The 72089-nt window shown below is 31.4% G+C and overlaps 3 protein-coding genes across 3 annotated transcripts; all 3 read right to left on the bottom strand.

Moving 5' to 3' along the window:
- Positions 1–11688: 11688 nt before the first annotated feature.
- Positions 11689–19158, bottom strand: LOC113850427 (putative SOS response-associated peptidase YoqW). Its single transcript, XM_027480974.1, has 8 exons — positions 18876–19158; positions 17996–18152; positions 16519–16604; positions 15644–15756; positions 15473–15538; positions 12674–12780; positions 12440–12505; positions 11689–12292 (listed from the first exon to the last, which is right to left on the bottom strand). The coding sequence occupies exons 1-8, from the start codon at positions 18968–18970 to the stop codon at positions 11918–11920; spliced, it is 1065 nt and encodes a 354-aa protein (XP_027336775.1). The 5' UTR covers positions 18971–19158; the 3' UTR covers positions 11689–11917.
- Positions 19159–42891: 23733 nt separating this feature from the next.
- LOC113849455 lies at positions 42892–60104 on the bottom strand. The gene is made up of 4 exons (XM_027479373.1): positions 59898–60104; positions 43854–44066; positions 43106–43276; positions 42892–42945 (listed from the first exon to the last, which is right to left on the bottom strand). Exons 1-4 carry the CDS (start codon positions 60102–60104, stop codon positions 42892–42894), a joined length of 645 nt encoding a protein of 214 aa, XP_027335174.1.
- Positions 60105–64540: 4436 nt separating this feature from the next.
- Positions 64541–66666, bottom strand: LOC113851629. The gene has a single exon (XM_027482171.1). It carries the CDS (start codon positions 65954–65956, stop codon positions 65147–65149), a length of 810 nt encoding a protein of 269 aa, XP_027337972.1. The 5' UTR covers positions 65957–66666; the 3' UTR covers positions 64541–65146.
- Between the last annotated feature and the right edge of the window lie 5423 nt (positions 66667–72089).

Here is a 72089-nt window from a genome sequence, read left to right on the forward strand (position 1 = left end):
TAACGACAAATGAGTTAGCTTTTGACACGCTAACATGTTGGCTTTATATATATATATAAAAAACTCATTAGTAATTAGGCAAATATAAGCTTTGATATAAATGTATTTTGTGGTAAATTAGATACCAGTGAGTGTGAAAAAGAAGCTGTTAGGCTGGTAAGCTCTTATTATCTCTTATTTCGTATTGCTGGGACACTCTGCACTTACTTAAGTTACTTTCATCCAAAAGAAAAACAAAAATAAATTATTATATTACTTAAATAACAGTTACATTGCTTTGCTAGCATAAGCACTGGTTGAAGTATTGTTCTTAGATTAAGTACGAATTCCATTTAAAAAATTTAGACATTCTCTATTCAAACTGTGATTTGAGAATAATGTATTTTAGGTGTGAAGACCAATTTCTTCCTCCCAGGGAATTGCATTCAAATATAAAAAAATTAGAATAAAATAATAAAATTATTTTACAAAAGAATAGTGTTAGAAAAGAAATTTAGAAAGTTATGAACTTGAAAGTGGAAACTCACACTTTTATTCATACTAACAATTTTTAAATACAAGAAAACCATAACTTAAAGTTGATTTTAATTCTACTCATAAATCTGAAAATAAATCACAAATAAAGCTATTCATAAATATGTTACAACCTATTTACTCTCATAATTACTATAATTAAAACTCATAAAGTAGGAATAAACACTAATAATAGCTATTGATTCAGATTCTCAACAAATGAAAAACTTTGAAAAAAGATTGGTTCTTGGAAATGAAAGTCTTGTAGGCTTACACCTTATTTCAAAACAGACTTTATACACGAAAAGAGGAAAAAGCTTAGACATTTGGTATTTTATGAAACCTAAAATGTGAGATTGAAAACCAGTATAAAAACTTAAGTGAGAGATCCAAAAGGCGGGAATATTTTTGGAGAGGAGGCAGCAACCGATTTTAGAAAGGAGCAAATTTTTTCAAAAGAAAAAAAATAGTTTTAAGGAAGAAAATTATAAGAGATTTATGTATAACTTACGCTATCTAAAATTCTCTTTCAAAATTAATTATAATTTAAATATAAATTCAAATATTTTATTTACAAATAAAACTATGTTTAACTATTTGTAATATTGTTGCATGACCTTCCTTCACCTTCCATATTGTTTCTCGTATGATACATGTATAACTGCGTTACCTTGTATTCTAAATATTATAATCCTATAAAAATAATTTTAATCTTAAAATAAATTTTTTTACTAAATTTAATTTTAATAAACCAACTTCAAAATTTTTATGATAGAACTACATAACTTTGAGTTCTTCATTGCATCTAGAGATACGTAGAAGCAAGAATTAGACCCTTCAAGTCAAAATAATTTTCAAAATAATTTTTCTCTTTTAAGATACTAATTAACATTTCAATAAATAATTTATCTTCTTTAAAAAATAAAAATAAAAATAATAACACTTTTGTTTAAGGGTTAAATGAATATTTTTCAAAATTAAAATAAATTTGCCATCATTTTTTTTAGGGATGTTGTAGAGTGCTAATATCTTCCCTACACATAAATGACTTTCAAACTCATTTTTAGTTTCAAAGATCATATTATTTTAAAAAAATTCAAGATTTTTTTAAAATAAACTTTGGTAGCTGTCACAAAATTAGAGAGAATACTAACTAGCAAGTGCACTAGGTAGTTGTAGTAAGTAACAAAATTTAGAAATTAATGAGTCCCAAGTATCATTCTCAGGTATTAGTTCTATCAATTATCACTTCACAAATCAATAACTAGTTGAGCCAAACAAATTTAGAGTGTTTTGAATCATTTAACAAACAAAAGTAATAAAGTGTAGAAATAAAAAAATACAAGAAAACAAAGCTACGAATTTAGAAACGAAATGATATATAAATGAAGTTATGATTGATTTGACCTCTTTATCAATTGCAAAATTGAATGAAATTTGAACTCTAAGTTCCTTAATTGATTGATGATTAATTTCAATAGATTAATCAAAGGACAATTTCTTGCCTTATTGATCCTAATATCTAACTAAACTACCCTAATTTCTTAGGTATAATTCAATCAAACATTGCATTAAGCATTAGAAATTAAGAGATCACAAGATCACAAATTCTTATCCCTAAGATATCCATAACCTTGACATTCAATTCAGATTTGAGAAATTAACTCAATTTCCATTTATGAAGATTCCTCTAAGTTCAATTGAATGAATGATTAGTTCACAATTGCATTAAGGAAAGAATTAAACGTTCAATACAAGTAAGGTCTTAAAATCCAGATCCACAATCAATTTATAATATCAAAATCGGATCCATCAATCCTTAACAAAAAGAAATCAGAACATATTCTTAAAAGAAAAAGAAAGAAAGAGTAGAAGAAGAGAAGTTGTAAAGTTTCTTCATAAATCTAATCCCCAGCCTGATTCCTCAAGGTCTAGAGCTTGAAAGTCACCCCCAATCTCCCTCTCTAACTCTCCTAAGGTGTGGAAATGAAAAAAATGAGAAAAGCTTAGAAAAGATTCCAAATCTGAACTTCCAACCGCTTTTTATAATTTTTCCCGCCTTCTTCCATGTTGACACTTTAATCACTGAGAGTAATAACGTGAAAAACCTTCCAGAAGCTTCTAAGGCTGAAGTAGGAACTCCAAATGTCCAAAGTTGACACTTAAAAAGTGATTTTCAAAATTTTGTTATTTTGGGTGAACACTTTCAACGCCCAGAGTGTCCACGCGCATGTGTTCTATGCAAATAAGCCTTGTGCATGGCTACTTTAAGTAACCAAAGTGAACACTCGAATCTGCGTGTGGGCTACTCTCAGTAGTTAGAGTGTACACTCAAATCTGTGCATGGGCTCTTCATGATTTTTGTTACTGAAGTGTTTACGTTAAGTACTTAGAGTTGCTACGCACTTGATCTTTATAAATTTTCTTCTTCAAAGTGTTAACTCTATGTACCCAAAGTTGTTATGCCCAGCACATATCACTTTATTCTTGATCTTTTAAGCTCAAATCTTCCACTTTCTTCAATTGAATCTTCTTCAATTCTTATCCTCGAGAGTCTTAGCTTAGAATCTCATGCAAAACTGACAAAATTATATCAGAATTCTATTAAATTCACACAATTTAAATTATTAAAGACAAACATTGACTTTATTGAATATTTTTATATTTTATATAGTTTTCACCTTTCAAATTACATTTTTTTTAGTCAAAAACAACGTAAAAAAGTACTTAAAAACATAGTAAAATATGCATTTATTAGTAGTGACTCCTCTAGTTTTTTAGAAAAAAAAAATTATTCCTAAAAAATATTTTTCTTAATATGTTTTCGCCGTTACAATCGTTGGTTTGCGACACTAGGCATATTCGTTGATTATAAATTGCTACTCTCTTACTCATAATATGGTCAAAGTTTAGCCTTACATGATGTTTCACTTGAATTTCTGTTGGTAACTAGCGTGTTAAGGAACAAGCTAACGTTGAGTGTGGTGACTCGCTTTTTGCAGAAATTTATCTCCGCAATTGTTATATTAGTTCTCTGTGCCATTCATTTAAATATTGGACAAAGCATCATGAGTGGATTTAAGAAGAGGGGTAGGGGAAGGAATTTGAAGAATCTGGGTGGTTTGATCATTTTATGCGCACATGTGGTTGTGGTTTGACAAAACTTTTAGAACCAAAAACAAATAATAGTAAGCATAAGTAAGGAATAGCATTGCACTATTTGCTCTAAGCAACAACTCTAAAAATATTGACCGATAATCAGTCACTACTGTAGAATATATATATATATATATATATATATATATATATATATATATATATATATATATAGTAAAGTAACCCAGAATTGTAGTGTTTTAGGTCTAGTAAAGCATTATCAAATCCATGGCATAGGTACTTCAATAAAATGCACTCGAACAAAAACTAAAACTAAGATTTCATATAGTACTTTGATATGTAGCGTGAATGTATTTGTTGGGTTTGTCATTGGTTTTTCAAATGAGTCATTTTAATGCATGCATTATTGTATTGTTTTAGGTGCAGTAAGTTTTGCATAGCTGGCTTCACTGAAATGCACCAGAACAAAAACCAATGTTTCCTACAGTACCTTGATATGTATCGTGAATATTTTTGGGTTTGGCATTGGTGTTTTGATTTGAGTTTTTTTATTTTTAATGCATGCATTTGTTGTCGTTGGCTTTGTGGCATGCGAGGTTGTTGGTCAACGCATGCATTCTTTTCTCGCAACTAATGTGTGATTTGGCAGCTCTACGATGTTATCTTTTGTTTTTTATTGACATATTTTAATCGATGTTTTTCTTTATTTAATACATTGATCTTGCAAAAAATACACTCGTTCATTAAAGAATATTTAAGATTTCTCTTGTCCATAATGGGAAGGGTACCTATAATAGTATTTCGACGATCAAGTAAGTACTTGATATAGAACAATAAATGCTATTAAATATTCTGAAGTCAACTATTTATTTGTCTTTTTTACTTTCCTTTTATAGGTATAATTTTGGGTTAATAGGTTTGATGAGTTAGCCCTTAATTAACTTTTTCTTTATTGGTTATTTACCTTAATTAACTCGTTAATTTATTTTAAGACAACCGAGGGGGTGCTGATACCTCTCATCCTATTATGGAGCCAAAGATATGTTAGTACCTCTTGTTCCATTGTGGGGCCGAAGAGATGTTTGTTTCCTGATTAATTTAAGGATGATTGAATAGTACTTTATCTAGTACATTTGCACCCCAAGCTCGAGGAAGCATGACATAAGGGCTTGAATTAGGATTTCTTTTAAAACGAGTAGGTACCAAGGTGATGTTGCCTCGCAATTTGTGCTATGAAACGAAAGGTCAATCTTTGATGATCGTTGATGCGAATATATCTGACGACTGGGAACAGCGGCGACATTTCATCTACTCGAGACCTCATTGATTATAAAAGAAGAGGTGGGATAAGGCACCATATCTACTTTTGCTTTGTACCGAAGGGTATATTCTGTTGAAGCTTAAGTATTTGGCGATTTGAAATTTGTGGTACGTTTTGTTTAGTTGTTATTGTCGTCCTTTTAATTTTTCCTTTTGGGTATGGAGAATTCAATTGAGTGGGAGGATTCTTTATCTTTGTCCGACAACTTGAGATCGAATAACGAGTCGGTTGATGAAGTGAAAGAGGTTTTCAGAGGGGGTTCTTACTGGGGTAAGGACCGAGGGGGTTGATGGTGATCTAATGAGGTTCATTAACGAGGTGACAGCTGGGCCGAGTAGTATGGTGAAGGAATCGGGAGAGCAGACTCAACCACCGTACACTGAAGGGATCGAATCTGAGTTGGTCGAGTCGTTGCCCAACGCGAGCCCTGTTACCGAAAGACCAAAGTTTCCACCGTGCACTATCCCTGGATATGAATGGGTGGATGGAGAGGTGGCCGCTTACTATTCACGCTTTAAGCAAAGGGGTTGGTTACCAAATTTTGTGGATTTATACAAGATTGTGCTATGGGACGACTTGGACCCTTACCCAATAGCGGTTAAGGTTTGCCGAGGGGATGAGTCAGCTAACCTGGAACTAGTATTTTTTGGTGAGGATGCAGGGATGGAGGGTTCCTTCTTCATATACAAATGCCTATTCCAAGAGTTAGGTATAATACTTCCATTCGACGAATTCTAGATGGGAGTATTACAGGTTTTGAATGTTGCACCAACTCAACTACATCAGAACGGGTGGGCGGCGATGCAGACATTTCGAGTGCTATGTAAATTCTATTTTATTGAACAAGTGTTGGTTTGTTTCTTCATTTCTTCTGTACCCATCCTTCCGACAAACAAGGTGAGTTTCGTTAATAAGGCAAGTCAAGCTACCATTGTTCAAACCATACACCTCTTCCTTCAAGGGTTTCAAGACCAGATATTTTAAGGTAACTATTGATCCCCTGGTCAACAAGAAATTCTTTTATGATAATGATGGTAAATCCCTCTTTCCTCTCTATTGGACAAGGGTACCCTGAAAAAATGATGACCCCCAAAAAAGTATCAGCTTTGGAATATTTGAAGTCCTTACCTGAGAATTTCCTGCCCAAGCCCTCATTTTCCTTGCCGAAATCTCCTAAACCTCACATGGGTTTAGATGATATACTTTTTCCAATCATTTTAGTTTTACAACATAGTTATATTGATTTGACTATGTTCTTTTGCTTTAGGTATAATGGCACAAAAGGGAGTTCGGCAGATGAACACAGGCACCCTCAACTTGACCGATTACCTAATATAGCTGAGGTGCGATCTCGCCCAATGGATCTACCCCTTCCTAAAAGCCATCCAAAGAAGAGAAAGAACAAAGGAAAGGGGAAAGAGTCGGAAAGGATGAGGAAGCATGCTCATGTTGAAGCCTCCCATCACGCGTTTTCGGGGCCGAGCAACTCCTCCGAAGTATCCGTCATACTCCCGATGGTAATGACGGATGAATTTTTTGCCAATGGTGTGCGTACCACAAGGTTGGTATCCCTTGACTTGGTGTCTGAAGCTGGAAGGACCCTGTTGGACGAACAAGATAAGAGGTCCAAATGGGATTGATATTGCGAGCTTCAGACCCGCGCCATGGTGATGGCTAGAGCTGGAAAATGTGCAAAGCCAACTTAGCACGACCCAAGCAGCCTTGACGGAAAGTGAACAGGCTCGAGTAGCTCTGGCCGAGTCTAATCATGGCTTGGAAGCTGAGGTTGCTCGGCTGAAAGACAATCTCCAAATGATGGAGGCTCAGGCTCGGGCCACCGAAGACTGGGTTTTGGCTCTTGAGCATGCTGAAAGGGTGAAGGGTTTGGAGCTGACCGAGGCCTTGACGAGGGAGCGACGTAACAAAGAGAAGGATGAGGCTAAAATGAAGTCGTTCGTGGCTGAGGGTGAAAGCAAAATCATTGCTAAGCACGAGGCAGGTTTCAACATGCAGTTAGGCAGGCGGTGAAATTTGGTCAAGTTACTTCAATCTTCCACTTCGATTGAGGCCGAGGCCCATACTCCTTGTCAAGGTCTCCCTGTGGCTACCGAGGAGGCCACAACCCAGTACGATGAAGATGATGATCGAGTCGAAGATGCTGCGGTGAATCAGGACCGGAAAGGTTATTAGTTAAAAAATGATTTATGCCGAGGGGGGTTTACACAATTTTTATTTTATTTTTTTTGTATTCTCCTACCATTAGTGCTCGTTTTTGTAATTCTTCGGCGATTTTAGTGCCTCTTAATGAAATAGAAAACTTTTATTTATTTTCATTTTAACTGGTGTATCATTCGGTTAAGTAATGTAATAATTGGTGTTCTCACATTTACTTTCAGACTCCAAATAGAAAACGGTAGGGCTCGATTTGATCACACTGACTCAAGTCATTGACTTCACGTTAGCTGTACATAATAGTTCAATTACTTGTATGTCGTTGTCTTGGTTTTAATCTACGGTATAAATAAACATTTTTTTTACAGTTTAGAATCGAGGTGTACGAGTTTTTATATGTGAAAAAATCGTATTCTATATATAATATAAAACCGTCGGAAAATTTATTTGGGCTGTTTTACCCCGCAAGACCTCGTATTTTTAACCACCAAAATTTACAATTTTTTTTTGTCGTGCGATTTGACATTGTGGATTGTAGGGAAGAAGGAGTCAATAACTTGAGAGAACGAAAGTAAATAAATTAATAAAGATAGTAAGGTAAAAGAAAATGAAGAAAAAAAAAAAAAGGGTCACCAAAATTAAACTAATAGAAAATTTGAAATTAATGGGTCAGGTAGGCAAGAAAGAAACAGAGTCACTTTATTAGCATTATTGCTCATCCATGAGAAGAAATATTTTACTTCCGTGTATATAAGTAAATATTAAATCTTTAATAACTAGCCAATTTTGTATTATTCTTTACAACAGTTAATTAACTTGCGGTCCCACTGACTAGTTCTCTCATGATTACTAAGATGTATTGTGATACAGAAATTATTTAACGATGAAATAAGGGTTGGGAGCTGAAGGGGAAGATAATCTAGCCTACATATGCAACAGTACTAATAAAATTTAAAGAGGAAAAATATTATTAGACATCCTTTTGGGTGTAAATGTCCCATTAAAAACAGTTATTTTAATTAATATATCTCATAAACATTTGCATATAATATATTTTTATTAAAAATTGTAATATCTGTAACATTAAAAATTAAATTTTACTAAATATTTAATATTTATTAAAAAAAAAAGATATATATAATATGATAGATAACGTAATCATAAAAAAGAGAGATAAAAAGTGCAATAAAATATGAAAGACAATATCAAGTTTGATTTAAAATAGCTCATTTTACCCCGATGACAAATTTGAATGGTTATCCGGCAAACTAAACAACCTTTGCACTCGCACAGTTAACGTAAATTTACATCATTTTGTATGATTAGATTAAATCCTCTTCTAGATCATCTAAGACATTAATTGTCTTTTTTCTTTCTTAAAACTATAAATATGTCATTTTTTTAGTCCTAGTCCCACCATAATACATGATTGAGCCGGCAATGTATGAATCAAACAGTTTATACAGAATCTGAGCAAATTTTAAGTTTTCCTTTTCTTTTGGTCAAGAAATTTAACTTTATTTCAAACCTATATACTCCACGTACCAATTTGATATGTTCTAATTGAATGGAATGTAAGAAGGGACAACCGGGCTGAGAAAAGAAAGATAAAGTGATCAAATCCTTCTTTGTAAGATTTGAGAATGAGAAGAGATACGGGGAAGGAAGAATCTGTGACACCATTTAGTAAACATTTTGAATTTGAAAAAAAATGAAGATAACTTAAGTGCATGGGTTTGGATTTGTTGAGAGATTATACCAGTGGTAGGTTGAAGAGTTTGACGTAGAGAGCTTTACAATAAGTAGAACATCATGCAACCTCAAAATCTTAAGGCAATGGATATTTAAATCTATCTCCTTATAGATTTCTAACTTGTTCATATCTCATTTTATGTGAAATTAATTTACACTTGATTTCAACAGGATTAACATTTAGATTATAATAACTTTTTAAATTGAGATAAATATTTGATTCTTAACTTATAAAATACAATAAAAGAACATTTATAAGGTTATAAGTATCTGTTTACAAATTAGAAAAAAGATCTTCCAAAAGAATTGAGATTTATAGATTAGTTTTAATGTGTGCAAAATGTTTATTTTATTCTATTTTTTTGATAAATATTTGTCAAAAAATTTATCAAACTATCTTTGACTCATTGTTTTTTTTTTATGTAATCTCAAAGTTATAAAATAACTGTGAGTGGGTATAATATGCGATAAAAATTTTTTAAAATAAGCAATAAATATTACTTGTTAAAAGATAAGTACAATTTACTTAATTATTACTAAAAACGATTATCTCTCTTGTGATCTAATTAAAGTGCTCTTATGGCCATCATGGAGCGTCATTATTTAAAAATGAATTAGAGAAACAATGATGTGATAAATTTTCTCGGGCGAATGGTCCATTCACTGAATTTTTTTAAGTGTAGAATCCCAGAGCTTTGTTTCTTTCTCTAAGTTTCTAAAGAAATCTCATAGCTCTACCTCTAAGTTCATTTCATCGGATCTTAACTTGTAAGCCTACTCCTCTTAATGATGACAACCACAACCCTAAACTAATAAAGAAGAATAAAGGAATTTCAGCCAAGCATTATTTTATTTGCACACTAGAATTATTCCTAAAGCTTTAGGATTGTTATAATTGCTGCCATTATGACCATTATGATGATGATGAATGACGTACCTTTTGCACGTTATATAAGAGTTTAGTATCATGTCATGTTACACAAAACAGTTTAGAAAACTACAGTCATTGCTTGATAACATGTTCAAGAGAGGTGCTGTCACCATTTCAATGTTCTCAAATTCTACATTGTTGGTTGGGTTGTGCCGTCCAAGGAGGCGGCTCCGGCGCCGGAGAGGTAGCAGCATTCGGCTAGGGAACAAGCGACGTGGGTTCTGCCTTGGATCACGTCCAATGGTACAATGGGGTGTCATGGCTCCTCTTAGGATGCTAAAGAAGATCATCATGGAAATTACACCAAAGGGGCATTGGATAGAGGCTTATTGTTGGTCTCTACCACTTCTACGCCCCCAACTATTTCCCCTTTGTTGATTATAAATATAAATATTCTCCTTCATAATGTGAAGCCACAAAATAAACCCATAAGAATCACTTCATATTAAGTCTTGATAAGGAAAGGAGAAATCTTGTCATCAGAACTGCCCCCAAAAGTGCTGATCTTGGAGAAAGAATCCTATATACATTTTCTTTTGTAAACCTTCATGTAAAATGTCAAAAAGACTAAATCACTCGTTTACTATAGTGTAATTAACTTTTTTTAGTTTTGTTTTAACTACTTGCATGTTGATTGTTGACAAAGCACTTAAAATTCTTTGTACTAAAGTCCTCGGCTTAAATGTTGGGTCGATGCACGTTTAGATTGTCTTTATCAACAATAAAGTAATTTCAAGACAGCGACTGTTAAGGTTCAAAACTTAAACATCGAAAGTAAAATAGTTTTCCTAAATACACGAGGGTTATGCCCTTGAGACCATTAGTTTTCCGAATGATCCATAAATAACTTTTTCGTACCCCAAAAAGAAAATAAAAAAATAATTATTTTAACATGTATAAATTAAACAAAGTAAAAAAAGACGTCAAATACAAAGTTGTCTTTAGTCATGAATAATTGTAAAATTTGATTAATGACTTATTGAATTAAATGTCATGTCATTTGGCAAGGAAACCCTAGCAAAAACAAAGCTCAAGAAACCTTAGCAGAGCAATTGTAGTCATCAACCATACGTGGAGGTCTTTTTTATCTGCTTTGATTTGTAATGTTATACTATGTAGCATTGCCTAAGTATGGTTTGAGTATATATAAGTAGGATCAGGATCCCCTCATTTTTTGACAAGAACATAACTTTCATACATTTGTATTTTACATTTTTACTCAAGTAAAAAATTATTCACTTAAATGAAAATACAAAAATACAGAACATGATAGTCATGTAACATAGGAGATCTTCATCCCTGTAAGTGCCACTAGCTTGTGGTTATTTCTAAAACCATGATCATTGGAAAAGAACAAAAACTATCATGTCAGTTGCGATAGTTTTCAGTACAAAATTTTGAGTTTCCAACATTATTGGCAGGGTCCGCGCTCTCTCACCGGGGAAAGTGTCAAGAGGAGATTTTGGATCTTCTCCGGTGGTTACGATACATCAATAACATAATTGATAATAAAAAATCAAAATGAGCAAACTAGTATGTTGTTAGTCCATTCATTATAAAAATCAATGGCCAAGATTTTATTTGAGAGACTATAAGAAAATTCTGCCGAAATGATCCAAATTCGATGGAGTAGGCAAGCCTGAATACCTCTAACTAAAATCCAAAAAAATATAAAGAATTAAATAGAAAATAAATACCAAAAACATTATTGGATTAATTATCAAATCTACAGTTAATAATTAATACAATTTAAACCAATCCAGAACTTTGCAACTTTAGAAAAAAAAATATTTTTACTAAAATCTTAGGGTAAAAAATTTAATTTGAATAATTGAAAAACTAGAAAACATTGTAACAGGCAAAAGCTGAGACCACATTTTGTAATCAGCATCACCATTAAAATAAAAATATAAAAGCATTACTGTATAAAGCTCCTATTGAACATGAGCCATATGCCACATATACCTTCCTACAAGGCTAGAGGCTGCAAGTGTACAACTAAAACTTGACTTATATGGAAATTCAAAAGCTAAAATAAAATGCCTCTGTAATTTACAATACAAAAAAACATGCCAACCTTCATGTTCATGCAAACTAAAACTGATTAGTGGTTACCTTTTTCCAAAGTAGGAAAACAAGGTTGGCTGTTTATCATCGGCAGTCTTCACTTTTTCTTTCTTCTTTGCAGGGTTTGCACTCATCTGATCATTATTTGCCACAAGCGGCTTTGAATCAGATGAAAAAGCCTCGTACTCACGCTTGATTGGGAACTTAATAGCATTTTGAGAGTAGGAAGAACCACCACTGGATTTTAGGTCATTGTCTCCCTCTTCAAGTTTAGCACCTTCACTCTCGTCTTTTGCATGCTCGGTCTTGACAAATTCTTGAAATGATGTTTTCTTCTCTGGCTTTGTGTCTTCACTTTCAGCTCCCTTTCTCGAAAAAAACAGAGAGATTGAAGTGTTCCCTTCTGACTTTACTTGAATCTGCCAAACATGGGATGATGCTAACTAATGGTTTTCAATAAAGGGACAAAGTCAACTTTGTTTTAAAATCATGTAGATGTAAACACGTAGATAAATAGGCAAGAATATGACAACACTTATATCTGCCAAAGTGTCATACGGTCATACCTCCTTTATGCACTCAGGTCCATCAAATGAGGGCTTGCCCATAGCAGGTGTCACTGGGTACCACACCTGGAAATTAAAAAAAAAAAAAAAAAAAGGAAAAACCAACAATTCTTAATGAAACGATGTTAAGCCTTCACATCTTTAACTTCAGAACATGTAATAAAACATTAAGTTCCACACCAATGAACAAAACAGAAATTATAGCCTGCCCTCAATTTTCTGTAAAGCTCATACCAAATCAGATTCTTCATATGGCTTCAGCACACTCTTAAAACTGGAATCAGAACTGCTTAGCCAGGTATCAATTGAATCCTTGTCACCCAAAATAACAGGCATCCTGTCTAAAGGGATATATTCAAAGTACAGTCATAAGTTTTTTACAGATATAATATATGGGCATTTAAATGTGATGAACATTTCGGCAGGTATCCTCAAATATAATACATGGCTATTTAAAAAGACGAACACTTGGGCAGTCATCCTCAACTGGTAAAAGGCAAAAAGGGGAAGGCATAAATCAAACAGTTCCTGAGAATCTTGTGCATCTGCACCCCAAACTCATCAAAACTAAATAGTTTAGTACCATTTATTTTTTTGCACTTTCCATATGGTATGACACTTCGATAGGACACTTAGGCTCTACGTAGATTTTTTTCATTGACAAAAGCAAAGGGGCGTACCTAGTAAGGAATTCTAGTAGGACAAGAATTGCAAAAATTTACTAAGGAATGGGATAAGGAAGAGATACGCATATTTCATAACTCAGCTATATCGCAGTCAATGATCCTTGAAGATAAATGTTTCAAGTTAAACTGTCTATTGGGGTATTCATTTCATAGTCCATACTTCCAGATTTCCTAACCTCAATCTCCCCTATTTCATGTTAGTATTTTGATAAAGAAATACAGCTGTTTATCTTCTTTCTCTTGTATGTCTTAATAAATTTCTCTTTTTCTGCATTCATGAGACCAGCTCTCATGACTTCATAACGGTTTCCACTTCCCCTATTGAAGTAAACCAGGCTGGGCAGAGACTTAGAGCAGGAATTTAATACCCTGATGTTCAGTTCCCTTTCTCTTAGAATGGCCACAATTTCATTACAAGAACATTTTTTGGCTTCTTAAAATGGTTAGCTTTGGTTGTCAAGGTTGTCTGATGTATTCATTTGCAATAGTTGAGAAACTATATGCTGAATAAAAGTGAAAATTTCTTTGGATCCAAACAAAATGATATAATGAGCAAAACCAAGAACCAAAGGGGACAATACCACTAAGGACAATGAATCTGAAAGGCCCTCAGTAACACAAGAATATAAAAGAAGTTGAGTACTATAGCAGCAGTAAGAGAATGGTGAGGTTGCATGCCAAGGATCATTTGTTAGAAGGGAGGGATGCATAACCAACTGAACAAGTGGTAGCCCAGCTTTGGAGGGGATTATGAATTCAAGCAGGAGGCAAGAAGTGTGTAATAGGACCCAAAGGAAAGTAACTAGAACTGCTACAGAATTTGTTAGAGTTTAGTAAAGAGTGGTCAGTACAGAATTGGATTATGTGTGGATTATGCTCACTGAATCAATGAGAAGAATCGGATATTAGAGAATTGGAATCTTGGATAATTGCAAATCTAAATCTCTCCCAAGATTAATTCTATGAGATGGACTCCCACTATTGGAACCAGCTCAAAGCCTTTCCCTTCATAGCATCACTACCGATATTTTTCCTCTTTGATTACTACTTCATTTTATTATATGCTGTAGGATATGTTCCACTAGTCAAACCCCTCTTGTAGATTGTAAGGTTCTCCAAGAGGTCTTTGATATTCTTGAGTAGCACTACCTGCAACTGCATTCAAGATTCTTGAGTCTCCCTCTCTGCCTCTAATTCTCTTTTCCAACACTCAACCCTTTTTCCAAAGACTCCATTCAAATCTCCATTCTTCATCAAATCATGAACAGCTCCTATGGTCTGGGGAGCTCTAATGGCAGTTAATTTAATTGGACCAGAATTTATGTAAAGAATATATTCTTTATTAATAAAACAAATGAACTTCAGATCTGTATCAGGATGATACAGGGCAAGATTGAGAAGCAATAAAGAACACGATGAGACAGACTCCTATGCTAAGTATTTGAGCTCTGAAGGACAGGTATTTCATTCAGTAAGCCACATACATATCAGTTTAGTACCCAGTATGAGTATGAATTGGATACACTAGGGTACAAACCTAATATGTGCGAAATGATTCAAAAAACAAATGTGTACAAAGTGTGTTCAGGCACACCTAGGGGTAACAATGAGTTGGGAGAGCAACCCAACAAGTGATGGCAATGCATAATTTGAAAGATTAAGCACGCAAGTTTACGTTTGGTTGATTCGAGTTTGTAATTTCTTTGTCGACAGATGTTTACATAACATTCTGCATATGTTATTCCATTTTAGTTACTTCTAAAATTTATATTTTCTCATTTTCTATATAATTTTTTTCATGACTTATATTCTAATTTCTTATGCACACACATATACATATATATGATTTTATATTAACATACTCATACCTTAGATTTATTAAAATTGCCATATCTCATACCCATATCAATATGCAACATGGTATTTGAAAAACCTGGACTTTACCTCCCAATTTCCACTTCAAAAACAAAGACAGACAGATCCCTCACTACTACTTCCTTTATATTACTTATACTGCAAGTCTTCTCTCCTTCTCTGACCAGCTAAATATTTTATTTAACTTAATATAATGTAACTCATTGTTGATACTCTAATTGTAACTAACTGTAGTGTTGATGACTAGATGCAGAGCGGTCTCTAATAGCATACAAAGAGTAACATATATTTTAAGTTTCTGCCACCATGTCATTGCTATGCAAGTCTCATTCCATGTTTCAAATAGCAACTTGTTATATTCAAGACAGTTTCTAGTAGAACTACACAAACAAGTAAGCAATGAGATTTTTTTCATAATACTGTCAATCTGAATCTTTGTGGGCGTGCCAACATTTAAAAGTGCATGACTCACCATGAAGCCACCGAAGGGCTGAGGATGAAGAGGTTGTAACAATAGTGAATGTGTACAGTGTTTCACCTGCAGTTATGAATATACCATCAAGATTACAAGCATAAATAGAAAAATAACATGATCTCCCTATTGAATAGTAAATTCCCTATATCTTTCTACAGAAATTGTTACCTTCAGAATTTTGCCACGAGTCATAAAGAGCAGCAAAGACAAGTGATCGTCCATCTTTTAAGTGAATATAGTAAGGCTGTTTCCTAGAACCATCTTTTCTCCACTCATAAAAACTTCAAACATATATTTAAAAAAAATCAATTAAAGAACTGAACTTAAATTCATGAATAAGCAAAGAAGGGATGTAATCAACAAAAATGTGGAAAACATAGATAAACTATAAAAGGAACAAATCTCTTGTTGAAAGTAATATGTTAAAGCAAAATTTTGAAAATACGAATTATGACAGCAATATCAAAGAGCTTTTTTTTCTTTTTTTTATGAGTAGTGGTGTCACATCATCCATGTAGTCAACCTCACTTAAAAGGATAAGACTTTTGTTGTTAATGTGACAAAAATATGCCATCAAAATACATGAGAAAGAGGGTTGAAGATATAACAGGAAGAGGGATATATACTCAGAAAAATGGTTGTCAGGATGGGATTTTCCTCATCCTCGATGAGGAATCCATACTAACTCCCAAATATTATTATGATTTATGAGAGCATAATAGCAAGATAAACACACACTGGAAATACATTGTTGAGTGGACCCAACAAGCAGAACCAATTTAGATTCAGTTCATTTGAAGCAAATATGACAAAACATCTCTCAAATAGACTCCGGCAAATCTTCAACAGTACATGCAGGCACTTTTACAATTATAAATACAGTATAAAACATCCATGGAATGTAATTCGTAAAGAAGATATGGTTAAACAGAAAGATATTAGTAAAAAGCTACAGCAACAGAAAGCATATCTAAGCCATGATAAAACAAAAAGCTAAGAAGAGATGATTGGAAATATGATTAAACAAGTAATGCAATACATACCCTTCTACTGCTACAAGGCACCTGCTTTTAGGAAGCAGACGACGAAATGAAGCCCTCTCTTCTATAGATTCAGATCGAGCATTAAACTGCAGTACACAGCACACTCCACATCAGACTGCGTGGACCAACTCCAATGAAGATTGTGAAACAGTTAACACTTAGTAATTTTGTCACCAGTGTTAGCAAACTATAAGGAGATTTCTAGCTTCAAAGTGAAAAAAACATTAGTCAAAATTGCCAGATTCAAATACCAAGAATTATTATGATGATATATAACAAAAGTTCAAAAATAAATGGCCTATAATTTAAGGAAAGAAAACTTTTAAGGGGAAAAACTGATTCAAAAATTGGACAAGGAACCTACCTTTATTTAAATAACATGATTAATGACAATGTAAGCAATTTTAATTGTGTCATCGTTCACAATAAGAACAGAACAAATTCATAAATTCCCATCAATCATTCTTCATTGGATGGTACAAAGAAACAGTTTAGAACCATACTGCCCATAAAAGTAACAAGGATTAAGATGCACCATGAAAAAAGTCAAAAGGAACTCCCAGATGCCCTTATTGACCAGCAGACTCAAAACACTGGGATATTATAAAGCTGAATATACAATAACTAGAAAACTAACAGGCACACAGACACACCCATGATGATTCTAGCATATTTTGAACATAAGTTCTCTAGAATATAAGCAAAGAGGACAAATTAAAACCTCCAATAAGCACCCATGGAACATTTTAATTCAAATTAAGACTTAAGTTGCTAATAATTAATCAAAATGGTTCACATCATTCATCTGAAGTTACAATTAATATAACAATTAACAAGGACAGAAGGACTAGAATCAAGATATCTAAATATTACAGGAAGAATCTGTCATCAACAGAGGCAGATCTTAAGAGCGGTAGAGGAAGGTAGCATCTCTCTCCCAATTACCTTAATTTGTGTCAAAATTTCTCTATAGAAAAGACTATATTTAAATTTTAATTGTCTTACGCATCTTTTTATGGAATCAAGTCAGCCAATATATACCACAAAAGAAACATAATATAATTACTTGATCTAAATTAAATTACTTCATTCAAAGGAATTGACAAGAGAAGAAATAGTACTTAAAAATATATATAGGTAATATTGTTATGTTTACTCTTGCTATGCTAATAACCCCTTATAATTTATAAATCAAATGAAACCAAATTTAGAATTGAATATGAGCTCCTCTAACTATTGAACCTTAGTTAGTTGATTAATGAAAGAAGCTAACTAGTTAACCTCTTATGAATATATTTATTTTTACTTTACATATAGTACCATTGATTACTTATTCAATTCAAATAATATTGAACTTACTCTAATGGTTCAACCACTCAAAATTTTAGTCAAGTTCTGCCACTGGTCGTCAAGCTCCCCACCCCTACCCAATGAAGAAGGAGAAAAAGAAAAGAAACTTGGAATCAGTAAACTATACCATCTTGTAGTGATCAGGTTTCTCTGTTTTCTTTGTAAAACTGGGGATCAAACCCCATTTCATGCAATGAAGAACATAGCCTTCACTGTCAGATGCATCTTCTCTACGAATTACTGGCAAGTTGGATCCCGGCGACACATTATACGATGGATTATACCTAAGCACACAATCAAATTGGATTATGAAACAAAAATTTCCTACTAAACAATTTCTTTACAAAATTGAAGAGTATATACTCATACTCGCCCCTGATAAATTTAACGCAAGACACATTAGTACCAAATATAAAATGGTCATATTAATTCCTAAGAATCACAAATACAAATCATATTAGTCCTTTTCAGTGGACCACATTAATCCCTGAAAAGGACCAACAAGACGTGATTTTTAGTGACTAACATTGAATTTTTAGGAACTGATGTGTCCACCTGTAAATTTTTCAAAGTTCAAATTGGGTCTATACTCAAAAACAAAACAAAAAATAGTTCCATTAGAACTGACAAGCTGAAAGAAAATAAAGCAATTTCTTGTTGCATTAATTCAATGCGCATCATCTTTTCTTGCAGGGCAACAACATCCATTTTAGACCAGCTAGAAGAAGCCCCAACAATACCACTTAAAAAATAAATAAACATAAAATGCTCCATTTTTTCTTCCATATTGCCATTCGTTCCTGGAACAACCATTTCAGAATCCCCAAATAACAAAATGAAGTAACTAACAAAAGAAAGAAAGAAAAACACGTTCCATTTTTCTTGCACATTGTCAACAGTTCCTAAAACAGCCACGCCATTTTCAACAAATAAATAAATAAAAAAGTTTGACCAACATTAAATAGATATTGTAGGAAAATGGAAAAGGAAAGATGTTTTAGTTTTACCGGTCCATATGAAGAGTGCGCGTTGGGGCAACACTGCGATGACAAGCCCTTGAGACATCATCAGCTCTCAGAGTACAACGTGCTCTTCCACACATCTCTCTCTCTCTCTCTCTCACTGGTTCGGTTTCCCTTATTCAAAGGCGGGAATGGAAAAGCTTCTCATGACAACTGCAAGAGGGAAGAGTGGTTTTGTAGAATATAGATTCGGTGCTGTCCACTTTGGTGCAGTCTCCGTGCAGTTAGGAAAATCTACACCGTCCAGTCCATCCAACCTGGGGTTTGCAACCACAACGTGGCTCAACTTCAAATTTATACACACTGCTAGAAAATTTTTACTCACACAACACAAGCAAGAAGAAATCCTATTACGCACCCTTTTTTAATATATATATATATATATATATAAAAGTAAAATTGATTAAAAACTATAATAAATATAAATTTTATCTTTAATTTAACAAGTTTTACTTATATTATATAATTTTAATAAAAAAAATTAAAGAAATTACTAAAACTCTCAGCATGCATACCATAGAGACGCTTTTACCAAGTTGGAAAACAATTAAATTAAATTACCCGCCCCAAAAGCTAAATATTTAAATAATTAAATTAATATTTTAATTTTAAAATGTTTAAAGTAGGGAAGACAATAGGTGGGTACTATAATATCCATCATCTTCATACTCGCATTTTAAAAAAATACTCATATTCACCTCTATATTCATGTGGGTATGAACATTAATCTCTGTATCCGTACCTTTTGGGTGTATACCCATCTTGTATCCATTACCTGCGCTTATTTAAAAAAAATATTTATAAAGAAAAATATGTTTATATAACTTCACATAAATAGTATAATAAACAAAAATTTAATAAATATAATTGTAGAACAAAGTTCAAGAATATATATATATATATATATATGGTATGGGGCGGAATGGGTACTTAGATACTCATACCTGCACCTATCCCTATTAAAATTTGTGGATGTTTACTCATACTCATACATGTACCTATGTAGTGGGTAATACTCTATCTATTATAAATAAATTTTATGAGTACTTATCGAGTACTTTACGCATTGTCATAGTTTAAAGTTTAAATTAGATTTTTTCTATATATTATTCTTTTTTATAGTATGATAATCATAAAATAATGATGAAATTTATTAATATTTAAATTAAAACATGAATTAATGACTTATTTTAATAATATTTTTTACTTTAAATTAATTTACTAAATTATTTTTTATTTTAAATAAGTATCATTTTTTGGTAATATTTATTTATAAATATTTTTATTTTTAATTATTTAACTATTATTATGAAATATTTTATTTGATTATGAATGTAGACGGAGAATGAAACTAGCAGAATTGTGTGCATAATTACATACCCTGAAATACACCATAAATTAAAAAAAATGTAATAATATTTTCTTATAGATAAAAAAATAATATTTTAATATATTGTTTCATATTTTTATCAAAAAGAATTTTATCATTGTTTTATGTAAATAGTAATAGTCATTGAAAATAATAATATTTTTTTTAGTATATATAAATATTTTATTAATAATTTGAATTTTATTCAACTATTTTATTATAATATTTTACAATTACTTAACTTAATTTTATAACTTCATAATATGTTCTAATCCCAATTCTTGTAATTTTATAACATTATCTTTGCTTGAATTTAAAATATTTTTTAATTATTATTTACAATTTGTATAACATTATTTTAATAATAAAAATTGTTTGTACATTTATATCTATTTATCTACTTAACTATCTATCTATAATATAAATTTGTATTATAAGTTTTAGATAAAAACTTTAATTATTATTACAATAATAAATCAAAAATTATTTTCATATTTTCTAGTAAATCATTATATAGCACGTACAAAGGAAAAGAAATTATCAAAAAGTAAATATAAGATAAGGCTGAAAATATTATTTTGTACTATTAAAAAATACTTTTACATATCCCTTCATCATGATCAATAGACCCTATAAAAATAAATCAAATGCATAAAGAAAGAAAGCTAAAGAGGAAGAGATTAACTCAATATTGTTTTTAAAACTAAAATTAGACACACTAGAGAAACTTGTCTTTTATAGGTAAATATTTACATATAACAATAAAATATAAGAATTTAATTATGAAGTATTCTTATTCAATTATAGTTTATTTTCCTCTCCTAGTAGCACAACTCATTTTCCATTTTATTATTTTGGTAAAACTTAGTAGTGCAATATACTTATTTAATTACTTTTGATATTGTCTCTCTTAAATCAAGTGTATAATTTCATCATTATGAGCATTTTCTTTAGTTTATAAAATAACTTAACTTTTAATGACTTAGTAAAAATATCTGTAACTTTTTCTTCCAAAGGGTAGTATTTGATCTTTACTTCAACCAATTATTAAATCTTGTGAAATTAAATATCAATATGCTTGGATCATCCATAAAAAAATTAAATTTTTGTAAAGTGCAATTGAAAACTTGTGGAAATATCTTGTTTCTTATGCATCACTTCAAATATTCTTTTCATCTATGGTGCTTGTGTAACACTTCAAATTCCCACCCTTATGCTTAGAAAAGTTTAGATTTTAATTTTTTGATTTGCCTTACTCTTTTCTTTTTTGTGTTTGTAGTTGATTTTGTTCATTGATTTAAATTAATACTTTGTGAAGGTAAAAAACTTCTCAAACTCATTTTTAACATGACATTCTTTTTTTCAAATTATATGTCCAAAAACTAACAAAGGATTATTAAGAATAAAAACTTTGTCCACATGGTAGACCTTATATTTTCCTCTCTAAAACACTTAAAAGTCCTCTTTTATCCTAAAACCACCTTATATCATTTTTTTTTTTGTTTCTTTTTCCTATATCTTTTTTGTTCTAATTCTTAATATTACCTAAAGTATAATAAATAGCATGACTAAATTTTGCTCAAAAGGAGCTACACATGATTTTTGTCATGTCTCATTTACGGCACAACATGACCAATTATTTACAAGGCCAAGTACACTAAGGGCAAAACCAAATTTACTCACTCCACATTATTCCAGTTTTGTAAATGAAAGTTTAGACTAATCATTTAGCAAAAAGAACATTTCCTTCCTTTTATTCTATGTACCACACGGTTGGCTTCAAAGTGGCTTGGGAAGGAGGGTACACCAGAATTTGGCCTTAGAGGAAGGGAGAGCTTGCAGGTCTCGTCACTTCCCTTCTCCTTCACTCACATTTCATGCATTCAGCTTCCCAAAACCACTCCATTTCCAAGTCATTTGGTCACTTTCACGTCAACTAGAAAATAAAAAAGAGAGTTCTATCAAAAAGTACTTCTCGATTCCCTCTCATCTAGCACCTAAACCACATTCCAATCTCTCATTTCTCTCTTCTCTAACTATGTCACTACCTCTCTTTACCTCCATCACAGATTATAGCCCTTTGTCTGTTGGAAGAAGTTTGGATAATACTCCTAAGGTGACCTTTCTCACCTTCTGCAACAAGAGCAAATACCTTAAAATAATCAATGTATGGCTTCTACTTATACCTTTTTGTCACCAACCTTGCTTCAAAATGATCAATCTCAACATTGTGTTTGTACTTTGTTTTGTACACCTACATCCTTCCAATTAGCTTCTAATCTAGCAGTAAATTTGTTAGCTCATATATTTCATTCTTCTTAATTGTATAAATCTCAACATCTATGTCTTTTCTCCAATTTTGATCATTTGTTGCTTCTTTAAAAATCATTGGCTCACAATTGGTTGGTTGGTAGTCTTTGTTGCCTATGTGATCTACTAGATGTTTTTGGCTCATGAGGAGCTAGATTTATTTGTCCATTCTTCTTTATATAGTTGTCAAGAATCACCATCAATTGGTTTTAGGCTTTTAAAGATCAATCCCATATTCTTTCCTCATCAAATGTTACGTTACAACTAATAATCATCTTCTTTGCCTCCAGATTGTAGAGTTTGTGTGCCTTTGAGTTTGTACATTAGCCAATAAATACACATTTCTCTCATTTATCATCAAGTTTCTTCCTTAGTTAGTTTGATACATCGGCATAAGTTATACACTCAAAAACTTTGAGATGTTGAATTGATGGTCTCCTTCCACTCCAAGTTTCTTCAAACCATCATATCACGAACACTTTTAGTTGGACACCTATGCAAGATATACATAACATTAGCAATAGCTTCTGCCCAAAATTCTTTTGGAATCTGCTTAGCTATCAATATGCATTTCACCATATCCATGATTTTCATATTCTTCCTTTCAACAATTTCATTCTATTGGAGAGTATATCTAGTTGTCAGTTGATAATGGATTCCATGTTGCTCAAAGAAATATGGACAACTAAGATACTCTTAATCTTTGTCTATTTTCAAAGCTTTAATTTGACAAGCACTTTATTTATTCACAATTGCCTTAAATGACTTAAAGACATCACAAACTTTTGATTTTCACTTCAAGAAATACACTCATGTTTTTCTACTAAAATCATTAATAAAAGTAATAAAGTACCTACTATCACTATATGTTGAAATCTCAACTATACACAAATCGAAGTGTATCTATTATCATTAACATTTTAACTTCTTACTATGTTTGCTTGTTAATTAAATCTACAATTTACAACTTTGTGCACAAACTTTCACAATAAAATCAACTAAAATATGTGAGACCTTGATAATTGTTATCTCAACCTCTTTCTCAAGTTGGCGAATCAAATTTTCCTCCCCTTCTTCTTTAGTTGAATATTCTGAAATTATTATTAAATTTTCCATATATTCCTTCTCTAAAATTACCTCTAACTCTACCTCCATAATTTCCTCTTCCTTTGATATTTGAATTATCGTGACTTTTATTTTTTGCACTTTAATTGGTTCAGTTACATTGTTGATTCACTTCACTGTTTAAGGCTTCTTCACTTACTAAACTGCGCTTGTCCCTTCCGATCAGCGTGCAATATCTCTCCTTGAAACCAAAAATCCAACTACACGCTGCTTTATGGTAACAATTTTCTTTCCTTCTATTGATATTGGAACCCAAAACCCAATTATACAAATGTTTTGCTCCAATTTTCTTTTCTTCCATTGATGTTGTTATATAATCTCATTGTGTTTTTAAATTTCATCCTTATCAATTGGCCATTTCGACTTCATGCATGCTGAATTTTGCATTTTCACGAAGTATCAAATAAAACTTTGCTCAACCTTCCATATTTCATTTAAAAAATAAAAAACACAAGTTGATTTATTTTGAATAGCTTACACTTCCATGTCCTGGATCTGGTGCTGGCAATGGTAGTACTTTCACACAAAAGCCCAACAAAAACATCAACACATGTTTTGCATGTTCATCATTGTTCAAATAAAAGAATCGATATCCAAGATGTGAATATCTATATTTCCATCATATATAAATTATTAAATTTATTTATTGATAAAGTAAACTACAAAGAGCATTATTTTTTATATTTTTAATAAAAAATAATTAATTATTTTTATATCATTAAGAAAGAGTAATACAATTCAATTATTGCATGATTGATATAAAAATATTTTTTTTTTAAATATATTAAAATTTTGATATTTAAATTTAAACTCTAAGATTAAATATTTATATTATATTAATAAAAATTGAACAATAATAAATATTGACATTTAAGTTACATGAATAAATATTTATATCATAATGACAATATTTTAATATCTGGATTACACAATTAAATATTTAATTTATACAAATAAATAATTTTTCAAAATTTATGTAAATATTTAAATTATTAGATGATTAATTAAATCATATATATGCCTGAGTTTTATTGAATATGTTTTTCTTTGTAATTAATCTTTATAATATATTTTCTCTGTCGTGTACCAGTCATAAACATTAAGTATTAATTTCAAGAAAATACTAAATAATTCAATTTTTTTTGTTATATCTTCAGCTTCATATTTTCAACGAATGATTTTATTTTTTTGAAAAAAATATATTTATTATAATTAACAATTTATTTAATAAAAAGCTTAATTATATACTATGTTTTGATGAAAAACTTTTTTTGACACATTTCTTTCACTTGTTATTTACAGTAATATTTTTATCTATATTTTTATTTTTTTAGAAAATAATATAATAATATTTAAATTTAATGATTTTATTATTATAGTTGAGGTTTCAAAACTGCGGCTTGCTTTCACCTTTTCCAAATCATTATAATGTATTTTGAAAGTGTCTTGCTATATTTAAACATTATTTTATAATTATATTTATTGGTGGAGTACCTATTGCAACTCCCACTATATATTCTGATTAAAACAATTTCACATAGAACGAGAGGTCGTTTACTACTATTAATACGACAAGAGGTTCCAAAGTCATAATTTGGATTGAATCAATTCTCAAGGCATCCCATTAAAAAAAAGAAGCATGGGTCATTTACTCTTTTATTTCATGCTATCAAATAAACATTTTTCTCCTTTATTGGATTAGAAACTTCATTTTTTTTATTCGAATAGATATTTTTTAGTAAGATTTGTTAAATACAATTATTAATTGAAATAAACATTAAATATTAAGATAATGCTTAATGTTTATATAAAAATAAAATAAAATAATTTATATAATTTAATAGGTTTAATTTAGTTTAATTTTCAATTCCTGAATCATATATGATTTTATAACCTCAAATTTGTAAAAAAAATATTATCACACTCTACTGGCTTCAAGCCCTAAAAAAATTTTATTTTTTGAATAGATAAATTGTTCTATTGAATAATATTGTTATATTTTTAATTTTATAATTCTATATTTTTAAAAAATATTTTCAATGCAAAATAAGAGATTAAGAAATTTAATATAAATATTCAATTAAGTCAAATAAAAGAATGTCTATAAAAATATAAATATCTATATTATAAAAAATAAATATTTATTTATAGTATAAAGATATATTTGTTAGTAAAATAAATCACAAAAGTTTTACTATTTTATATTTTTAATAAAAAATCATTTACTATTTTTTATATTGTTAAATTAGACTAATATTATTCAATTATTGCATGGCTGATATTAAAAATGAATTTATATACAAAACACATAAAAAAATTATTTGTTTGGCGGATTTCAATAGAGGTTTTGGCAATGACTAGTCTAATTCATCTCCAACTTCTATACACTAACACTTAAGTGAAAGTTATATGCTATTAACATTATTTTCATATGCAATATAGACCAAAATACAGAATCTATGTAAGTTGGAGATGAAAATAGGCTGATGAATCCTTAATCAGAATCTTCCTTAGATAGTTGGATTAGGTTTATCATTGGGTCCAACTTCACCAGAGGAAACCCTCCCAAACCTTGACAAAGCGTGTGTACGCTTGGAACTCTCTTTCACGTTGCTCTTATCTGTGGCTGGTTTCTTTGCTGCACTAGTGCGGTGGAGTCGACACCTGAATGAACCTTCATGAGTGGTTGGTGAACAAAAGCACATGCAAGAATGCGTACTTGATTTCCCTTTGCTTTCTTTTATGTTCAACTTCTCTGTCCCTTTCCTTACCACCTTCAACAACTCCTCTCCACTCTCATTCTCAGCACAAATCGACTTTTCCTTGGACCCGTTTAATGGGTTGCTTTCTTTTACTTTTCCCTTTTTCATCAACGCCTTCAGTAATTCTTCTCCTCTTGCTTTTGATTTGTTCTGCATTTTGCCAGTTCTGGTCATCATTGCATTCACGCACACAAGTAAGTGGCAAATTACTTAAGAATAACACAAAAAATATGGTTAAAATTTGAATGTTATTTCAACGTATGATGGAAAAAATAAAATATAATGAACACAAGTTATTATGAAGGAACCAACATTACATTTGCAGGGGACAACCACTTTTAGACATGCAGAATGAGATAACGAGTTCTTAACATAATGAGACACCCCGAATCCATTAAAAATAGCCAATTAATCCGCATGGTTTTGATTTTTAATTAACCAACCCACGACTTAACTTTCAAGATCCCTGAGAAAAATTAATATCAATAAATATATGTTGTCATGCCTTCAGTTAAAGGAAAATGTTAAAGGTTTAAATTAATCAATAAATAATAAGTTTTTATTACAAATTTTGTCAACATTCAAGCATCAATTTAGCATTGGATCTATGTTTTCATTAGTCGACACAGGTGCAAAATACTACTGACGTTGGTCAAGTGTTTAGAAAGAAAAATTCTCAGAACTCCGCAGTTGTTTCATACAAGTAGGAAATTTTCTTAAAATTAAACGGTAAAAAGAAAAACCAAATTCTCAAGTAACCTCTCTTATAATCTTTTCCGTCACGCATTAAAAATGGAAAGTAACACATAACCATTACAAATTCAAGAACTACACACATCACAGCAACACAAGCCAATGGAAAAATTACGCAAATGAAGGAGCTGAGAAGAATAACACACCGGGGAGAAGTGTTCTTGTAAACAATCTTGAATTTAGAATCAAGGTGAAAGCTCTTCATTTGTGCAGCCATTGTTAATCACGACGCTAATCTTGGATGTACGTGGGAGTAAAAGAACTCAGAGAAAAAGATTGACAGAATCAAATTTATGGGTAGCAATTTCAGATTAACAAAAAGATTCTTGTGCAGAAAAACAGAAAGAAGTTTCATCAATGTTATGGGTGTTCACGAAAAAAGAGACTTAAAATTAAGGGACGTTGGATGATTGGATGAATCACTTTTCATATAAAAAGTCGTATAATGAGATCATAAAAATATATTATGATTTACTTTGAATTAGTTTATATAAAATTTTAAATTGAATTTTATCAGAAAAATAAAATTAAATTAATTGAACCAATTTTTAAAATTTCACTATTAAAATATGATAATATATCATTCTTTATTTTATATTATTTTTAATTAAATTATATTTATATTTATATTAAGATAATAAAACACGACCTTAAAAATTATTGATAAATTTTAAAAAATATTTAAATATTTAAATATTATAAATATGTAATTGTATAATTTATAACTGATAATTTAATTTTGTAAATAAAATTATATATAAAAATAAATTTGATTTAACTTAAAATTAAAATTTTCATTTAATCTAACAAACAGTTTTATTTTACAATTTTTAACTTTTTACTTTTATTTAATTTTATTTTTACGTTTTATATTAAGTAATGATTTTGTTAATCTTATATTTAGAATTAACTTTGAAAATTAAAAATATAATAAATATTAGTTTTAATAAAAAATTATTATTATAAAAATTTTAACTTTAATGTTAAGAGTTGTAATTATTATTATTATTTCAAAATTAAATGTGACTCTGAGCATCCTTTACGAAAAGAATCAATATTTAGTGGTATTATATAAGATGATGGAGAGAGAGAAAAGAAGTGAAGGTGATGAAAGAGTTACACGTCTCTCATGCAGAACCCATAAACTGGACACGTGGACAGTCGCGTCAGTTTGCACTACGCAGAATCAGAAGCGTGTCTCTCACTAAAAATGCTTCTCTTTTAAATATGCTAGTCAGTAATATCTGCAATGCACGAATGTAAGGTTAAGAATATTTTTAATTAATTTTAGTTATTAAATAAAGTTATTAAAAATTATAAAATATAAAAATATTAAATTAAAAAAATTAAAAATTATTAAAATAATTAATATTTTATTATGTTAAATAGATTAGATTAATGAGATAATTTTTTTAAATTAAGAAAATAAAAAAATTAAATAGAAGACTAAATGTACAATCATGTGACGTAATTTAAAACAAAATTTAGTTAAAAATACTTTCACTTAATTAAAGCCTACATACTAACCTCGATATAAATTTTAATTAAAAATACTTTCACTTAAAATTTTATATAAACTTTTCTCTTTTGATGCTAAATCTATTTATAATAGGTGAAATTAAAAAGTATTTTTTTTATAACATAAGTTTTTATAAATAAGTTAGTGCTCTTTAACTTAATTTACGTTAAATGAAATTATATTTAATAAATCTTAAGAAATAAAACCATTTTTTTACAGATAAAGTTTATGTTGTTGTATTTTAAGTTAAGTTTTAATTTCATTCTTTAATTAATTAATTTTATTTTTTAACTTTTAAAAATATTTTTTTATCATATATACTATTCATTTTCTTTTACCACTGCTAAACTGGATTCTACGATTCTGATCCTTCCTCTCTCATGTTTAAATATAATTAAATAAAAATTAAAAAATATTTTACTAAAAAGAAAATATTTTTTCTTTCTGATTTTTAGCATTGCTTAAAATTCCATGTATTAAAAATTTAATATCATTATTTTATGTTTAAATTACATTAAAAATATATTTAAATATATTTTTAGCTGCTACATTGTCATGAGATTTTAATTTTAGTTCATAAAAAATTATTCTGACTTTAATTTCAATTTTTTTAGATTCAACACTTTTAATCTTAGTAATGAAGTGACTAATTAAAAGCATAAAATGCTATTTCGTATTAATTTATCACTAAACCATAACATTACTAAGAGCTAAAAGCATTGAATTAAAAAAAAGTAAAGACTAAGTTAAAAAATTAAAATCCAAATTTCACAAAAATATAAAAAGAATAAAAGAATCACTTTTTCCTCGATAGATTTTGACAAATTGCATTTTGCTAACTATCTGAATTTTATAATATTTGGTATATGATATTATGGCATCCTTCGTGTGATAATCTGGTTGTAATGAAAAGAAAATTTCTTTTTTCTCGAACGTAATAAGAATATTGATCCACGTGAAATTGCCACGTGACTAAGTAAAAAAATGTTACCTTTTAATAACACTAGCTTACAGTCAATCAATTACTTTGATCTTGTTTATATAGATATTTGGAGACCACTTGCCACCCATCTAAAGGTGGTTGTTATAAGTAGTTTCTTATTGTAATTGATGATAAAAATAGATTTACATTATTATATTTGATGAAGTTAAAGTCTGAAACAAGAACTCATATACAGTCTTTTGTCAATTTTATTGAAATTTAATTTATACAAAAATTAAAACTATTAGAATAAAATTCATATACAGTCCTTTGTCAATCTTGTTGAAACTTCATGTGTACAAAAATAAAAAATATTAAAATAGATAATGATTTAGAATTTAATATGAATAATTTTTATGCTTTAAAAAGTATTATGCATCAAATCATGTGTTGAAACTCTTCAACAAAATAACATTAATGAGAAGAAGCATCAACACATTTTAAGTATAATTAGATCTTAAACTAGTTATAGAACTAGTATTTATCAGGTATTTTTTTTCAACTAACACATCATCATCTTTATCATTATCTATCTGATATCCTCTTTCAAATCTTTTCGTATAACAATCTATTATTTTCACATAAAAATTTCTCTATTGCTCTTTCAACTGTTATAGAACCATTATACTATAAAAATGCTATTAAACATTATTGTTGGCCAGCAGCTGTTAAGGCTGAATTGTTAGTTCTAGAACAAAATAAGACTTGGATTCTTATATCTCTACTACATTAGATGCAAGTGAATTTTTTAAGAAAACATAAATTTGATGGGACAATTGAAAGTTAGATTGGTTGCTAAGAGATTCACCTAAACAACATGCATAAACTACTAGAAACATTTAGTTCAACAATAAAAAAGACTACAATAAAGTTTTTGTTATCACTTGCTTTTGTTAATAATTAGTATTTACATAGATTAGATGTAAACACTACATTTTTTTCATGGAGACCTATAAAAAAAAGTTTACATGAAAGTTCCTCAAGATTTATGGGTCCTTCACTCTAATTTGGTGTGTAAACTACATAAATAATTGTATATTTTGAAACAAGCTTGTAGATAATGGAATGCTACGTTAACTAGTTTTCTAATTCAGCATGGATACTCTCAATCTTAAGTTGGTTATCCTTTATTCACAAAGAAAACTACAAATTCATCTATTATTATTCTCGCTTAGGTTGATGATTTGATTCTTACATATGCTGATTTAAATGAAATTAATAATTTAATTTAGCATGGATATTCTCAATCCTAAGTTGACTACCCATTATTCACCAAGAAAACTACAAATTCATCTATAATTATTCTCATTTATGTTGATGATTTGATTCTTAAATATACTAATTTAAATGAAATTAGTAATCTAGATCAACTTCTGCATGCTGTAACATCTTAATTTTTACTTTTTCTATGTTCATATATGTTAGCACGATTTAATCTTTTTCAAAGATAATTCAATACATTTTGCAAAATTTTATGATATGGTTAAATAAGTTTTGAGATAAAAGTGCTTATTTTTATTTCGTTAAAATAATTCGTCTTTGAATACATGTTTGATTTATTTTTGAAAGATGAGATTTCCTAATACTTTGAATTATTTACAATCTCTTAAGTATAATTGATTTCCAAATTTCTAACACACCAACAAATGTGGTTTAGTGGTAGATAGGCTAGTCTTACCCATTTGGAGGACTTAGGTTCAAGTCCTACTAACATAGGTGGCAATTCCACCTTCTTACTGAAAGAGGCATGCCCCTATGTTCAAAAAGAGATCACTCCTGGCTAATGGTCGACTGAAGCCTCCGCCTATTTCAAGAATAGTATTCACATCACACTTTGTACCAAAATGAGCCTACCTTAGGGTGACCATCTTCGTCTACTACAACTAGGGGTGTGTGCCATGGAGTGTGGTACAGGTGTCACCAGTCCGGACAGATTTCATTTTGATTTCGTCAACTCGGAACTCATAGCAACTCTACTAATCACAAGTTAAAGTGAAAATGGTGAGACATTTCCTTGTTTTGCGTTTTTAGTGTTTCAGCAGCAAAGGAGATTATTTTTCTCATTTCTGTGATCTCCAAAACCTGACATTCAACATCCCTATGTGTTCCTTGCAGAATTATCTTTCCAACGGTGTTTCTTGAGCTCAAATCTGATATCGTTTGCCCCCTTAATCGCCTAAAATACGTGAGAAACTTTATTTTTACTTTTTCTACAGAAATAGTATAAAGAAATAATTTTTACACCCTTTGTATAGAGTTGTTTCAACCAAAAAAAATTATTTTCATAAACTACATGAAAACAACTTTCCAATTCATATTTTTATGTTAATTTTGGACTTCGTTTGAATACTTTTCGAAATGAATTACAAAAACGGTGCAAAGCTGAAAAACCTACGTGAACAGCAGTGAAGTTTGATTTTTATGCACTTCCCTATGCATAAAAAATTGATATTTAAAAATGATTTTGATTCATAGCATCTTAGCTTTCTAACAAAATTTGCGGATCGTGATTTGGACTTTGTTTGACTCCGTTACACTTAATTTTACAAACATTGTGCAAATATAAAATTTTCCAGTTTTCTACAACAAGTGTATGGTTGTTTCTGAATTTTTAAAAATACTAGCTCTTGGCCATTTTGGCTCAAAGGATTCTGATAGACTCCTCTTTGAACTAGGAACACAACGAATCAAGAAACTGCAAATTCTGACACCGAGAAGTCCAAGAAAAAGAACATTCGGATTACCTCACTCACCGAGGTAAGGGGGAGGAGGTATTTCAAGTAAACAGTAAGAAAAAAAAATAAATCAAAGAGGGTTGTCCCTTAACCCTAAGGTCTAGAACACATGTATTAGGAGACATGTGCTATTTGAATTACAGTTAACATTATTTACTTGAGACTTTTGATGTTTTAAAATATAATTATGAGTATATTTTGATTTTGACAAATCTCGATCTTTAGTTGAGAATTATTTTACAGTTGATGTTTGAGTAAATATTATTTTGTGAAAATTATGAATTATTTTAAGTAAACTATTTACTCAAAGCTTGTCGAAAACCAAAGATTAATTAAACAGAATGCTTTATTGAAATGTCCAATATGAGTAATATGCTTGATATATTTGAACAGGATATCTTATGTGTTGTGCTCTTTAAAAATATGTGGTTTGGCGCATGTGTTGTGTAAAGCACTAAGAATATGCATATAGGCATATGTAGGCTGAGTGAGTACCATTTGTGAACTTGAGCCTTTTAAGGGTGAGAAATGCGTGATGATTATTGGTATGTAAGTATATGCGCTCTAAGGAGTTTGGTCATGGTTTTAGCTTCGACCTTGAGTTCAATAATTGAATCTAATGACAAAAAAATAAACCTCAATGAAAACTTTGTTTTCTTTCTTTTTGAAAATAAATGAGTAGTGTAACTCTAGTCGGGTAATGGTTGAAACTCAAGGAAAGAGATGAAGCTAGTGAGCTTCAAACACTGAGAGAAAGTGCATTGAGGCACAAATATAAGTACTTGCCAATTCTCTACATATATATGGTTCTGAATAGTTGATGAAATTATGTGAAATCCTAAATTTGGCCAGCGTCTATATGCGTGATTAAGGGAGTACAACTCCAAAAGTATGCATGACTATTCAGAAGGCAAATGTGTGTGAAATCCCACTTCCCTGTGAAGGAAGTCACGAGGTTATTTTACAACTGTTGTTGGTGAAAGATAGGTAGGACCTCAACATTTAGGGAATTTAATGGAGTTAGGTGACTTACCAATAGCCCTATGAGTGTCCTATGTCCCGGAACTCTAGCTGGGAGTCTCCACGCGATGCTCTTTTATCCTGACCTTCTCCTGAGGCTTATCTTGTTGGTCGAGCTAGATCGATCAGTGGAGGTTCGAGTCCCCACCATGCATATGAAATGTAGGCCGGCTAGTGAAACTCTCAACAACTTCCGAACAATAGGGTTGTTATGGATACAGAGTCGCATAAGCATGAAAATGAGATTTTGCCAAACCAAGAGTTATCACTTGCATTAATCATGCATCATGTAATTAGACTTGTATTTTGTTAGTTTGTAAAAGTTACAATGGCATTAATGTGATGTATGCTCGTACTTACTTTGTTTTGTTTCTTTTCTGAAGGATATTTACTTGGAAATATATCTTACTCCTTCTTTTCTTTGCCTTTGTTGAAATATGCTGTGGTGTTGAACTTTTTCTTTTAGTGGTCACAGATCTTGAAGATGGCCTTTCTCCGTCTTATTCTCCACATTGAGCTTAATTTGAAGAGGATCCTTTGGATACCAAAGAGATAGAGGAGGACCCTTCCAAGGAGTCATGACTACTAAATAGTCACTTCTTTTGTTGTCTGCTGCTAGAGGACTCCACTTGCTATAGAGTGGAGAATTTGATACTTTATATTTTATTTTGGTAGCTTGGGTGTAATATACTTTATTTTGGTACTCTGATGGTCGTGGATTGTGTTTTAAGATTCTTGGATAATTTACGGTTACTTTGAATAATTATGGATTATTTATATGACTAGATTTAAGTTATCAGTTATCTTCTGATTTTTATTTGGATGGAATTAAATAGGGAGGAAATTAGTTCTTCAATGCATACAGGTAATAAATGTGAACTTTGTGGGTTTGTCCCCTAAGAGAATTCTAGTTGATGTGATAAACCATATGTTGTATCTCATATTATTAGTAATTGGCTCATGAGCAGGTGAAAAAGATTGGAGTCCACTTGTATAGTTATGTCAATACATGATATGGCTATATTATTTAAGTGCTACTTACTAATATTATGATTTTCTAAACTATAAGTAAATGAAGAAAACAAAATCTCAAGAGTAATTATTAGTAATAAGAGTATGACATGAATCTTTATAAACTGTTGCCTATCAGGTGCATGAAGAATCAAGATCTATGTCGTGACCGCATGTCACCTTAAAATATATTAAAAAGAAAGTTTCTCAATACTCAAGAATGATATTGGTATCCATAAACCAAGTTGAATAATCCTATACACATGTTAAAAGAAAAAAAAAATCCCATTTGGTCCAAGACTCTTAATAGCAATCTATATACATTACACATCAAGTTATCTAAAAGTAGTAGGATTGTCAGGTCTCGATCTTCGTTGCCGTTACACATGCAGAATTTAGGAATATGAATTTTTTCTTGGTATAAAAATTTGTAGATCTTATAAAGGTATTGTTCTTTATCAAAGGAAATATGATCAAATTTACTAGAAGATACAAGATTACTTCTTGTCAAGCCTTGTACAACTCCCATGGATTATAATGTTAAACTACTTAAACAATGTGGTCAATTACTACTTGATCCTTCTTTATACAGAAGGTTAATAAAAAGACTTATATATTTGACACATCTCAGGCTTGACATTAGTTTTACCTTCAGTTAACTTAATCAATCTATTGATTGTCCAATAGACATTCATCAACAGCCAGTCAGTCGAGTCTTTAGATACATTAAATAAGCTCCAGGCTAAGGACCTTTTTTTGAGTAACATTGAAGTGAAACTCATAAAATTTTCTGACTTTGATCGAAGTGATGGTTCCAAGATTCAGAGGTTAATTTCAAGTAATTATTTTTTTTCTTAGTATTATCACTCATATAATGAAAAAGCAAAAACAAGCCACTGTTTCTCCCTCATCTTTAGAACCTGAATATAGAGCCTTGGCTCAGACTAGTTATAAAGCTCAATGGTTAAAGTTTCTTCTCAATGATTTATTCATTTCTCATTCTATCCTTATTGTCATTTTTTATGACAATAAATCTATACGATAGCTAATAACCATGTGTTTCATGAGAAAATAAAATACATCAAAATAAATTGTCATGTTATTCGGAAAAGGATTCAATCAAGCCTGTTTCACTTGCTTCATATTTCTACCAAACCATTCACTCCTCAACCATTTGATTGCATTCAATCCAAACTTGACATGCTTAATATCCACATGTAAGCATGAGAGGAATAGCTTTGATTATATCATTATAATATAACTGGTCAATGCAACTATTCTTAATTTGTTTCTTATTCAAGTATTTAGTTAGCTTTCATAGTTCTATAAATTAATTAATTTTTTGTAGTAAAATGTCTTATTTTATGTATATTTTAAACTTCTTTAATTCTTGAATACAATACATGGTAAAAAATTCATTCACAATTTTTAAATTCATATTATTTTTAAATAGAGATGTTGACTTTTCATGTTGTAGTGATAACAAAACTTGAGGACAAAACCATAATAAATTATCGATTTTTCATTTAAATGTTGCTTTTTTAAAAACAATTTATCAAAATGTAGTTTCTTTAAAATTGATTTTTAGTTTAGAGTGAATTTGGTTACGTGACAAAAGTTTTGTCATTACTGCTGGCAAAAGTAATTAAATATTTTTTTAAAATATTTTTTACTACTAAAATTGTGAAATAATTTAGATCTTGTCACATGTTAGGGAGACAAATGTTTCACCATAAAATTAACAACATTAACTCACAATTTTGCCATCAATAGAGGAAAACATGCAAGGAGATGACAAGAGTTGCGAACTGCAAAAGTTTCGCTATAAGAAGTGTGAAAGTCACAAATTTTTTTAAAAAATAAATGGCCGAAGAATTTGTGAAATGTGTGGTGACATCATGCTTGTTTTGCTGCTTTCATAGCAAAAACACCTTTCGACATAGTTATGGCAAAACTTTGCTATTTGCTAACACGTGTCAAAAGAAATAATAATCTTTCGCGCTTCTTTCTCTTCCCCACTTTCTTCTTCTTGCAACGCGAAAACCTCCCTTTTCTTCCATTTTTTTTTCTCTAAAATTTTGTAAAGCACAAAGCTAATTTAGGGTTATTTTTATCTATTTTAAATTTTTATCTGAGGTATTGATAATTTTATATGTATTTTTAGATGTTATTTGTTTATTAGTTTAATTTTTTGAAAAATAATAAAAATGTAATTTTGTAATTTGTTTTAAAGTAAAAAATTATGTGACTTTTTTTGGTGAGTGATCGTTGGTAGGACGTGTTACTAACAAAAATTAGGTTGTAATATAGTTTAGTAACATGTATGCAATGTAGTAATAAGTCGTTACACAAATTAGAGTTAAATGAAATTTTATAGTTTTTTTTTTGCATATTTTATTATTATGTTGCTGAATATTAAATAATTTAATTTTTTAAAAACTAAAGAATATTAAAATTATAGTTGATAAGAAAATTGTATAATAATAATGAATTATATTTATTGTAATTGTATTAATTTTTATTTACAGAAATTTATCATTCATTATATATCATATATAAATTTTAAATGTTGTTATTTTGTAATAATTTGTGAGCTATGTAGATTGATATTTTTATTGATAATTATGTTAAAAAGAATTTTTTTAATTAAGATACAATAGTTATTTGTATGTAGTGCATGTGTCACAACAAAAGTCATAACAGGATAGTAAAAGCTGTAAAAAAAATATTTTATGAATAAAATATTTTCTAAAAATTAAATAAAATCTTAGAATAACTTTGCAAAATGATCTCTTAAATGAAAAACGAACTCAAGAGTCATTTATATATTGTAATGCCTCGAATTTTATAATATTAATTATTGATAATTATATAAATCTAAATGTATATTCATGTGTGTATTTTTAGATATATGTTGTGAATATGTATGTGTATATATATATGTATGTATGCATGACTGGTTGGGCTGAAATGAGCTAAGTGCGGGGCGTAACACTAGGCTGTTCTCGCTGCAGTGAGAGGATTCTCACTGTGTAGCGAGAGGGCCCTGAGAAGAAGGACCAGAACTGTCGCTTTCTCGCTGTAGCAAGAGACGTCTCACTATAGCCACAGAGCGACAGTTTAGGGTGCAATTCTGGGTGCAGTCTTGCTGTAGTGAGAAGGTCTCGTTGTAGCGAGATTCTGCAAAAATCAGAGTGCAGTTTTCTCTGGTTTTTTCGCTGTAGTGAGAGGGCGTGTCCCTGCAGCGAGAATATCTCTCTGTAACGAGAGTGTCGCGACCAAAAAAGGATTTAAAGGGGGTTAGGGTTCGGGGAAAGTTATTTCTCCCTTTCCTTTCGAAATTCCTTTGATCCTCTTGTTTTCAAAGTCCTATTCCACTGATTAATTGTCTCCAAAGCCGTTCGAGAGCTTGATTGAAGGTTGAATCCGTGTGGGGAACGCTTGGAGGTAAGTTTTAATGGTTAGGGTTTCAGTTTTTCATCCCTTTTCTCTATTTTTGTGGTTTCCATGGGTTCTCATGGAGTTTCTCCAGGTGTTTAGGACGAAATTCATGAGGGGAAGCACTTCTTGGTGGATTTAGCGTATAGGTCTTCAATCCAAGGTAAGAGGGGACTCTATCCTACTCTTTTGTGCATGAATTGTTGTTGTTTTGCTTAATATTATGTTGTGGCTGAGTTAGTGGGTAGGAAATTGCTAAGAAATGTAATGTGGGTCAAGTGCTGTGATGTGTGAACATTATGTGTGTTGACCCGAAATTGATGGATTGTATGTAAATGTTGTGTGATAGAATGAGGGCATGTATGCCGAGTGTTGTGAATGAGTATGGGTACTTGTGCCGTGTATTTGAATGAATATTATGGAAATGTGGGCCCAAGGGCCGTGTAATATAAACAATAATTGTAGGCTATGTAACGTGTGCTGTGAAATGGAATGTGTGTTGTGTGCCGTGTGTAAGCATGATTATTGCATGCGTGAATGGAATATGTGTGATTGGGCGTATTAGCGTCGTTGTAATATGCTATGAATGGTTCATCGATACACTGGGGATGTGGGAGATGAGGACGGTAGAAATACCTTGGGGAAGAGAGAGTGGTGGTGACACCGACTGCGGAACGGGTGCACCACGAGCCACACACTTTCTTCCTGACTAGACCTCTGACTACTATTTTTGCTGAGCGACCTGTGTAAGGCGTTCATGGTGTAAATCTGTGATTACAGTGCTATAGTGAGTGTGGCTGTTGTGCGTATATATGAGTTTGTGTATTGTGCTTGTGGGTGTGATAATGCTGCTTGTACTTACATTTGTATAAATGTATTGAAAATGAGTTAGAGGTGAGACTCTATGCTTGATTGTGGTTTGGTAGTGTAGGATACTCACCCTTACATTCATTTTTCAGGTAATCAAGACGATCAGTACTGGACTCAGTGAATGGGTGAATGGAACTGCTATAAGACTTAGGATATTATTTTGGAAAACTGTTGTATTTGAATAAGTTCTGTAGCAACTGTTTGATATAATTTGTAACCTCTTTTTCTATTTGAAATGGTTGATGAAACTTGAATTAAAAATGAAAATTTTATTATTTCAAAAATTTGTGAAATTTCTTATTTATTGAAATTAAATTTAAGGTGTTACATATATAGAGAAAGTATTAGTACCCTACAACATTCGTTTAAAATAATCACCTCAAATTAATTGTGTAAAATTTATTATAATTTTAAAAATATTTATTTAATCCTAAAACAAAAATTTTGCTATAGATATATTTTACCCTTTTATTTATATATGAGAAATACTAATTGATATTAAAGGAAGGAAAGAAAACTATTTTGAAAATCATTTTGACTTGATAGGTCCGATTTCCACTCCTATATATCTTCAGGTGCAACGGAAAACTTGAAACTATGTAGTTCTATATAAAACATTACGCAATTAGTTGATTAAATTAAGTTTAATAAAAGAAAGTTTATTTTAAGATTAAAATTATTTTCAGAAAAATATAGCATTTAGGATACAAGATAATGCAGTTTATGCACGTATCCTACAATAAACAATATATAAGATAAAAGGAGATCACACAGCTATATTGTAAATCATTAAAAATATAAGTGAAAATGATTAAAGTATTATTTAATAATAATGATTATTCAATAAAAAGATTAAAGTATTATTTAATAAATTTATATTGAATGGGACCCAAAGTAACATTGGTACATAAAAGCCTTAATTATTTAAAGCATACAAAGGTAGAAATGTTATACAATAACGCTACAAAGTGCTACATGTTTGGTCATTTCATTTTACTTTGGGAAGCACACCAAGTTTTTACATAGAAATAGATCCTAAGACTGCCTTCTTTGTAAGCTCTAAAGGAAAACTTCTCGTCTTATCTGATAATACTACCTAAAGACTAGAGTTCTTCCTAATATTGTAGGACAAACTACTTATTACAAAGAGAGAAAATAGAGAAATAAAAACGAAATTCAAGAACTGAGTTCTAGAGACTTACTTGGTTTCGAGTGGAATAGATATTGAAGCTCAAATTTGAGAGAGATCTTGAGTGATAAGAGGCTTTCTCTAGGAACAGAGAGGGAGAGAACAGAGAGGGAGAAGTGGTTTTAGTGAGAGATGAAATTGCTCGTCGCTGAATCTTTTAAATACCCTTCAAACCCATGTGTTCTCGCTTAAGCGAGCAGATTCTCAATTGAGTGAGAAAATCAGATAATGGTTTTTTCTAATATTCTTGCTTGAGCGAGCTCTATTTTGCCTGAGCGAGAATATGTGCAGAGAACTCTCTATTTTTTCTGCAACTTTTCGCCTAGGCGAACCACATCTTGCCTGGGCGAGTTGCTTCTTGCCTGATTGAGACTTTTTCTCGCCTATGTGAGAGGACAGTTAAGGCGACATAATATTCTCTCGCTTGAGCGAGAATACTCTAGAAAGTCTAATTCTAAAAATATCTGTTTCACTTGAACAAGAAACTCTACACTAAACTTCCTATTTTTTTTTTTTCAAAAACAAGAGAATAAAAATAAAGGGTGTTACAAAATTATGATATTTTCATCAAAATCTTCATCTTAAGTTATATTGGCCTTTTCATGATCATTATTGATCTGCTTTCCCTTGTTGTGCCAACATTCAAAGGCATAGTGACCCCACTTCTCATAGTTGAAACATTGAATTTTCTTTTTGTCTTGTCGTTTGTTCCCTCTTCTGTCATTGATAGTCCCTCCTCTTCTTTTATTTGAGGATTTGAGCTTGTCTTGAACCTTGACTTTTTCTTTATTGGAAGACCAATTTCCTTTTCCTTTTTCCTTTTTTATTTTTCCAATCTTTTTAATTTGATCCGATTCTCTTGCACTAGCCCTGTTATTTATCCTTTGCTCATGAGCCTCAAGAGAATTTTACAGCTCTTCTACCTTCATTTTTTTTGAGATCTTTGGACTCCTCAATCACGACTAATGTATAATCAAATCGAGGGGTTAATGTTTGCAAGATCTTCTCAACAATTTTCTGATCAAATATAGGTTCACCACAAGTTTTCATCGAATTCACTATCAGTTGCACTCTATTAAAATAATTTGCAATGAACTCTTGATTGCTCATACACAGTAACTTATATTGTTACTGCAACTTCACTTTCTTAGTCTTCCCAGCTATCCCATATGCTTTCTACAAGATGTTTCAAGCCTTCTTAGCAGTCTCAGCTTTTGAAATTTTTTCAAAGATCATAAAGTCCATACATTGATGGAAAAAACACTTCATTTTGTAGTCATTCTTCTTCATCATAGATTCTTCTTTCTCACTCGCAGAGATTCCCTCCTTCATAGTCTAAAGAACTTCTTGGAAGCCAAGAAAGGGTTCCATTCTTACAACCCATTGATCATAATTCTTGCCATCTACAATTGGCAAAGAATGTACGAAATTTTCACTGCCATATGCAGAAGCCATAATTACATTATGCATAGGTCCTTAAGTCTTATACCACATTGGAGATAACACTCCTTACACATACTTACACGAGTAATTTGAGAGAGAAAGAGTATAAAACAATTAAATGAAAACTTGTATCTCTTGAGACATATGCACTTCTTATATAGTGCCTTTCTAATGAAAATAATTACAACAGAAATAACTATCATATAATAACAGTCTAACTAACTCTATATTTAAATTACCTTCAACACATATGTCTAGAAATTTACAAATAAAATGTGTTGAAAATTTTAATTTAATACAATCTATATTTCTCTAACTTTTTAATTTACATAAAACTTTAAAAAAACTTTCATCCTTAATTGTACATAAAATTTTTGTTGGACAACAGATAATAAAACAAATACACCTTATATTTGAGGTGGGTCATAGAGCTGCTGGAAAACTTTATTTCTAGAATATTGTTGTGGAGATAGACGACTTTTATAGGTTACACTGGTTTGGTCCAAAGACACCAAAAGCATCATCATACATTATAACTTTAAAATATGTTATCTTTTTAAATAAAATATATTAAAAAATAAAGAAATATAATTTAATGTTAATTTGTAAACGAATTATTTTTTATAATGATTTATTCACAAGCCCACCCAATTTGAGCAATTTGTTATTTATTTTATACTTTTATCTAGTATTGTGAAAATTTCAAATATTTACTTTAAAATGTGACTGTATTGAGTCCGGGAAGTTATTAAAATAAATATTTGTATATTGTAAAAAAAAAATTCTTAACAATATTTTCTGCTTGTTATTAGACTACACTCGTAATTTTTTAAAATTTTAAAATTCTTACGTTAAAAAAATTTACCATTTTTCTCAACATCAATACGGATGAGTTGGTATTTTCCCTCCCATACTATAAGCATTGTTTAACAACTTTTATCTACTTCTCCATATTGCATATATCACTAAAAAAGCTGGATCACCTCTAAATTAAAAACGTTTATTTTTTTAATTGATACATGTTCTTAGTTTTTTTTAATTTTAAATTAAAAATATTAAAAATTTATAATCTCAACATTTATAATGACAGCAAGCAAAGCATTTCGTCTAGGAGTCGTTTCTGTCAACAAAAAGATTTTAACAGGGAATATCCGTAAGAATTAGCTGATATGGACATATGAACCTTTCACTAACCTTTTTTTTTTTTGTTTTCATTCTTTACACAGCTTTTCAAACCAAGTTTCAGTCATAAGAATGACTCGCCTCAAAGTACACCAAAGACTAATAGGAAAAAGTGAAAGAATAAACCACTCTCTAAATTGGCAAGAAGACCTCTCATATCATCACTGTAATAATGGTCTTCTTGGACCCAAAATATGCTTCATTTACTTAAGCATCATCCAATTGAAGTATCTATTCCTCTATTTCACGTATATGTACACACGCATTGCCATCTTCATCTCTTCTCCGGCTTTTCAGGCAATGCAAGTTGGTAACAAGCAACTAGAAAAGAAACACAACCCTCTCTTCTGCACACAATAAAATGAGAAAGAAAACACAAATTAGAAAGTAATCTAGACTTTATCAAAAGATACAAAGACTTGAAATTTTGGAAAATAATAGAAAAATCAAAGCAAAAGTCCCACATTTATGGTTAAAAAAAGAGTAAAGGTGTGTGTGGGGTTAGACCTTTTTAGCCTTAGCATAAAGAAGCCCCGGTGAGATCTTGTACAAGTCCTCATCAACAGGTTTTGGAGTTGGCCTTGGCAGTGGATTTGGGCTCGGTGGTTCGATTTCCACGTCACTCACCCAATTCTTCATCATTTTTGTTTCTTTTTCATGCTGCTCACGCACCTTTGCCTTCAATGTCAGCAAAACAATATTTAATTAAGAACAATCTTGATGCTTTCCATAAAGTCATATGTTTTAGGCTACGTGTCTTTTCACACATAAATTCTAATCTAACAAAGTTAATTATGTCATTATAATATAATTTCACTACTTTCGTTGGTTTATTGCCACATGAAATCATAATGAAAATGAGCATGAGCAAAACCCCACTTGTCATGATTGAACACCAGCACCGTTTACCAAATAAACACAGAACAAGATAATAATTTCTGGCGCTCCGCTAAGCATTGATAATGGATGCATTGAATAATTGGGAGGGCCCACCATAAAGTATGAACAAACCATCCATACTCAATAGAGAATGCAGTAACAAAGACAAAGTTGCTTTCAATTTTCACTTCGCATGGTCTAACCCCATAGGCATCACTATGATGCACAACTTTGTTTAATAATAATAATTAATACTCTTTAATTAATATTTTGAAAATATTCATTAATAATTGCTTAAAAATAATAATATGCATATGCCTTAATTTAATGTAATCTTAAATTGTATATAAATTTTGTTGGATATTTTGTAAATTACCTTTCTGCGAGGAACAACGATCATGGCGGGTGTGACAACATCATTCTCATACAAGTCCCCTGTAACGTAAAGGTCACGGTCCTCAGACTCAGAGCAACTGCATCGTAGCAAACCAGCTTGCCTCGCCGTCTCGAAGCACTGTGTGAAAGGAAGGTTCTCATTCCAATCCCAGCTCCCAAATGCTGGCACATGACTCTTCTTGTAGTAATATTCCTATTATACACACATTTATACGAACCCCATAAAACAAAAATTACAAAATTCAACTTTAAAAGTTCGCACAACCTAGCAAGAATATGAAAACTAAACAAGTTACAAAATAAACAAAGGCTTACTTCCATTGCTGTTATGTGAAGACGAACTCTAAGAAAATGGTTTGGAAATGGGATGATATCTTTGTTGTGTGTGTGAGCGTGGGTTAGGAAGTGGTTTAAAAAGAGAAGAGTGCATGTGAGTTGTGGCAGCGTGTGAGGTAGAAAGAAGGAGGAGAGAGAGAGAGAGAGAGAGATAGAGAGAAAAGTTTGGTGTAATGGGGTATGAGGTATGGGATCTAAAGCAAAATAAAGTAATTTTAATAGGAAAGAAACCATGTAACGAAGTTTCACAGTATCAGACAGAGGGACAGAGAGGTAAGATGCAAGGTGAGGACTGAGGAGAGGTCGAGAAAGTGAAACGGGGAGAAAGGGTAGTTAGGTTGCTTTTGTTTTGATTCATTTTTAATTTAGTCCATCAACTTTATTTTAGTTTAGCTGATCACTGTGTAATTTTCTCATCTTGGGAGTTGCTATAATCAGTTCTTCAAATGTTTAAATTATTATAATCTTTCTATTTTAAAAATCTTATTGTTAAATTAGATTAATGTAAATAAACACAACTTAAATATAGCCTTTTGAATATGAGAAAGCATCAAATTTTCTGCTAGTGCATGATAAATTTGCTTTGTCCAATGCACGAGAAAAGGACCCAAGGGGTAAACTACTAGTAGTACTTGTTTTTCGTGCTGCTACAAATTAAAGGGTCTGATGTTGGTGTTGGGTTTGCTTTTTATCCCCACACGCGTACGCTGAGTGAATTTAGTGCTTCGTGCAAGGGCAGTGAGTGCGTGTGTAAATGAATGCTCGTGACTCCTTGCTAGCGCTCTACCAGACACACTGGTCCATCTGTGATTTAAAAATTGCAGTGTCATTAATGGGTCAACAACTCAAGAGAGTCCAGAGTAAGGCTACGGAATTGCAGTCTATGGTGTTTGAAAATTTCACACTATAGCAGAGTAGCAGTAGGAACTAGACATGATCTTGGGAACTCAATAAAATAATGAAAAAGGAGAATAACCGTGCTCAAAGATATGATAATAAATACTACATGAATAAGATGATCCCTAGAAGCTGTTTAGTTGACCTGCACCACATATGGTTAGCTTATAGATTTTATGTTGGGGCTGTAATGTATTGAAACTAGTTTTGTATCTTGTGAAATGGATATTTAGGATATAAGTTCGTACATTGAACGTGTTATTCTACATTAATATTTTATAAGTTTTAATATAACATTAGAAATAATTTTACCAATTTTAGTTTTTAAGAGATTGAGTTTAAATATTTTAAAATAATATTTTTTTTAATTTTTAATTTTATATTTTAATGTAATAAATAATTTTTTAATAAAAATTTATTAATATACTTAAACTTAAATTAAATTTAACAAAATAAAATTAAATATATGCTTGATTTATCCTCAAAAGCTAACTTGTGAGAAAAACATTATTCAAGTCTTATAATGAATATGTTTATTATATTGCTTGGAGATATTTTAATAATGTATGAGATTGGTTATTAATACATGGATAGTTAATACAAAAGAAGAATTAATTAAAATAACAAAAATGTTCTTAATGTCTAGTGGGAAGTGTGGTGGTGAATTGGTGAGAAAAGATTGAGAGGCCACTCAAAAACTATGATCAAGATGTGTACAGTGCCAAATCGGCTCATCTTTGTTAGATCTGCATTTTACTTACCACATTAGAAGAAAACTTGATGACAATGACTTATTTTAAAAATATTCACACATATAGAGAGATTCAATTACAATATTTTACTGCAAGCACCAAATTGAAAACAAAAGACACCTAAGGAGTCAAATTCATATTCTTTTTTATTTATTTATTTTGACATTAGTTTGTTTACAATTTTATAAAATAACATATATTTAACAGTTATATAACTTAAGTTCTTTGACAGTTAAAAATATCATTAATTGTTTTTTTAATCATGTGAACTGAAGAATTTAATTGCAATATACTGTGTGTTAGTATAAAGATTTTTACATTGTAAATCAATTAGAATATAAATGAATAAGATTTTTATGTTAATTATTAAATAACTCAATGACTATTGTTGATAAAGCAATCCATGATTAAATGAAAATGTAAAAAGTTATTTACACTATTAGTGTGTTTGAAATAAATTAAATTATAAACTTAGTCTTTTTATTTAATCATAAAAATTGTTATAAATCATCAGTTTTGTGTGATGTATAAGGGGAAAAAAGCTTGGCTTTTGAAATAAAATGTCAATGTGAAAAAAATTAACAAAAAGTAAAACAATTATATAAAGATTGAGCAAAACATAGTTTTAAATGTTTATAATATAAATTAATCGGAAGAAATTAATGGTTAGAAAAGGACAAAAAAGTAACTGCACTTAGATGAATAGTGTAATTTAGTCGGATGAACAAAGAGATAAAATGTAATTTGACATGAATGAATCACATTTCTTGAAGGTTGGAACTGTTGTATTTACGTTCCCTTAAATTTTAATTCTCCAAGTGTGTTTATACTTTATCCTTTTAATTTTTAGTTTGTCAAATAATAATTAGTGCTCTTGAAATATTAGTTAATAAATTTATAACAAAAAATTTATAAAAAATATTATCAATGCATTATCATAATAATTTTTAATAAAAATTTATTTATTTATTTATTTTATGTAAATTGTTTACATACAAAGTTTACCAACTAGAACTATCATCTTTTTCATAATTACCTCATCCTTCATTCTTAAAAATTTATAAAGATCTAAACACCCATGCCTCAATTTCCTAAAAGGTTGCTACGTTAATCATTGAGGTCCTTGGACTTCCATGGTTGTTCTTAAGAGTCTTGGCTTCAACTTTTTGAAGGAAAGAGAAAAAAACAAAATTAATTTCATTTCAATAAGCATAACTCCGCATGTGACAACGAACAAGGAAAAATGATATTGGAAGTATTCAAGGTGAAATACAACTCTTAAAGAGAGAGAAGTCATGATAAATAGGCTAACAATGTGGTGCTTTGAACTTGCAATTTATTTTTTATCAGCAATAATATATATTTTATTAATAAGGTACCAAAATTTACAAAAGCATGTCAAAAGAGAAGAATTTAGTTATGGACAAAGTTATGATAAATCAATGGCTATTAACAGCCATACAAATAGGCTTAAATGACGTTATTAAATTATGAGAATCTTAGGACATTAGAAAATGATAAAAGCACTTTGTTGACTTGATAGAGTCTAATTTCACCAATATTGTAGTTTATAGCTAAATATTTACTTAAATATTTCTATTAGAATTAGAAATTGTAGAAACATTCTCTTGATAAAATTTTATTTTTAAACAAATCATTTTATTCTAGATAGGAGACTTTCTAATTAGGATGATTGTGTTTAAAAAATCTTTTCATTCTATTCTATTCCTGTCATGCCACTCAAAAGATTATGTAGGACACTGCTATCTATACTTATTTAAATATTTTTTAATAAATCAAAAACAAGCGATAGATTTTATCATTGTAGACATTGATGTCATAATTGCATTGCGAAAGAATAAGAGAAAAAATATATGGGTAGTATCTTAAAAAATATTACCACTAAAGAGTTGCGTGTAAACACTCTCAATGTCAAAAATGGAAGTTCTAGGAGCTGTCTTGGAGAAAAGAGTTGCGCATAAACACTTTCAGCACTAAAAGTAGCTACGCTAAAAGTGCAAGAAAGTTATAAATAGTCTAAAACTCATATTTTTAAGGTCTTTTCTTTTCTTTTCTTTTTCACATTCTTAGAGGGATAGAGAGAGCTTTAAGAGCAAATTTCAAGGTTCAACCCTAGACTTTTCATCTTTTTAATCTTTTTTCTTATACTTTTCTCTGAATTTTCATTCTACTTTTTTTTTGTCATTCTGAATTCTACTGCCATGGAAGCCTAAACTCCTGAATTGTTTCACAGTTTTAAGGATCATGAAAATTACAGTTTGAGTTCTATTTCACAATCATCAAATTTGATTATATTCTTCTCTTTTTAATTCTAGATCTGTTAATCATAATTATGATCTACACTTATGTGAGTTAGACATTGAATTAGGTAATCAATTGATAGCTTAATTTGATGCATTTTAACATATTAGTTGGATGATATTTTGATTTAATTTGTAGATCAATTTGATTTTATTATTCGATTGAATTGTATAGTTACACTGATTTTTATTCAATTTCATATTTGAATCTTAAGCTACTATGATAATTCGTAATGCATGTTTATGCGGATTTGTGAATCGATGTTTTCATATTTTGTTAGATACTTTTGCGTTTTCCTTAATTTGATAAAGAAATTCCCAAGCAATAACTTATGTAATTTGTATTTCAATGAACAAAACTAGAGTAAAAAAAAATTGATTTATCTTTGTAAATCGACCAAGGTTGAATTCTATATTGTAAAATTTAGGGAAACTTAGTTGTTTTTATACCAATTTGACATCGTTATCCATGAGTATTAGGCTCTATTGAAAAATAACACTTAGTCTTTGGAGACACTTCCAGCAAATAGGAGCACAATAGATTGTAAGTGGATCTTTAAACTTAAATACAATCCTAATGGTAACATAAATAAATACAAAGCTATACTTGTTCCAAAAGGTTTTCACTTCAAGGAAACATTTAGTCCGGTGATAAAACCAAGCATAATAAGAACTGTTTTAACAAAAACTATGTCTAAGTAGTTGCCAATAAGACAATTTGACTTCAATAATGCTTTTAAATGGTGATTTGAACGAGGAAGTATATATGCTACAACCTCTAAGTTTCTCTCAAGGATCTTCCAAAATGGTTTGTAAAATTAAGAAAGCTCTTTATGACTTAAAACAAACTCACAAGACCTAGTTTAAAAAAATAAGCTCTACTTTGTCTCAGTTTGAGTTTACTCAGGCTAAGTGTGACTCATCCTTATTTCACAAAATTACCTCCAAAGGAACTATCTTCCTCTTAATCTATATAGATGATATAATTATCACGGGTGATTTATCTAATGTCATCTCTTCCTTGATGAATTACAAGTATCTCTCTCTTCATATCCCTCATCAATATTATGTGATAATCTTAGGGTTGTTCTTCTCGCAGCCAATCCCAATTTATGTTCCAAGACAAAACACTTTGAGCTAGACTTACACTTTGTTAGGGAAAAGGTGTCTCAATCCAAGTTTCAGTTCTTCACATTCATACCACTTCTCAAGTAGCTGATATTTTTACAGAAGTTGTTTCTTCATCATTATTTTATCTGTTTTGTTTCAAACTCAATGTCTCTGCTAAACCTTCACCCGAGTTTGAGGGGGAGTGTAAAGGTAAGTAGTTGTAAAAGTTAAAAATTAGTTAATTTAGTTGTTCAATTCTCTATTTTGTTTTCTCATTCATTTTTAATATGTGTATATTTACATATCTTTTCATTGTATGTGAGAAATTATATCAATAATACAATTTACATTCTCTTATTTTTTATTCATTTTTTATTTTTTGGACATCTAAGAATTATTAGTGATTTATCATTGTTCATCACTAAAACCTATGTGTGATAAAGTAGTGTAATTCATGGACCTTTATATTTTTCTTTAAGTAAATTAAAATATTTTAACTCAATGTTTTCATTTTAATTTTAATGCAAAACAATAGACATAATGAGTGATCAAAATAATTTTATGGCTTCTGAGACAACAGAACATTTGACTTCTTTAGCATTATTCTCTAACAATGCTAATGTGTCACAATCTCAATCTAATAGGCATAAAAATTAATCTAAAGTCTGGAATCGCTTTACTATAAATTTCTTGTCTATAAAAAGTTAAATACAATTATTATAGTTGTTTCATGAAATTTAATAATAGGACAAATTTCATACTAGTTCATTCGAAGAAATGTAAGAATAACCCCAATTCAATTTAGTTTTCAAATTTAACCAAGAGATGTGTCAGATTGAATTGGTAAAGATGTTTATAACTGTGGAGATTCCTTTTTGATGTGTGAAGCACGAATCATTTTAAAAGTTTGAGTGTTTTACAACTAAAATTTTATATTATTTCACACAATATATTAGCACGTGATGTTTTAGGGTTGTATGAGACAGAAAAGACCAAATTGAACATTTTTCTTGTTCAAAATTGTCAGAGTCTGTCTTATCACTAACACATAGACTTTTGGCCATATTCTTAGTATATATTTAACTAGATATTTTATTAACAATGATTAGAAGTTGCAAAAGAAAATTCTCACTTTTGTCAAATTACAGCCATTCAGGAAAAATTACTACTAAAACTATAGAGAAGTGTTTAGATGAGTGAGACTTAATTGCATTTTAAGTTTAACAGTTGATAATGCCTCATCAAATGATGTTGATATGCAGTATCTCAGAAAAGGCTACTATTTTAGAGCAATTTAGTTTTAGATGGAGAATATATTCATATGCATTGTTGTGTGTATATTTTGAATTTAACTGTGAAAGAGGGTTTGAAGGAGATTGATAATTATGTTTTAAAAATTTGTACTACAGTGAAATATATAAAATCTTCTCCTTCTAGATTAACAAGATTTAAGGCATGTTTTGAACAAGAATTTAAATACAAAGGTCTTATTTGCCTAGATACTGAAACTAGGTGACTTCAACCTTTTTTTTTCTTTATATGTTAGAAGGTGCTTTGACATGTTAAAGACATTTGAAGAGTTTGAAATGCAAGATATGTAAAAGGAAAATGAAGAAAGGAATATAAACAAGAATAGAGGCAAAAAATTATGTATATACTCTGTCAATTTTGTATATTCTTTCTCAAATAATTACAATGTATATATACAAAGTGAATGCTAGAAAAGGCCAAAAGGGATAAGAAGGAATAAAAAATCAGTAGAGCATATTTTTATACAATTTTACAGCTCATCAATTCTAGAATGTTTATTTTGTATGCTATGTAAAACTAATATATTGTTGTTGATGATATATGCCAGCTGCATCATGTTGTATTTAGAAATGATTCATATGTTGTATCATTTAGCCCACAAAACCTGTAGGTAGGAAAATGTCCCCCAATTGTAGTTTGGAGAGATTTGTAGAAAAGAGGCAAGGTGGAAGGCCTTTTGTGAAAATGTTAGCTAGTTGATTAGAAGAGGAAACTAGACATAGTTGGATGAGGCTAGCTTGAGCCTTTTCGCGGGCAAGATGACAATCAATGTCCAAGTGCTTAGTATGCTCATGAAAGACAGAGTTAGTGGCTATATGTAGTGCGCTTTGATTATCACAGTACAAGAGAGCTTGCATGGAGTGCGGAACCTTCAAATCTTGAAGAAGATAAGTAAGCCACTGCAATTTACAATTAACAAAAGCCAAAGCTCTATATTCTGCTTTTGAAGAAGAACGAGAAACTGTACTTTACTTCTTTGTTTTCCATGAAATGAGAGCATTGGCAATGAAGAAGCAATAGCCAGTGATAGAATGCTTAGAATCCATGCAAGTGGCCTAATCTACATCACTAAAACTAAGAAGTAGAGTGCTGCAAGTACGAGAAAAAAATAATCCTTAACTAGGACACCCTTTAAGATAATAAAGGACCCTGAGAGCTGCATTGTGATGAGCATGTGTTGGCTTAGACATGAACTGACTCAATTGTTAAGTAGCAATACTGATATCAAGTATGGTACTAGTAAGATATAGAAAACGGCTAACCAATCTACAATAAGGAAGTGGATTTGTCAGTAAGTCAGAGGAATTAACATGAAGACGAAGTGAACTATCCATGCGTGTGGAGAAAGACTTGCAGCCAAGCAGACCTGAATCCTTGAGAAGATCAAGGCAGTACTTTTGTTGACACTGTGATATACCTTGCTCAGAGTGAGCCACTTCAATATTTAAAAAATATTTTAGTGTGCCTAAATAGTTAATGTGGAAGTGGGAATGAAGGATGTGCTTGATGTGATTAATTTCTCGAATGGAATTACTAGTTAAGACAATATCGTCAATAGATAATATGAGTGCAGTAAATTCAAAATTACAATTTTTAATGAAAAGACTTTGATCAACATGAGAATGACTATATCCATAGGCTAATAACAAGGTAGAAAGCTTCTCATACCATTTACAACACGCTTGCTTCAAGTATAGAGTGATTTACAAAGCTTGCAACTCTTAAAAGGAAGATAGTCATTCAATTCTGGTAGAATCACCATGTATACATCTTCAAAGAGGTCCCCATGTATGAATGCATTACTCATATCAAGCTACAGAAGGCTTAATCGATTGATTGATGTTAAAGTAAGGACAACCCTTATCGTGGCCATTTTAACAACAGGGGAAAATGTCTTAAAATAATTGATGCCTTCAATTTGCAAATATCCTAGCCATGAGGCTAGCTTTGTAGCATTCAACACTGCCATTGTAATGCCTTGGATTTTGTAATAATATTTTAATATATTAATATAAATGTATAAATTAATGTATTGAGTGTGAATTTAATTATATAATGATTTGAATGTAACAATGGTTAACTTGAGTTTTGGGCTGGAGTTGTGTGACTATATAGGCTAAGTGTGTAATGCAGGGTGTTCTTGCTGTAGCAAGAAGGCCTTGGGAGGAAGGCGTGAGACTGTCGCCTTCTCGCTATAGCGAGAGGTCCCTCTAGGTGCATTTCTAGATGCAATCTAGCTGTAGCGAGAGGATCTCGCTGTAGCGAGATTCTGCAAAAATTAGAGTGCAGTTTCTTCTAAGATTTTCGCTGTAGCGACAAGGAGAATCGCTGTAGTGAGAGATGTCTCACTACAACGAGAGTGTTTCGCTGTAGCGAGAATGTCGCGACCAAAAAGGTATTTGAAGGGGTTAGGGTTTTAAAAATTCATTTCTCATTCCTCTCTTCAAAATCTCTTCGATTCTCTCAACCCAAAACCTTATTTTACCGATTCAATTGCCTCCAAAGTTGTTCGGGAGATAAATTAAAGGTTGAAATCATGTTGCGAACACTTGAAGGTAAGTTTTAATAGTTAGTGTTTCAGTTTCTTATCCCTATTCTCTGTTTTCTCGATTTTCCTTGGTTTTCATGGGGTTCTTCCATGAATTTAGGGCGAAATTCGTGTGGCGAAGCACTTTCTTAGTTGACTTCGTGTGTGGGTCTTCAATCCGAGGTAAGGGGGACTCTACCCTATCTCATTATATTTGAATGCCATGTAATTTGCTATACAATGTCATGTGGATGGTTTGGAATGTGTGTTTGGTAGAATTGATTGATTGTGATGAGATTGTAGTGGAAAGATTGAATAGAGTATAGTGTAATAAATGTTGAATAGTGTGTATGATGGAATAAATTGATGAATGTGAATTATGTTGAAATGTTATGTGTATTGAATAGCTATTCGTTAAATGTAACGCGAATAAATGTGGGCATCTGTGCTGTATCTATGAAAGAATATGGGCTTGTGTGCCATGTGCTGTGAATGAATATTGTATGTGGCTAAAATGTGTGTGAAAAGGCATATTAAATGCAGTTGTGAATATGCTATGAATGGTTTAGCGATACACTAAGGTGTGGAAGATGGAGACGGTAGAAATATCTTGGGGAAGAGAGAGTCATGGTGATACCAACAGTGAGTGTGAGTGTAGGTGCACTACAAGCCACATACTCTCCTCCTGACTAAACCTCTGACCAACACTTTTGCTCAACGACTCGTGATCACAAACGTGGTATCCATGAGACGGGGTAATTGGCAACCATCCATGGTGTAAAATTGTAATCACAGTACCACAGACAGTGTGGCTACGTGCAGTGAGCGCACGTATGTAAATGTTATTGGTGTCGTAAGTGCACCAATTGTGATTGAAATGAAATGCTTGAAAGTGTTGTTTGTGATTAACTGTAATTAAGTAGAATATATGAGAATTACATGTGGAGTGCGTAAGGTGAGTCTCTATGTTTGTGTGTGTTTGATAGTATAGAGTACTCATCCTTACATTTATTTTTCAAGTAACCAAGACGATCAGCACCGGGTTCAGTGAAGGGATAGATGAAACTGCTATAAGACTTAGTTTTTATTTTGAAATTTTGATGTAATTTAATAGGTCTTGTAATAGTTATTAATATAAACTTGTAATCTCTTATTATTTTGAAATACTTTGATGAAACCCTGTGTTGAAAAATTATATTTAAATAAAATTTATTATTCCCATTTTGTCAAAATTTATTATTTTGAAGTAAAATTTAAGGTGTAGGATGGGCGAATTTGGGGTTGTTTGGTTGGTGATGATAAGATCTTCTGGAATAGTAGAAAGGGATGAAGAGGGATTTGGTAAAGGTGAGGAAAAGGGTTTTTCAAAGAGACATGATTCTGGGCTAGGTGTAGAGGTTGTGTGATAAGTGAAAATATCTTGGGTTAAAAGTGGTATGTGTAGAAATTTTGTGTTTGGGCCCGCAGGTAAGATAGGTGGGCTGTTGGCACTAAAAGGAAATATCATTTCATGAAACAAAATATTTTTAGAAATAAAAACTTCTTCATTGTTTGTATCCAAGATAACATACTCTTTTATACCATTCTCATATCTTAAGAAAACTCATTTACGGGATCGTGCATTAAATTTCTGATAAGGATTATTTGTTAAAGCATAATATAAACAACCAAAAACTTTGAGCATTGAAAAATCTGGTGATTGTTTGTTTAATAGCTTAAATGGTGTTTTGTTTGAAATAAGGGAGAATAAACACAATTAAGTAAAAAAAAATATGCTTAACGACATAGGACCAAAAATTGTTTGGGATATTTGATTGAAACATAAGTGCCCTAACAACATTAAGAATGTATTGATATTTGTGTTCAACTCTCCCATTTTATTGAGGGGTATAAACACAACTTGTTTGGTAAATAATTCCTTTTGAGGAGAAGAATTTCCTTAAGAAAAATTTTGGCCCATTATCAATTCTAATGCACTTAATAGTTTTCTAAATTGATTTTCAATCAAAGCAACAAAATTTTGCACATGTGTCTAAATCCTAGTATATCGATTGTGATAATCATATATGGTTAAAAAAATATTTGTGATTATGAATAGAAATTTTAGAAAATGGGCCCTAAATATTCATATGAATTAATTCAAAAAATTTAGAGTTATGATTTGTGCTAGAAGAATAAGGCAGTTTTCTTTGTTTTGATAAATGACAAATTTCACACACTTCATCAGAATATATAGGAATAAAAGGGTATTGTTGGTGTAGAACATTGAGATGATCCAAACAAATGTCCTAATCTAAAATGTTAAAGACTGGGATTATTGGTGGCAATGTTGTTGATGATAGAGGGTGATTCTTTCTCCTTGATTACTATATGATATAGTCCTTCCTCTAGTTTAGTCGAACCAATCATCTTCAATGTGCTCACTTCCTAGATATGGCAAGAATCATTAGAAAAGGTTATGAGGTATTTGAGTGTGGAAATGAGTTTGGAAATAGATAATAAATTAAAGGTAAATTCTAGAATATATAAAACATTATGAATGACAAAGTTTGGTGAGAAATAAATAATTCTAGAAAATAGACTTGGATAATATTTCCATTTGGTAAGTTGATTTTTATTAGTTTAATCTTGTAGTATGAATGGAATAATGTAAAGATGAAGTAATATGGTCAGTTGCTCCAGAATCCACAATCCATGGTGTGGTTTGTGATGAGGTGGTATTATGTGTGTGTGTGTGGTGCAGATAAAAAATATGTAAGTGATACCAAAAACATCGTTAGTGAGATGATTTGGGCTAGAGTAAGAGAGGTTGGCTTGAATAGACATAGCATCTGGGCTCACATCAAGAGTGCAAGGAATTTGTTAAAGGATTTCCATAAGCTACTGATATTGGGCCCAAGTCCTTGTGTTGGTGTGTTTCTACGTACTTCTCCTTCTCTTTCACAACATTTGCATATGGAGTATTTTTGTTGCTAATGCGTGGCCATGTAGGATACTTAGGGTGGCTGGGGGGATAACTAAACTTAGCATAGCAAACATCCATCGTGTGTCCAAGATGATTGTAGTCTTCACATTTTAGGACAGAGTTGTCGTGTTTTTTATAACAGGTATCGATGGTGTAACCAGAGCGACCACATTAGTCACATTTGTAGTTAGAAGGATTGGTTTTAGCCCTCTCCCCCCCAACTGTGGAACACCACGGCCCTTACTAGAAGCAACATTAATGAAGGGATTGAGTTCGGCAGAGAAAGAAGTAACACTCATGTGTTGACGTTCATGTTGAATAATCATCGAAAAAACATGATTCGCAGAGGGTATTGGATCGATGAGAAGTATCTAAAACTGCACCATTGAAAAATGTTCATCAAGATCTTTGAGGAATATGACAATGAAGCCTTGCTGGTGGAATTCTTTGGATAGGCATGAGCAAGGTATTAGGGGACGAAAATCATCTAGTTCCTCCTAGACAAACTTGAGAATGGTATAGTAATCAGTAACTGAATTGGTACCTTTTCATGCTTAATCCTATAATGCAATTCATGAATAATGATTGAGATTTAGAGTTAACTATTGTAAGAATTTGTTATTAATTAGATTGTTATTCATGTTTTTAGGGAGAATGAACAAGTGAGAGCTTTAGAAGATTAATGGATAAAAAGGAAAGTAATATCAACTTCTTTTCAAGACTTGCAAAACTAGAAATCTACATGAGCAAGTACACACCTGTGTATATGCTCGTATACTTCTCGGATCACATAAATTAAGCAAAGCACCTGAAGTAAAGATATACACAATAAAGTACATGACCGTGTATCTGAACATATAGATCAAAGAAGCTTAAAGGGGTGAATATCCAAGAGATCAAAGATGTACACGTTCAGGTACATGACCATATACATGGGTGTGTAGTTTAAAGAAATTTACAAGGGGTGAATATTTAAGAAATCAGATATGTATACGGTCAAGTACATGACCATGTACCTGAATGTGTACTTTATTGTGCATTAAATTTGAGTTTCTGTGAGACAATAAGTAAGGGTACTACCACTATGAAAGAAGGATGATGCAAAAATCTAAGGGGACACTTTTAAATAAAGCAACAGTGACGACTATAGTTGGGGATAACAACAAGACTCTTCATTTATTTTCTAATTTTGAATTGTAGTTTCTTTATGTTTAATTTCTAATTTCCTTTCTGAGTACCTAGATGTAAGAATCCTTTGTTACCTTTTTTTGTGATTCTCCTTCACATTATTTCATGTTTTATTCCCTTAAGTTCAATTGAGTAGTTTTACTTATTGGTTGATGATTCAATTTATCGCCTATCTTATTTTCTGGTTTTGAGTATAAATCTTGCATGATTTACCATTGCTCAATTGAAAATACTTGAATGCAATTCTAGAAATAGAAAGACATAAGTTTTCTGTATTAGGGACAACCCTAATAATGGGATTCACAATCAAATTTAATGCAACCTAAGAGAATTAATTAGGAAAAGATTTCAGTTAATTAATTGAGGGTTATGAGTCATTATCTTTGAGAAAGATATTGACTTATATCAGGAATTCCTGCAGCTTTAAGATTATTAAAACTAAGTAGTTGATGGAGAAATCTAGTTATTTGAATGCTTAGGAGAATTTACAATCTAGGTACTCGCTTTATTCTTCTAGATAGACTTAGTCTCATTTTATAGACTTTTGTTCTTGAAATATGTTTTCTTTCTAATTGTTATCTTTCATCCTAACAAGTTTATCATCATAATTCAATTGTTTATGTTCTTTAATAATTGTGTGATTAAAGATTGAAAATCTTAATTAACAGTCTATGTGGATACGACACTTGGTACTCTAATATAGTGATACTACTATGACAATTAGTACACTTTCTCATTCATTAATTTGAGACATCAATAAGTGTATTGCATCGTTCCCAACTATGAAATAAGGGATCTGTAGAAGTTGGACTGAGAATGGAACCATTGAGGAACCCCAGCTTGTTTTCAGAAATGAAGGTCAAACAAAAAGTTTGTGACTAAGGATGGCAATGGGTAAAGTACTTGATGGGCACCTGCAAAATTTACCTACAATGGGTAGGGTATTTATCCGCTATATAGGTACGAGTATGGGTATGGGTAAAAATCCGCAAATTTTAATGGGGATGGATGCGGGTATGGGTATCTAAGTACCCATACCCGCAAATATATATATATATATATATATATATATATATATATATATATATATATGCTTGAACTTTGTTCTATAATTATGCATTGAATTTTTGTATTATTATATTACTTATGTGAAGTTATATAAGATTAATATAAAAATATATTTAATAATAAAGTAAACCAAAAAATTTATTTTGGTTTATATTTTTAATAGAAAAATTTATTTACTATTTTATATCATTTAATTAAGCTAATACAATTTAATTATTACATAGTTAACATGAGATTGACTTTTTTTAAAATATTCTTTATATATGATACACATAAAATATTTTTCATACAAATATTTTTATTAATAAAATCATATTGATATTTAAATCATAAAGTGAATGATAAATAATAAATATATTGTAAATATTTTATAAATTTTACAATCACCTACTATTATCATAAATTTATTATTATTTATTGATAATATTTAAATTTATTTTTTATATTTTAATTTAAAATAATATTTTTCTATGCAACATATGTATTATAAGTACAACTATAATCTATTGAATCTAAATAATATTCTTATTATTTATTCACGTTCAAAGAAGTTTTTAAAAAGATATAAAATATAAAAAATTAATATTAATTTCTATTTGTTAATTTTTCTTAAGATAAAAAGGTATAATTTTTTTTAATATACACATATATTTTTTTATTATAAAATTTTAGTGTGACCATTTATCTTTTATTCAAATTTTTTTAAAAAATTTATATACATTATAAATATTTAATTCATTAAAATATTTTTTCAAAAATTTGTATTTTTGACAAAATACTTTCGTATAATATATGAGTTAAAAATATTAGTTTTAATATATATATATATATATATATATACATATATATATTAATTATATTATATTATTTTAATTAAATCTATTATTTTCTTACAATTTCAAATTCAAAAGTTTAAAAAAATATTTTATGTATCCACTTTTCGTTATTAGTACTTGAACTTATCTACTCTAACTCTATTCTCATTCTCAATATTTGTCTCATTAAAACCTAATAACTATGAAACGTTATTCATTAGAGTTAGTTGTCACTTGTCAATGCCGCCACAAGAGGTCACCAAGTGATCCCACACGAAAGGACAACTATTGTGCAGATCTATTTTGTTGTCGCTCTGACATTGCCGATAGATCGAATCTCACACAAGATAGGGTTATCACTGACAAATAATTTGTGTATTTAGTTTCGCTTATTGTTTCTAAAAATTTTAGTTTAAAAAATTATTATATTAAGATACATTTAGCACTTGTGATCTTTGAATATTTATTTTTTATTTATGTTTGTACCATATTCGATAACTATATATTGAATTTTTGTATTATTATGTCACTTATGTGAAGTTATATAAATATATTTTTTTTATAAATGTTTTTTTCTCAAACAAGCGCGGATAATGGGCACAAGATGGGTATGCGGGTACCTAGAGGATACGGGTACGGGGATTAATGTTCATACTCACGCGGATATAGGGCTGGGTAGGGTATTTTTTTAAAACGCGGGTATGGGAATGGGTACTATAGTACCCTACTCATACCCTACCCATTGTCATCCCTAATCGTGACCAATACAGATAATTGCTGCTTGATAGAGATGGAGTAACAATAACAGAGGATGGACTCTCACTAGGGTGGATATAAAAGGGACTAGATGAATTTTGATTAGGGTCAGAAAAGATAGTAAGGAGAGGTGGTAGCATGTTGTCCTCAGGACTTGAGGAATCAGAATTTTTGTTGTCTGCCATGGAAATTAAAGGCTCTAATACCATAAAAGGGAAATGAAGAAAGGAATAAAAACAAGAATATAGGCATAATATTTTGCGTATACTCTGTCAATTCTACATATTCTCTGTCAAATGATTATAATGTATATATACAAAGTGAATGCTAGAAAAAGCCAAAAGGGATAAGAAGGAATAAAAAATCAACAAAGCATATTCCTATACAATTCTACAGCTCATCAATTCTAAAATGTTTATTTTGTATACTATGTAAAACTAATATATTGTTGCTATTTAGAGATATGGTTGCTGCTGCATCATGTTGTATTTAGAGATGATTCATATGTTATATCTTTTAATATAAAGTATATTAAAGAGTTAAATAAAAGAAAGGGTGTTCTTACAAGTGAAGATTAGGACCAGTCTTACCATTTTTTAAGTTTTTTATGAAATTGCTCTATGTATTTTTAGTTCATCTTATTGTTTGAAAATTTTGAGTAAAGTAAGAAATTTCATTATATTATTATGAACTATATTACAACTTGATAAATAATTAATAAGTAGATATTATTTTTCTATGTTATAGAAATGACTTTTTTATAATATATTACTTTTATGGCTTCTACAAGACTTCAGAATGATTAAAAAAAATTTGGTTTTCTGACTTTAATTTTGTTAAGAGCTTTTCGTCTACACTTATTGGAAACCACATTTCTTAAACAATGAAGAATAAGTTTGTTTTTTTTATAGTGTCTAGTGATAATGATTTTGGATGATTTTGGTTGTTGGAATGAGTCTCTACTTTGGACTAAAATGTATTTTGTTAGGTTTTTTTTTTTCCTAAGTTTATTTCTTTACTTAGGGGTTAACTAAATTGTAATGATGCATGTAGTTTGAATCTTTTATCAAAGTAGAGACATTTCTATTGTATTGGTGTACTTAACCATGTGCATGGCTGTAGCGTATAATTACTTTATTCATTAATTGTTGTTTTTAAGTATTTTAAGCAAATGTCATTAATTTTAGTTAGTAATTTTACTAACAATTAGTAGTGTTGTTTGATGATAATTAGTCCTTATTTTGTTGACTATAATAACCAGTATGAAGTATTTTGAATTGAAAAATTAAAACCTCCAATAGAAGTTAAATTGTTGCTTTCATAGAAACCTAAACTTCATATGAAAATATGTCATCAATAGACTTTGGATCTTTAAATAAGAAAATTGATATAATACATTAGATATTTGCTTTTCAGCCCTATCAATATGCATAATGTATTTTATTTTGGTCTTATAATCTATTTGATGACAACCACAAACTGTGTCGCCGAATTAAACGATCTTGAATTGGATTTCACACAATAAAAACGGAATTATTACGACACAAATAAGAATTGAAATAAGAAGAAAATTAATAAAAAAGTAAAAATAGAATAGAGATGGAAAATGGCGCCACAATCGCAAGATTGATAAGCCAAGGAACAATCGCAACAAGAGTTTTGGCTTCTTGATAAGATCAAAGAAAATTGTCTCACTCAAGAACCTAGAGTTATACACTCTCACAAGAGTGTTCAATCTCAAATTATATTCAAAACTAATTAAAAGTGAGTTTATAAGAGCTTATATATGCCTAATGCTTGTAAACTAATACTAACGCAAACCCTAATGGTGTGTTTACAAGAGCTTATATATGCCTAATGCTTGTAAACTAATACTAACGTAAACCCTAATGGGCTTCTTGTACCAACAAGCCTAAATTCAAATAAACTAAATAAAATAACAAGATTTTATCCTAAATAAAAACTCAAAATAAGTAATGACTAATATTAAAATAAATAAACTAAACATAATAATTAAATCCGAATAAAACTCGTTAGAGTTCAAATCCTCTAAGCATATGTAATTGATTATCTTGGTCTTTTCTAACTCTAAATTGAGCTCCCTTTCAAATAAGACAGCAACAATCTTTTCTAAGTCTCCATTTATTCTTTTTGCCCTTGCCCTTATCATTGGTCCTTGAAGCTCTTCCAATGCCTTCAAGTCTTTGTCTTCAATGGGCCTTCCTTGATTCTCATCAATCCCTCCTTCTTCAAGAGAATTTGCCCTCAAATTTGACTCTTTATTATCTACATCAAAGAGAGATAAATCAGATACATTAAAAGTAGCACTAACACCATATTCAATCCTCTCTAAGACTTGGAATGGTCCATCCCCTCTTGGCTGAAGCTTTGACTTTCTTTATATAGGAAACCTCTCCTTACGCATGTGTACCCAAACCCAATCTCCAGGTTCAAATACCACTCTCTTCCTTCCCTTGTTGGCATATTTTGCTTGTTGTTCAACTTTCTTTTCAATTTGAGCCTTCACCTTTTCATGCAACTTTTTAACAAATTCAGCCTTGGCATTGCCATCCTTATGTACTAAAGACGCAACATTAGGAAGTGGCAACAAATCAAGCGGGGTGAGAGGATTAAATCCATAAACAACCTCAAAGGGTGAATGCAGGGTAGTTGAATGAAATGTCCTATTATATGCAAATTCAATATGAGACAAGCATTCATCTCATGATTTGAGATTTTTTTTTACCATAGTTCTGAGGAGAGTAGTTAAGGTACGATTTACCACCTCTGTTTGTCCATCTGTTTGTGGGTGACATGTGGTAGAAAATAGAAGTTTGGTTCCAAGCTTTTGCCACAAGGTCCTCCAGAAGTGACTTAGAAACTTCGAATCTCTATCTGAAACAATGCTCCTTGGCAAACCATGCAATCTTACAACCTCTTTGAAGTATAGGTCCACAATATATGTAGCATCATCTACTTTCCTACATGGAATAAAATGAGCCATCTTTGAAAATCGGTCCACAACCACAAATATGGAGTCCTTGCCATTCTTTGTCCTTGGCAAACCTACAATGAAGTCCATAGAAACATCAATCCAAGGGTAATCTGGAATAGGTAATGGAGTATAAAGGCCATGAGGATTTACCTTGGATTTAGCCCTCTTGCACACAACACACCTTTCACAAAATTTATAAATTTCATTTTAGGCCAAAAGAAGTGTTCTTGCAATATCATTAAAGTTTTAGGTACACCAAAGTGTCCCATCAAACCACCCTCATAGGTTTCTCTCACAAGCAAGTCACGAATTGAGCATTTAGGCACACACAATTTATTCCCCTTAAACAAATACCCACCATGCTTGTAAAACCCATCATGAGCTCCCTTTTCACAAGATGCATATAATTCAGCAAAGTTAGCATCATGCACATATAGTTCCTTTACATGTTCAAATCCAAGCAATTTTGTATCAAGCATAGAAAGTAACACATAATGCCTAGATAATGCATCAGCCACTACATTCATTTTACCTTGCTTATGCTTAATAACATAAGGGAATTGTTCTAGGAACTCTACCCACTTAGCATGCCTTTTATTTAATTTGACCCTTAAGATATTTCAATGATTCATGGTCACTATGGATCACAAATTCTTTAGATAAAAGATAATGTTGCCATGTTTGGAGTGCCCTAATCAAAGCATAGAGTTCTTTATCATAAGTAGGATACTTCAAGCATGCTCCATTAAGCTTTTCACTAAAGTAAGCAATGGGATGTCCCTCTTGCGTCAAAACAGACCCTATCCCAACATTAGATGCATCACACTCCAATTCAAAAGATTTAGCAAAATTAGGGAGTGCAAGTATCGGTGCATGCATAAGCTTATTCTTCAAAATATTAAAGGCTTCTTGTTGCTCCCTTTCCTATTTAAAACCCACATTTTTCTTAACAACTTTATTTAAGGGTGCGGCAATGGTACTACAATTTCTCACAAAGTGCCTATAAAAGCTTGCTAACCCATAAAAGCTCCTCACTTCACTCACAGTCCTAGGGGTTGGCCAATCTTTAATGGCTTTAACCTTTTCCTCATCCACATGCACACCTTTAGAATTAACAACAAAGCCAAGAAAAATTACATGATCTTTACAAAATGTGCATTTTTCAATGTTTGCATACAATTGTTCATGTCTTAAAACCTCCAACACACACCTCAAATGCAACATATGCTCATCAAAAGCTTTGCTGTAAATTAAGATATCATCAAAGTAAACAACAACAAATTTTCCTAAGAAGTTCCTAAGCACATGATTCATTAAGCGCATAAAGGTGCTAGGTGCATTAGTCAACCCAAATGGCATAACCAACCATTCATACAAGCCATATTTAGTCTTAAAAGTTGTTTTCCATTCATCCCATCCCTTATTCTTATTTGGTGATATCCACTCTTGAGATCAATCTTAGAAAAATAACAAGCACCAAACAATTTATCAAGTAAATCATTCAAACGGGGTATGGGGTATCTATACTTTACAGTAATATTATTGATGGCACATCCTCCAGCTTCCATCTTTCTTAGGTACCAAGATGACTGGTACAGCACTAGGGCTTAGGCTTTCTTTCACCCATCCTTTCTCTAACAATCCTTCTACTTGTTTTTTAATCTCTTGAGTTTCTTGAGGATTGCTCCTGTATGCAGGTCGATTGGGTAAGGTTGCCCCTGGAATCAAATCAATTTGATGTTCTATCCCTCTAATTGGAGGTAGGCCATGAGGCACTTCTTTAAGGAAGACATCTTTAAATTCCTGCAAAAGAGAAGAAACACCACTAGGCAAAGTATTATTAGCAAAAGAATTAATATAATCACTATGAGGACTTTCTTTACAAAAAAGTAGATACATAGGCCGAGAGGCCAATAACGCTTTTCTCACTTCCTTTTTTTTTACAAATAAATTTTCTCTCATTTCATGTTGATTTTTTTCTTCACTTTTCTTTTCGCTCTCATATTTTTCATTTGGAAGTGTGCTCACTTTTTTCCCTTTATTTTTAAGTTTTCCCTCAAGCTCACTCTTTTTCTTTCCATCTTTTCTCTCTTGCTCTCTTCTCAACCTCATGACTATTTGATCATCACACACTTGACTAGGAGTCATGGGTACTAAAGTGATTGTGCTCCCTTTATGTATAAATGTGAACTTGTTGGAATGACCATCATGAATAGCTTTCTTGTCAAACTGTCAAGGTCTTACTAAGAGTATATGATTTGCTTCCATAGGCACTACATCACACAAGACTTCATCTTTATACTTGCCAATAGAAAAAGTAATTAAAACTTGCCTATTAACAACCAACTCCCCTTCATCACTCAACCATTGTAGCTTATAAGGCTTGGGGTGAGGAGTAGTAGTAAGGTTCAATTTCTCAATAAGTCGAATACTAGCCACATTGGTACAACTACCACCATCAACAATAAGAGAACAAACCTTTCCAAGTACCAAACATCTTGAATGAAAAATATTTTCTCTTTGTGTGGTATCATTGTCCTTAGCTAAACTACCCAAGAGACGCCTTACCATAAGCAAATCTCCCTCGTGACATAAAGCTTCAAACTCACTATCCTCTTCACTTGAAGCGTGTGATGATTGAGATGAACTAGCACTTGAGATCTCACCATTCTCTCTCAAAATCATGGTTTTCTTGTTCGGACATTGTGATGCAATATGACCCTTTCCAAGGCACTTGAAGCATTTAATTTCCCTATGTCGAGAAGTAGAAGAAACAGAAGCATTAGTAGGATTAAAAGAAGTTTTAGGTGAATGTTTACCACTTTGGACAGTCATGTCCTTAGTTAATGTTCCTTCCTTCTTCACTCCTTCCTTCCATCCTTTTGAGTTATAGGAGGAGATATTCTTCCTTAAAGTACCCTTTCTCTTTAGTTGTGCTTCTACTTTAATAGCTTGGTGAACCAAATCTTCAAGTTCCACATAGGGATGAAGTTCCACTATGTCACGGATGTCATGGTTCAACCCATTTAAGAAATGAGCCATTGTTGCTCCTCTTTCTTCAAATACATTAGCTCATATCATGGCAACTTCCATTTCTTTATAATAGTCATCAACACTTTTGCCACCTTGCCTCAAACCTTGAAGCTTTGTATGAAGCTTTCTATTGTAGTATGTAGGAACAAATCTCCTACGCATTAGGTTCTTCATTTCAATCCACGTATCTACAGGCTCCTCATCATATCTCCTTCGGTCCCTTTGAATTTGATCCCACCACACCAACGCGTAGTCGTGTAACTCTAGGGAAGCCACCTTTACTTTCTTTTCTTCACTATAATCATGGCATGAGAATACTTGCTCTATCTTCAATTCCCACTCTAAGTATGCTTCAACATCATTCCTTCTATTAAAACTAGGAATCTTCATTTTAACTCCACCAATTCTCTCATTTTCTCTTATTCTTACATCTTCTCTTCTTCTTCTTTGATTCCTCCTCTCTCTATTATCTCTCCACCTATCATACCTCCTTTCTTCATCATCTTTTCTATTTCTTCTTTTTTCTCTTGAAGAATTACTAGAGTCTCCATGGACATGTGGAGAACGATCACATGACCGCCTTCTTGCATTATTTGCCAACGTCTCTTGAACATTCCTTATTGCTTCATTTTGCCTCTCAAACATGCTTTCAAATCTTTGAGCAAGTCTTTCAATTTGCGAGGCAGAAGTGCTCTCTCTACTTGATCCTCCTTCTTGAGACATTCTACAAAACAATAAAAGTTAATGCAAAAAGAAAAGGTTCTCTCCACTCGCTAAGTGTTTTCACTCAATAGATATTCACTCGTGTTTCACTCTAAATTGGCTTTTGTCTAAGGATTTCTCTCTTACCTTTTTCCTCTCAAGTGCTCTCAAGAGTTCTTAAGGAAGTCAACCTCCAATCCACACAATTAACCAAAACCAAGAGACAATCAATCAATGATACTTAAGTGAAGCCAACAAAAGAAAACTCTAAGACAAAACTAAGGAAGCCAACAAGACAATAGAAAAAAAAAAGACTAAATAAGAAATAAGCACACTCAAAAATAGATTGCAAATAAGACAAAATTGGAAAATTTAAAGAAGAGTATGTAACGTTAAACAACTACTATATTTTTTTTTTGTATGGAATCAAGCAAAATAAGTGAAAGATTAGAAGAAATATATCAAAAACACACTTTTGTATGTTGCAAATTTTTTATTTTTTTTGCAGTATTTTTTTTTCTCTCTTTTTTTTTCAATGAGCAACGTACAATGAACAGTACTTTTCAATCCAATTCTAACCAAAGCTCTTGATACCAATTGATGACATACACTCAGTCCACCGGTTAGCATGATATTGTCCGCTTTGGGAGTTAACCCCTCACAGTTTTGTTTCTCCCAGATATGACACACTAGGAAAAGGCCTTATGCTAGAAGGAAGGACGCCACAACTATTTAAAGACTGATAAGTCACTCCCCCCAACCGATGTGGGACTCATCATCGTGACTTATCAGTCTTTAAATAGCTGTGGCGTCCTTCCTTCTAGCATGAAGCCTTTTCCTAGTGTGTCATATCTGGGAGAAACAAAACTGTGAGGGGTTAACCCCCAAAGCGGACAATATCATGCTAACCGGTGGACTGAGTGTATGTTATCAATTGGTATTAGAGCCTGGGCCGGAGCCGGTGGACCTTATCGGCGTATCCGTGGTGGCTTAAGTGCCTTATCAGTGCGTCTGTGGCAGACTCTCTCGAAGAGGGAAGGGATGATGAGTCCCACATCGGTTGGGGGGAGTGACTTATCAGTCTTTAAATAGTTGTGGCGTCCTTCCTTCTAGCATGAGGCCTTTTCCTAGTGTGTCATATCTTGGAGAAACAAAACTGTGAGGGGTTAACCCCCAAAGCGGACAATATCATGCTAACCGGTGGACTGGGTATATGTTATCACTATTAGAACATTTTTTGTCAGAAATAAATCAAGTATGCACTGCAAGTTTTTATTGGACCAAATCTTACCTTATCACAAAGCTATTCAATTTCAATGGCCTGGTAAAAGGTAGCAGTAAAGTAGGCACCGATTGTGGAAAAATTCAAACTGAAAAAGGCTGCAAATAAATCACATGGTGTACTTTACGCTTTCTTCATGATTAAGAAACATTTACTATTATTATATTATAGATTGTAACCTATAAAAGGCAACTTTAGTACATGGCAAAATATTAAGTGTTTGTTCCAAAAAAATTCCCATTGAGTGAAATTCATATTCTCTTCCTCTTAATTTTGTGTGCACGAATTTTAGTATTATTATGTTTCATTGACTACAAACTGGTATTAGAGCTAGTTAGATCCAGCATTGGTTTTGTGAGTTTGTGAGAGAGTTTGTGTCAAAAGGTTTGAGTGTGTAAGGAACAAGAGAGTCTCTACTTTATCAAAATTTTTAGAATCTATTTGAGAGAGAAAGATGGGCACAAACTACAATATTGTTTGCTCTGGTCCCAAATTAGATGGGAAACTAGATTACAATTATTGGGCATTGTTGATGTCTATCCATTTGAAAGCTCACAATATTTAGAGCTTTATTGAACCAGGCTTACAACAAGGAGCTAAGGATGCTGCTCAAAGAAAGGATCAGTTGGTGCTATCACAAATTCACCAAGGTGTAGATTATTCAATTTTTGGCAAAGTAGCAAATGCCAAAACAGGCAAAGAAGCGTGGGACATTTTGAAGCTGTCATACAAAGGAGTAGAGAAAGCTCAGAATCCATGCGTCAAGAATATGAAAGATATGAGATGTCCAATTCAGAAACTGTGGAACAATATTTTTCACAGGTAATAGATCTTGTCAATAAGATGAGGGTATATGGAGAAGACATCCCTGAGATCAAGGTGGTGAAGAAAATTTTACGCACCATGCTAATAAAGTTCGATCATGTGGTGACTATAATAATTGAGTCCCACGACACTGACACCATGATAGTTGCAGAGTTGCAAGGTAGCATTGAAAGCCATGTGAGCAGAATTTTGGAGAAAACAAAAAAGGTAAATGAAGAAGCTTTGAAGAGCCAGGTGAATTTTACCAACGTAGCAGAATCCAACTAAAGTGAAGATAGTAGAGGTCATGAAGGTGGAAATATAAATTTTAGAAGTAGAGGTCGTGGTAACTTCAGAGGAAGAGGTCATTGTAATTTTAATCAACAATGGAGATATATCAGAACATCTAATAAAGACAGAGGTGAACACAATTTCAGATCTGCCAATTGTGGAAGAGGAGGCTTCAACCACCAAGAGAGGACAAACTTTAATTGTTACCACTGTGGAAAGTTCAGACACAAAGCTGTAGATTGTAGATACAAACAACAAGCAAATATGGCAGAAAATTAATATCAATATGCTGGTGAGAGTTCTGATAATCCCCAAACTTAACTTCTAGTAGTAAATAATTTCGTAGGCGATGGAAATATCGGGTACTTAGATACAAGCTGCAGCAACCACATGTGTGGAAAAAAGGAGTTATTTTCCTCACTAAATGAAACGGTAAAATCTACCATAAAATTCAGAAATAATTCAAATATTCCTATTTTGGGAAAAGGCTGAATTGCTATCAGATTGAAGGATGGTTCTCAAAATTTCATCTCTTATGTCTTCTATGCCCCTGGTCTTCATCACAATTTGTTGAGCATGAGACAATTATCAGAGAAAAGCTACAACATGCAAATTTGTGATGACTAGTGTATATTGATTGATAAAAATGAGAGATTCATTGCCAAGGTAAAAGTAACTCCTAATCGCCTATTCCCTTTGAAGGTTCAACATAATAAAATTACTTATCTAAGTTCCATTATACAAAATAATGATTGGTTATGGCACATGCACTTTGGACATTATCAATTTTCTGGATTAAATTTTTTATCTAGAAAAGAATATGTATCTGGTTTATTTGTTATAAACATTCCTGAAATTATATGCGAGACGTGAAATTGGAAAGAAAAAAAAACACAGAGAATCCTTTCTAACTGGAAAGAACTAGAAAGCAAGAAAGCTATTAGAAATTGTCCATTTAGATTTATGCATAGTTGAGATACCAACTCATGGCGGTAGCAGGTATTTTATTACCTTTATTGATGACTTTAGCATAAAAGCTTGGGTGTATTTTTGAAACAGAAATCAGAAGCTTGTGATGTCTTTAAGTCATTTAAGGCATTTGTGGAGAAATAAAGTGGTTGCAGAATTAAAGCATTAAGGATAGATGGAGGCCAAGAATATCTTGCCGGTGCAGATCTCTTTGATCAACACGAAATTTAGCATCAATTGACAACCAAAAACACTCCCCAACAAAATGGAGTAGCAGAAAGGAAGAGCAGGACAATTATGAACATGGTAAGATACATGTTGAAGGCAAAACAACTGCCTAGAGAATTTTAGGCAAAAGTAGTTTCTACTGCTGTGTATATTTTGAATAGGTGTCTAACAAAGAGTGTTTGTGATAAAATACCAGAAGAAGCTAGGAGTGGAAGGAAGCCCTCAATCCGGCATCTCAAACTTTTTGGGTGTATAGCATATGCCCATGTACCAGATCAACTCAGAAAGAAGCTCGATGACAAAGGAGAGAATTGCATCTTCATTGGTTACAACACCAATTCAAAGGCGTACAAGCTTTGCAATCCAATGACAAAGAAGGTAATTATCAGCAGAGATGTGACCTTTGATGAAGAAGGAATATAGGATTGGTCTTCCAAAGCCCAAAAGGAGACTGCAATAATTCTAGAAAATTATGAAGAGGAGAACGGACATGTAGGTCCAACACCTGATGAGTCAGAAACATCAAGCAGACCACAAAGGCATCAGAGATCACCAGCTAGATTGGAGGATTATGCTGTGGGTAATGACAATGACCCATCTGATGAAGAAATTATCAATTTTGCCTTATTTGCAGATTGTGAACCTGTAACATTTGAAGAAGTTTCAAATAATCAACATTGGAAAAAAGCAATGGATGAAGAAATCCATGACATTGGGAAGAATCAAACATGGGAGCTGACAGACTTACCAACAGACAAAAGGCCAATTAGAGTAAAGTGAGTATACAAAAATAAGTACAAACCCAATGGAGAAATTGACCGCTTCAAAGTGAGGTTAGTAGCAAAAGGTTACAAACAAAAGCCAGGTATTGATTATTTTGGGGTATTTGCTCTTATAGCGAGATTAGATACAATTCGTATGCTTATCTCTCTATCAGCTCAAAATAATTGGAAAATTCATCAAATGGATGTTAAGTTTGCTTTTCTGAATGGTATTTTGGAAGAACAAGTATATGTTGAGCAACCTGTAGGATATGAAGTTGAAGGAAAAGAAGATAAAGTCTACAAATTGAAAAAGGCATTGTATGGCTTGAAGCAGGCACCTAGGGTGTGGTATAAGAAGATTGATTCTTACTTTGTGCAGAATGATTTTCAGAGATGCCCGTTTGAACATACTATATATATCAAATATGTTGACCCTAATAATATTCTTATTATGTGCCTTTATGTTGATGATCTGATTTTCACTAGCAATAATCCAAAGATGATTGCAGAATTCAGGGAGGCCATTGTTAAAAGTTTTGAGATGACAGATTTGGGCTTAATGTCATATTTTCTTGGCATTGAGGTTGTTCAACAGAATGATGGAATTTTCATTTCACAAAAGAAACATGTTGCAAACATTTTGAAAATTTTCAAGATGGAGAACTCAAAGTCAATCTCAAAACCTGTTGAAGAGAAGTTGAAGCTGAAAAAGGATAGTGATGAAAGAAGAATTAATTCAATATTTTACAAAAGCTTGATTGGAAGCCTCAAATATTTGACTACTACTAAATTAGATATTGCCTTTGGAGTAGGACTGCTGAGCAGATTCATGGAAGAGCCACGTGTGTGTCATTTGCAAGGAGCCAAAAGAATTATGAGATATATCAAAGGTACTCTAACTGAGGAAATTTTTTATGCTAAAAATAATGATGTTAAACTTGTTGGCTATACAGACAGTGATTAGGCAGGAGATGTAGAAACAAGGAAGAGCACATCAGGATATACATTTCATCTTGGCAGTAGTGCAATATTGTGGTCCTCAAAGAAACAACTTGTTGTCGCTCGTTCAACAGCCAAAACAGAATACATGGCAGCAACTAGT

Source organism: Abrus precatorius, unplaced genomic scaffold, assembly GCF_003935025.1.
Source record: "Abrus precatorius isolate BTA unplaced genomic scaffold, Abrus_2018 Scaffold9, whole genome shotgun sequence".
Lineage (NCBI taxonomy): Eukaryota > Viridiplantae > Streptophyta > Magnoliopsida > Fabales > Fabaceae > Abrus > Abrus precatorius.

Excerpts from the sequence above, each read along its gene's own strand:
- LOC113850427 (XM_027480974.1), bottom strand. The coding sequence starts at position 18,970 with ATGTGTGGAAGAGCACGTTGTACTCTGAGAGCTGATGATGTCTCAAGG. Across the intron at positions 18,153-18,875 it reads CGCACTCTTCATATGGACCG|GTATAATCCATCGTATAATG; the intron begins GTAAAACTAAAA and ends TTGTGTGCTTAG. Across the intron at positions 16,605-17,995 it reads AACCTGATCACTACAAGATG|TTTAATGCTCGATCTGAATC; the intron begins GTATAGTTTACT and ends TGTGTACTGCAG.
- LOC113849455 (XM_027479373.1), bottom strand. The coding sequence starts at position 60,104 with ATGGCAGACAACAAAAATTCTGATTCCTCAAGTCCTGAGGACAACATG. Across the intron at positions 43,277-43,853 it reads TCGTTGTTCCTCGCAGAAAG|GCAAAGGTGCGTGAGCAGCA; the intron begins GTAATTTACAAA and ends CTGACATTGAAG. Across the intron at positions 42,946-43,105 it reads TTTATGCTAAGGCTAAAAAG|AAGAGAGGGTTGTGTTTCTT; the intron begins GTCTAACCCCAC and ends TATTGTGTGCAG.
- LOC113851629 (XM_027482171.1), bottom strand. The coding sequence starts at position 65,956 with ATGGCTCATTTCTTAAATGGGTTGAACCATGACATCCGTGACATAGTG.